We start from the raw sequence: 70,543 nt of genomic DNA, 5'->3' as shown, positions 1-70,543 counted from the left end.
TTCCTGGGAGCCCTGTTGAAAGGATGCCCACCCACCTGCAACTTTATGACTTAGGACCCACTTTAATTTCATCTTCAACATTCCATGACCTCATGCGGGCATTGTGATCCACGTGGGTGGACCTGGCAACAGCAAGCCTCCCACCCTCCTGGTGGCTCTGTTAGTCATCTTTTCTCTTATATCCTCTGGGGCCAAGCCCAGGCTTGGCTGTGAGTGTGCAGGTGCTGTGCGGGGGCCTCTAGGTGGAGTTGTATTTTCCTCTGAGTCAGGACCAAACCCAAGCCCCTTAATCAGGTGAATGCTTTAAGCCGCCACCATGTTCTTCTCTCAAGGTGCTTCAGGTACGAAATATTTCAATGATGGGTGAGGTCAGTTTTCTTCTTCGCAGTTCTTCTTGTTTTTTTCTTTCCCCCTTGGGAGAGTATCCTCAACCTTGGAGCAGAAGATCAAGAGCAAAGCACGACAAACATATGTTCTATCACTACAATTTGTTGCAGCCAAAACATTGTTCAAACTACCAGGCTGCCTAACTTGAAACCACTCAACCATCATTCCCACCCTTGGCTGTTTTCACATGTCTTGGAGTTGAAGTTCACTTGCAGTTTACTGTCAAGAGAACCTGGAGGCGTGTTTGTTCCTTCTTGATAAACTATCAGCACATCAACTGGCAGGTCAGTGACTGGAGGGCTTGGGGACATGAAAATCCCTCTTTGCCACTCAGAAGAATGATGAAGATCTGGGAATTTGTGTAGGAAAAACATAGTTAGAACCTTGGATCAAAAGAAATATGTAAATCTGAGATATTACTCATTCCTCCAGGCATTCATTCTGAAAAATATTTATGGAGCATCTATTACATACAAGGCACTAAGATAGGCACCATCGTGGGGGGGGGGGAGAATGCAGATATGATTAAAACTTGGGCCTTTCAACACATGTATAAAACAAGATAGAAATTGACAGGGCCACTCCTAGGTTGTGAGGGTCCTGGGCAAATAAATACTTTTGGCAGAGCTCCTGTTCAAATAAACAATTTGAGTCATCCTAAATCAGCATGACAACATCATTCTAGTGGACCAATCTCATGTGGTTCTGTGAAAGAAATACTGAACAAGCCAGAGGGAGTGATCAACTCCTAGGATGACTCGGTACGCACAAGTCCTGGAGACCCTTGGGATATCTGGTCAACCCCATGCTGGTGCTGAGGATAAGAAAGTGTACTTAAAGGAGAAAAATGGTGACCGGAGAGTATGTAGATCCTGGTCTAAGTTTTGGGTGCTCTGCCTGGACAAAGTACCATGTGGTCTCAGGTACCAAGGGCAAATTAGAAAATTTGGAGGAAGGCACTCCAAATAGCCACTGGGCAGCGACACCGCTTGCCTGGGTCTAAGGGCAGTACTGGAAATTGATAAGGGTCATGCTGGGGAGCATTCATGGGCTCACAAAGAGTGATGCTGGATTGGAGTCAGAGGTTTCCGGGTAGATTCATGGGTTTGGGTTTTGCTTAATATACATACACAGATAGATGGGTATAGAAATAAATATAGATATGGGTTATGCATGGGTTGTTATACATACATATATTTCCTAGCTTTATCCACTGAAAGGGACCAGAAGCAGTGACAACCCAGTGGTGATGAGCATGCCAGTGCCCAGGTCTAGGTTTCCATTTTCCTTGGAAAGGTGGTTAATTCCTGTGGTGCCAGAAAAGAAGGAAGGGATCAAAAACAAAAATAAAAAAGAGGGGGCATTTTGAAAAGGCCCAGGAGCCAACCTGAATGAGCTCCCATAGCCAGGGTTGGAACTTGAACAGCAAAATAAACAATGGTATCGTACTGTAACCCAAAGAATAAAATAGACATCTAGGAGTCCCTATTATTCCTGGGCTCTGGACAAGTAAGGTGTGGGGAAAAGGCATTTCTGGGAATGTGCCAAGTTGTTATTCAAAGCAGCTGTACCATTCTGAATTCCCACTGGGAATATCTGAGAGCATCAGTGCTCCACATTCTCACCGGTCCTTGATATTGCCGGTTTTGTTTTGGTTTTGCCAGTCTAATAAGTGTGTAGTGGTATTTCATGGTGGTTTTAATTTGAATTTCCCTAATGACTAATGACGTTGAGCATCCTTTCATACGTTTATTGGCCATTCCTATATCTTCTTTGTTGTTTGTTCAGATCTTCTGCCCACTTTAAAATTGGATTGTTTATTTTCCTGCTGAGTTTTGAGAGTTCTTAATGTGTTCTGGATATAAGTCCTTTGTTAGAATTGTGATTTGCAAATATTTTCTCTCAGTCTATGGTTTAGCTTCTTACTCTTAACAGTGTCTTTCACAGAGTACAAATTTTAATTTTGATGAAGTCAAATTTTATCAAAATTATCCATTTTTTTCTTTTATGGATCATGTTTTTGTGTCATATCTAAACTCTCTGCCTAACCCAAGGTCATGTAGATTTTCTCCCGTTTTATGCTAGAAGTTTTACCGTTTTAGCTTTTACATTTAGGTCTATGATCCACTATCTTTTTTGTCATAATAAAATATGCTAACATAAAATTTACCAATTTAACCCTTTTAAGTGTGCAATCCAATAGCATTAATTATATTCACAATGTTGCACAACCATCACCACTATCCATTTCCAGAATTTTTTCTACGATCCATTTGAGGTTAATTTTTGGATAAGGTGTGAAGTATACAATATACCTATATATGCACGTGGATGTTCACATGATCCAGCACCATTTGTTGAAAAGACTGACCTTTCTCCATGTATTATCTTTTCACCACTGTCAAAAATATGTATCTTTTTGCAGGGCTAGTATTTCCAAAACCACATAACCAGCATGCGATGGACCATCTAATCAAAATGTACTTTAAACCACTAGTTTGTGAGATAGGCCCCCGTGGTGCTGGGAGGTGGGCCTAAGGCATTTAGAGGTGGGAGGTGGACTGACTACAGGCTATCCACAGAGCAGGGCAAAAGAGACAGTCTCAGGGGAGGAGGGAGCTGTGATTTTGACTGGAAATGAGTCCAAGAGAATGTTACCCAGAGCAAGGTATGGCCAAATACTAAGAGAATGACCATGTTCTTCTTTATTGCCAATATTCTTGTTACAATCTATCTTTTAGTGGGGATCATGGCAGAGGGACCCTTTACTATCCTTTACTAAGTGCTATTTATATAGCACTTATAAGTGCAGGCATTGTTCGATGGTCATTACGTGTATTAACACATTTAAATTGTCTAACAACTATTATAAGATGCTATTTTTATTCCCATTTTATAGAGGAGAAAACTGAGCACAGAGAGGTTAAGTTACTGGTCCAAGGTCAAACAGCGGGAAAGTGGTAGATCTGCGATATAAGTGAAGTCGGTCTGGCTGCTTCTTCTCTACATTGACCCCCTTGCTATTCCTTGAACATGACAAGGTTGTTCCCCACTCAGGGCAACTGTTGTTCATGGTTCAAAAGGACCAAGTCGGGTCCATTGCTTGTTTCTGTAATAAAGTTTTGTTGAAACACAGCCAGGATCACTCACTTAGGTATTTCTGTGGCTGCTTTCATGCTACAACGGCAAAGTCAAGCAGTTGCTCCAGAGACCCATGGCCTGCAAAGCCAAAAACATTTTCTATCTGGTCCTTTGGGAGAAAGATTGCTGTTGTATTTGATGGCCATTAGCATGGGATAATTACGGAAGGCCCTAGTACTCCAAGGGAAGGAATGGAGAGAAAAGAATCAAAGAAAGAAGGCTGGCAGGAGCCATGTGAGGAGGCTGGGTGAGGGAGCACAGCCACAGAAGGAAACAGATGTCTCATTATTAGGTGTAATAATATCCAATTTTATGCAAGAGCTGTTTTTCTTTAAATGATAACTGTAAATCAGGTCAGATTTCAAATATGCGGGGGACTTTGAAAGAAAAGCACTTTCAGAATTTTTTTTTTTTTTTTTAATTTATGGTTGTGTTGGGTCTTCGTTTCTGTGCGAGGGCTTTCTCTAGTTGTGGCAAGCGGGGGCCACTCCTCATCGCAGTGCGCGGGCCTCTCACTATCGTGGCCTCTCTTGTTGCGGAGCACAGGCTCCAGACGCGCAGGCTCAGTAATTGTGGCTCATGGGCCCAGCCGCTCTGCGGCATGTGGGATCTTCCCAGACCAGGGCTCGAACCCGTGTCCCCTGCATTAGCAGGCAGATTCTCAACCACTGCGCCACCAGGGAATCCCCAGAATTATTTTGTAAAGCAAAAAAATCTTTGGAAAATACAGAGAAGTTCCCATTGTGTGTCCGTCCACCTTTGCAAGTCTGGATTTTACTATGCTTGGTTTCCTTATGAAACCAAAGCTCTTCAGAAAGAAGGATTTTTCATTAATTAATTACTAATGAATGAATGAATGAATGAATGTGTTGAATGCCCTGACACTGGGCTGGGTGATGGGGTTAGAGTGGTGAACCTCATGAAGTATACAACTTACTGAGATATTGATGAGTAAACAGACAGTGACAGTGTTGAGCCCAAAGTAAGCGAGGATGTTTCAGAAGCAAATAGGAGGAGGCTTCTGGCCCAGACCGGGGCTGTGGGCAGCGGTGTGTCTGTGGGTGGGTGGGTGTAGGAGATCTGGGAAAGCTTCCTTGAGGAAGGAATGTCTAGGCTGAGACTTGAAAGTCTGTTAGGCAGTAATTGGGTGAAGGCAGAGGGATGGTGTAGACCTGGTGGGGAAGGAGAGGTATTTGAGGCTGAGAAAAAAGCGTATAAAAGTCCCAACAGCATGTTAGAGTCTCAGGCAGTTTAGCAGTGTGATTCTCGCCTCCAGGGAGAGTTGTGATAGGAAGGAAGAGCTAAGAGATGAGATGGGAGGTGAGCAGAGGGCAATAATGAAGGGCCTTCAATGATACGCTATGGAGTTTGACTGAATTTTGAAGATAGTGAGGGTTTGCAAAGAGGTTTTTAACCAGCAGTATGACCCGACGTGATTTGCATGGTAGAAAGATTGTTCCCGCCGCAGTGTGGAAAGTGGATGGAGGGTAGGAGGAGGATCAACACCAGTTAGGAGTGGCTGCGGGGAGGAAGTGGACTGACTAAATAAATATAAAGAAGGCCAAACCACCTGGGCTTGGGGATAGATCAGATATGAAAGTAAAAGATGGGGAAAAAGCAGGAAGCCAGGATAACTTGATAGATGATTGTGCCACTCACAAAGAAGAGGACTGAGAAGCTGGGGTAGTGGATTTTTAGCGGATGGTGGGGAAGGAAATGAGTGCAACTTTGTGTGTTGGGTCTTTGAGGTGCTTCTGAGACATCTGCTGGAGAAATCTATAGGCAGAAGGATTTATGAGTCTATGGCCCAAGAAAAGGGTTAAAAATATAGATGTGTGAGTTATCTGTATATGGATGCTATTTGAAGCCATTGGAGTGGTGCAAGTTTCACAAAGAGGCACTTTAAAGAAGAGGAGAGAGGCCAAGGATGAAATCCTAGAAATACCATCATTGAAAGGATGGAACACAGAAATAAAAGGTACTAGGACAAAATGTCCACAGAGTTGGAAGGAAAACGAGAATGTCACAGAACTTGAGGGAAGAGAATCTTCTAGGAAGGGGGAGTTATGCAAATTTACAGAATATTCAAGAAATAATAAAGCTTGGAGAGTGTCTATTGAATTTATCCACAAGGAAGGCATTGGGAACTTTGGTGGGGAGTCAGTGGAGTGATGAGGGTGGAAGCTAGACCTCAGTGGAATGAAGATGAATGAGGGGTGAGGAAGGAGACAGAGGAGCAGACAAGTCTTTCAAGAAGCTTGGCTTTGAAGGAGATGTGGGGAGATGGAGGAATGGCTGGAGGGGGCCATCGCCTGACTCTCATAATATAGGAGTGATTTGAGCATGATTAAATGTTGATGGGAAGGAATCAGGGAAGAAAAGGAGGGGGATAAGCAGAAGGAGCACAGTCTCTGAGGAGGCAAGAGTGGGGGATCCCAAGCATGGTGGAGCGGTCAGCCACTGTGTTGGGAGGGAAAGAGGAAAAGGTGGTTACTGATGCTGGCCAGTGTGTTGGTGTGGCAACGGGGAGCAGAGAGTTTCCACTGGGTGGTTCTATTTTTTCTCTAAAGTTGATCTTCAGAGCAGGAAGGGAGGCAACAGAACAGCAAGTTTGAAAAGAATGGTCATTGTGGAAATAGGAGAGAGAGCTAATGAAGAACACAGGATGGCTGGGGAAGGTTGAGGGCTAAAGTGAGGTTGCAGACCAGCACACTAATAGCTCCAATATATGCGGCTGGTAATTGTTTCACTGGTGCTCAGCAGCCCAGAGGTAAGAGCCAAGAAGGAGAATGGCTTTTACTAACCTAGGCAGGTGTCATCAAAGAACAGTGGGCAAGAGAGTCGATATTAGGAAGAGAGTGATTTAAAAAATGGCTCATGGGTTCAATGGAGTTAAAGAACAGATGATGCAGGAGTGAAAGTGAGAGAGGCAGAAAGCCATGAGGTGATCCATTAGAGTGGGGGTGTGCGTTTATGATTCTAGAGGTGGAGCAGTACCCTGTAATGACACATCAAGGGTGTCTGAAGTACAGTGGGAATTAGGTCATGAGGAGGTGGTGACAATGAGCTTCTAGGATTTGGGATGGCTTATCCACAATAATGATGCGAGGACTTGAGGTAGGGAAGACTGGGAGTCCAGGGCTAGAGTCTTCAATGAAAGGGGAGGAGTGGATCTGAGGTCAAGATAAGACCAGGGTGAAGCTGGGGTAAATACTGATGAGTGCTTGATAAATCTCTAATGAATATATGAATGCATGAATCGGAAAGAGTGAAAGAATGAATGCATCAACTCAGACCAATCCGTCACATTCTTCCGAGAAGAATGTTACTAGGAGTGTATGGTTACCAGGAGTTCCTAGTAACCAATTACTAGGAGTGTATGGGTCTCAGATTATCATAAAAGTTGAGCATAGGCAATTCTTTTCAGCCTATCCTCTCTGACAGGCTGTGTGAGGCCTTTACACCTGCATGGATTCAGTACAGTAGCCACTACCATCTTATAGCTACTGAGCCCTTGAAATGTGGCTAGTATGAATTGAGATGGGCTGTCCACATGAAACACACACTGGATTTCAAAGACTTAGTAGAAAAAAAAGGAAAAAACCCACAAAATATCTCATTTTAAAATATTGATGACATGAAAATGCTAAATTTTTAAGTGTGATTAAATAAAACATTATTAAAATTAATTTCACCTGCTTTTTTTCCAACCTTTTATATGAGGCTATTAGAAAATGTTAAAGCACATATGTGGTTGACATGATAATTGTCTTGGGCAGCACTGCTCTAGGCTTTGGTCAGTAGCCTCTGCAATCCTGAAGGAAGCGTTATGCCACCCTGTATATTGCACAGTTCAACCAATAAATTAATAAAAGCCACCATGTTGAACTTCCATACATGTCTGTTAGCATAAGTAAAATATGAATCGTCGAGGGCTTATCCTATATAAAGGAAATTTCCCTCTAAAAGAACATTTTAAATCCCTGAAAGTATTGAAAAACCTCCCACCTGCCCCATTAGGTAGGTTCTGGCTCCTTGAAAACACTCAGTGGTGGAGGCAGATGTTTATCATTGCCTGTGCTGTGGTCACTGTTGGGATGAATTGAGGGGCTCATGTGGTCCCTCTTCTTGGAATATTTCTGACATGATGAGGCTGCAGATGGTACAGATTATACTTGTAATTTTCCTTTGACCGGGGATTCATGAGGCTGCACTTCTCCTGACCAAGTCTCCTTGGATCTGCTGTTATGGCTTTCTTAGCAGTGCCACATTACAGTTTGGAAGGCCCTTATTTCTGCCCAGAATTGTGGAAGATGGCCCTACATTAGCAGTAGCCAGAGTTGTTTTGGGCCTAAATTAAAAAAATGTCATAGTAAACACTGAGAGCTTACCCTGTGTTGGGCAAGGTGAGGAAACTGAAGCTCCAAGAGGTTAGGTAATTCCTCAGCTAGAAAGTGGCCCAGTCAGGATCTGAACCCAGGTGGTCTAACCCCAAAGCTTGTGATCCTTTCCAGCATAGCTGATAATGGATCAGGAAACAAAAAGAAGCCAGCCTCGCTTAATTGGCCTCAGGAAAAGGCTCTGAAAGAACATGGCATCAGTTGGCCTGACATATTTTGCCCACATGTTCATTGAACAGCCCAGCTGAGGGTAGGTCCTTTAGCAGAGGACTGTACATCAGGATAACTTGGTGAGTGTTTAAGGGCCCCATCCCTGACCTGTTAAATCAGAACCCTGGGACTAGGGCCTAGGAAGTTGTATTTTAAAAACATTTGCAGCAGAGGGCAGACAGCAGAAGCAAGAAGAACTACTATCCTGCAGCCTGTGGAACAAAAACCACATTCACAGAAAGATAGACAAGATGAAAAGGCAGAGGGCTATGTACCAGATGAAGGAACAAGATAAAACCCCAGAAAAATGGGCTTCCCTGGTGGCACAGTGGATAAGAATCCACCTGCCAATGCAGGGGACACAGGTTCGAGCCCTGGTCCGGGAAGATCCCACATGCCGCGGAGCAACTAAGCCCGTGTGCCCCAACTACTGAGCCTGCACTCTAGAGCCCACGAGCCACAACTCCTGAGCCTGTGTGCTACAACTACTGAAGCCCACGCACCTAGAGCCCGTGCTCCACAACAAGAGAAGCCCCCGCAATGAGAAGCCCGCGCACTGCAATGAAGAGTAGCCCCTGCTCGCCGCAACTAGAGAAAGCCCACGCGCAGCAACGAAGACCCAATGCAGCCAAAAAAACAAACAAACAAAAAAAAAAACAAAACAGAAAAACAACTAAATGAAGTGGAGATAGGCAACCTTCCAGAAAAAGAATTCAGAATAATGATAGTGAAGATGATCCAGGACCTCAGAAAAAGAATGGAGGCAAAGATTGAGAAGATGCAAGAAATGTTTAACAAAGACCTAGAAGAATTAAAGAACAAACAAACAGAGATGAACAATACAATAACTGAAATGAAAAATATACTAGAAGGAATCAATAGCAGAATAACTGAGGCAGAAGAACGAATAAATGACCTGGAAAACAGAATGGTGGATTTCACTGCTGTGGAACAGAATAAGGAAAAAAGAATGAAAAGAAATGATGACAGCCTAAGAGACCTCTGGGACAACATTAAATGCAACAACATTCGCATTATAGGGGTCCCAGAAGGAGAAGAGAGAGAGAAAGGACCCGAGAAAATATTTGAAGAGATTATAGTCGAAAATTTCCCTAACATGGGAAAGGAAAGAGCCACCCAAGTCCAGGAAGCACAGAGAGTCCCGTACAGGATAAACCCAAGGAGAAACACGCCGAGACACATAGTAATCAAATTGGCAAAAATTAAAGACAAAGAAAAATTATTGAAAGCAGCAAGGGAAAAATGACAAATAACATACAAGGAAACTCCCATAAGGTTAACAGCTGATTTCTCAGCAGAAACTCTACAAGCCAGAAGGGAGTGGCATGATATACTTAAAGTGATGAAAGGGAAGAACGTACAACAAAGATTACTCTACCCGGCAAGGATCTCATTGGAGAAATCAAAAGCTTTATGGACAAGCAAAAGCTAAGAGAATTCAGCACCACCAAACCAGCTCTACAACAAATGCTAAAGGAACTTCTCTAAGTGGGAAACACAAGAGAAGAAAAGGACCTACAAAAACAAACCCAGAACAATTAACAAAATGGTAATAGGAACATACATGTTGATAATTACCTTAAATGTAAATGGATTAAATGCTCCAACCAAAAGACATAGATTGGCTGAATGGATACAAAAACAAGACCCGTATATATGCTGTCTACGAGAGACCCACTTCAGAGCTAGGGACACATACAGACTGAAAATGAGGGGATGGAAAAAGATATTCTATGCAAATGGAAATCAAAAGAAAGCTGGAGTAGCAATTCTCATATCAGACAAAATAGACTTTAAAACAAAGACTATTACAAGACACAAAGAAGGACACTACATAATGATCAAGGGATCAATCCAAGAAGAAGATATAACAATTATAAATATATATGCACCCAACATAGGAGCACCTCAATACATAAGGCAACTGCTAACAGCTATAAAAGAGGAAATCGACAGTAACACAATAATAGTGGGGGACTTTAACACCTCACTTACACCAATGGACATATCATCCAAACAGAAAATTAATAAGGAAACACAAGCTTTAAATGACACAATAGACCAGATAGATTTAATTGATATTTATAGGACATTCCATCCAAAAACAGCAGATTACACTTTCTTCTCAAGTGCACATGGAACATTCTCCAGGATAGATCACATCTTGGGTCACAAATCAAGCCTCAGTAAATTTAAGAAAATTGAAATCATATCAAGCATCTTTTCCGACCACAACACTATGAGATTAGAAATCAATTACAGGGAAAAAAAAGGGAAAAACACAAACACATGGTGGCTAAACAATATGATACTAAATAACCAAGAGATCACTGAAGAAATCAAAGAGGAAATCAAAAATTACCTAGAGACAAATGGCAATGAAAACACGACGATCCAAAACCTATGGGATGCAGCAAAAGCAGTTCTAAGAGGGAAGTTTATAGCCATACAAGCCTACCTGAAGAAACAAGAAAAATCTCAAATAAACAATCTAAACTTACACCTAAATAAACTAGAGAAAGAAGAACAAACAAAACCCAAAGTTAGCAGAAGGAAAGAAATCATAAAGATCAGAGCAGAAATAAATGAAATAGAAACAAAGAAAACAATAGCAAAGATCAATAAAACTAAAAGCTGGTTCTTTGAGAAGATAAACAAAATTGATAAACCATTAGCCAGACTCATCAAGAAAAAGAGGGAGAGGACTCAAATCAATAAAATTAGAAATGAAAAAGGAGAAGTTACAACAGACACTGCAGAAATACACAGCATCCTAAGAGACTACTACAAGCAACTCTATGCCAATAAAATGGACAACGTGGAAGAAATGGACAAATTCTTAGAAAGGTATAACCTTCCAAGACTGAACCAGGAAGAAATAGAAAATATGAACAGACCAGTCACAAATAATGAAATTGAAACTGTGATTAAAAATCTTCCAACAAACAAAAGCCCAGGACCAGACGGCTTCACAGGCGAATTCTATCAAACATTTAGAGAAGAGCTAACACCCATCCTCCTCAAACTCTTCCAAAAAATTGCAGATGAAGGAACGCTCCCAAACTCATTCTATGAGGCCACCATCACCCTGATACCAAAACCAGACAAAGATACTACAAAAAAAGAAAGTTACAGACCAATATCACTGATGAATATAGATGCAAAAATCCTCAACAAAATACTAGCAAACAGAATCCAACAACACATTAAAAGGATCACACACCATGATCAAGTGGGATTTATCCCAGGGATGCAAGGATTCTTCAATATATGCAAATCAATCAATGGTGATACACCATATTAACAAATTGAAGAATAAAAACCATATGATCATCTCAATAGATGCAGAAAAAGCTTTTGACAAAATTCAACACCCATTTATGATAAAAACTCTCCAGAAAGTGGGCATAGAAGGAACCTACCTCAACATAATAAAGGCCATATACGACAAACCCACAGCAAACATCATTCTCAATGGTGAAAAACTGAAAGCATTTCCTCTAAGATCAGGAACAAGACAAGGATGTCCACTCTCACCACTATTATTCAACACAGTTTTGGAAGTCCTAGCCATGGCAATCAGAGAAGAAAAAGAAATAAAAGGAATACAAATTGGAAAAGAAGAAGTAAAACTGTCACTGTTTGCAGATGACATGATACTATACATAGAGAATCCTAAAGATGCCACCAGAAAACTACTAGAGGTAATCAATGAATTTGGTAAAGTTGCAGGATACAAAATTAATGCCCAGAAATCTCTTGCATTCCTATACACTAATGATGAAAAATCTGAAAGAGAAATTAAAGAAACACTCCCATTTACCATTGCAACAAAAAGAATAAAATACCTAGGAATAAACCTACCTAGGGAGACAAAAGAACTGTATGCAGAAAGCTATAAGACACTGATGAAAGAAATTAAAGATGATACCAACAGATGGAGAGATATACCATGTTCTTGGATTGGAAGGATCAATATTGTGAAAATGACTATACTACCCAAAGCAATCTACAGATTCAATGCAATCCCTATCAAATTACCAATGGCATTTTTTTACAGAACTAGAACAAAAAATCTTAAAATTTGTGTGGAGACACAAAACACCCCGAATAGCCAAAGCAGTCTTGAGGGAAAAAAACGGAGCTGGAGGAATCAGACTCCCTGACTTCAGGCTATACTACAAAGCTACAGTAATCAAGCCAATATGGTACTGGCACAAAAACAGAAACATAGATCAATGGAACAGGATAGAAAGCCCAGAGATAAACCCACGCACCTATGGTCAACTAACCTATGACAAAGGAGGCAAGGATATACAATGGAGAAAAGACAGTCTCTTCATTAGGTGGTGCTGGGAAAACTGGACAGCTACATGTAAAAGAATGAAATTAGAACACTCCTTAACACCATACACAAAAATAAACTCAAAATGGATTCGAGACCTAAATGTAAGACCGGACACTATAAAACTGTTAGAGGAAAACATAGGAAGAACACTCTTTGACATAAATCACAGCAAGATCTTTTTGATCCATTTCCTAGAGTAATGGAAATAAAAACAAAAATAAAGAAATGGGACCTAATGAAACGTCAAAGCTTTTGCACAGCAAAGGAAACCATAAACAAGACAAAAAGACAACCCTCAGAATGGGAGAAAATATTTGCATACGAATCAACGGACAAAGGATTAATCTCCAAAATATATAAACAGCTCATGCAGCTCAATATTAAAAAAACAAACAACCCAATCCAAAAATGGGCAGAAGACCTAAATAGACATTTCTCCAAAGAAGACATACAGATGGCCAAGAAGCACATGAAAAGCTGCTCAACATCACTAATTATTAGAGAAATGCAAATCAAAACTACAATGAGGTGTCACCTCACACCAGTTAGAATGGGCATCATCAGAAAATCTACAAACAACAAATGCTGGAGAGGGTGTGGAGAAAAGGGAACCCTCTTGCACTGTTGGTGGGAATGTAAATTGATACAGCAACTATGGAGAACAGTATGGAGGTTCCTTAAAAAACTAAAAATAGAATTACCATATGACCCAGCAATCCCACTACTGAGAATATACCCAGAGAAAACCATAATTCAAAAAGACACATGCACCCCAATGTTCATTGCAGCACTATTTACAATAGCCAGGTCACGGAAGCAACCTAAATGCCCATCGACAGACGAATGGATAAAGAAGATGTGGTACATATATACAATGGAATATTACTCAGCCATAAAAAGGAACAAAATTGGGTCATTTGTAGAGACGTGGATGGATCTAGAGACTGTCATACAGGGTGAAGTAAGTCAGAAAGAGAAAAATATCATATATTAACACATATATGTGGAACCTAGAAAAATGGTACAGATGAACTGGTTTGCAGGGCAGAAAGTGAGACACAGATGTAGAGAACAAATGTATGGACACCAAGGGGGGAAAGCGGCAGGGGGTGGGGGTGGTGGTGTGATGAATTGGGAGATTGGGATTGACATGTATACACTGATGTGTATAAAATGGATGACTAATAAGAACCTGCTCTATAAAAATATAAATTAAATTAAATTAAAAAAAAATAAAAACGTTTGCAAGTGTTAAGGGAACCATCATTTTACAAAACGTAGTCTCTAGATAAGTGCCTTGATTTAGGATCTGATTTGGAACTTGGACTTCTGGGTACTTATTGGGACAACATGGAAGGACATACAAGGAAGGTTTATTTAAGCCATATCAAGGAAGTGATCTGACTTTGGAGCCTCCTTAGGTAAAGTTAACCTTTGTGTGCTAGTTTCTAAGAGGCTTCCCAACCTTCAGATTGCCCCTGGAGCCTCTGCCTCACCTCTGGCCAGGGCAAGAGCGCTGTTGCCTGAAGGCATACACTGCCTCTACAGCTAAGGGGACAGAGTGGGAAGGCCACAATACTGACTCTCTCCTTCTTCCTCCTTTCAGCCTTTCAGTGTTATGATGTACCCAGCTGGTCCCGGATCTGGTGACTCCGCAGAGGGCTTCCCCGAACAACCGAGGCTCCAGCCACAAATTGGAAATCACACAGCTCATACACTGGGTACTGAAACTGGGAGTATTAAGTGGTCCCTCTTTCTTTACAGCGGCAGAAGATTGAGAGTGGGAAATGGGAGGAGAGAATTAAAGAGGTCTGGGTACCACAGAGTTGATGGAAGAACTGGCCTTCTTTTAGTGACATATATTTTGTTCAGTCAACAAAGGTTTATTTGGTCCCTACTATGTGCCTGACACTGTCATAGACACTGGAGAGAAGAGATACCTCAAGGAAAACCAACCAACCAACCAAACTTGGTCCCGTTGCCCTTGTGGAGGGTTCACCTCCTCCGCTTTTTGGCTCCCTTATCAATGGGACACCCCTTTTTTCCAGATTAGGGGGAAAAGGGCCCATTTGGAACAGGATGAGGAAGGAGATAAAATCCACTTATTGAGTGTGGACTCAATGTTTGACCTAAATCTGAGCTGGGGAAGAGAGTTAGGAAAAGGAGAAAAATGGGATAGAGCTTGCTCTCTCCAGTCTGGGCTAAGCCGGTCAAGATCATAGAAGTCAGAGCTGGGTGAGGCCTTAGACAAGGTCCAGCACCTCATTTTACAGATGAGGGAACTGAGGGGCGGAAAGGTTACGTGGTGGACCCAAGGTGGAGCCGTACTGAAGCGGCAGAAGCGGGAATAAAACTGTGGACTTTAAATAATACTATGGCGCCGCCAGGAGGGGTTTAATTTCAAATCCCGGCGCTTCTGCCGCAGCTGAGAGCCAGGCCCGGCCCGCTCCGTTGCATTGGGAACTGGCTGCCCTGCCCAGCGGGTGCCCGCTTGGCCCTGCGCTCCCAATAAAGTTGTTGTTGAAGCGCAGTGGTACCATGTGAGCCGTCCCGGGGGCGGAGCCGGGGGTGGGGCGAGCCGGGGGTGGGGCGAGCCGGGGGTGGGGCGAGCCGGGGGTGGGGCGAGCCGGGGGTGGGGCGAGCCCGGGGGTGGGGCGAGCCCGGGGGTGGGGCGAGCCCGGGGGTGGGGCGAGCCCGGGGCGGGGCCGAACGGAGGGAGACCCGGCGGGCGGCCGCGAGGAAGGGAGGCGGGCACGGCAGCGGGCGCGGGAGCTGGTGCAGGCGGCCGGCCATGATCGCGTCGTGCCTGTGTTATGTGCTGCTGCCGGCCGTGCGCCTTTTCCGCGCCCTCTCAGGTACCGGCCTCGCGTCCTGACGGGCGGGTGCCAGGCCCGGGCCTGCTTCGGTGGGGCCCCGCGGGGCCTGGGGCGGCGTGCGTCGCGGCCGGCCTCACGACCACCTTCCCCCGGCAGTGCCAATGTGTGGGGAGGCGGCCCTCGGCCCCGCCGTGCCCGTCCTGGACTAAACGAGGCCCGGGCCTGGCCGGCGAGCCTCGTGGGCGGCCCCCTCCTCACGCCTGTGACCTGGAGGCGTCGGGCCACAGTTAACGTGGAGGGGGCTGGGGGAGGGGCCAGAGCTGCCCTTCTCTGGCCCCGGGGTTGCGGAGAGGTTCCGGGTCCCGCTGAGTCACTTCCCTGGGGGTCGGGGAGGGTTGGCTGCTCGGGGCCGAGGCGAATGTCCGAATTCTCTGTGGACAGGGGCCAGTCGGCCCTGAGGGCGGATCTGTGGACTGAAGACCTAGACGTACCTGTTTCCCCCTGGGTCAACTCCACACTCACCTTTCCCAGCCGCCTCTCAGCGGAGTCTGGTTGAAAAAACGGATGCTCAGAATCCAGAGACACATTGACGCAGCAATGTCCCCTGCGTTTAGAGATGTAGTGGGGTGGAGGCAATGCCCAGCGGGTACTTAGAGAAGAGTTATTGTTTAACTTTGCCATGATCTGCCTGCGCTCCCCATTCTTGGTCTTTGACGTTCCCGAGGCTCTTATGAGACCATCAGTTCCTCTGGGAGATCCCACAGAACCCCCAGACTTTTCTCTGGCATTTTAGGGGGCAGGACAGACCAAGAAGGACTTTTGGAAATAAGAGGTCCAACTGTGTGCATTCTGTGCTTTTCCTTTCTGGAACTTTACACAATATGTGTGTGTGTGTGTGTGTTTGTGTGTGTAATTTCTGTTCCTATATATTTCATATAAATCATTTAATGTATGTATGTGTATGTTTGTATCTGCCACTAGAATGCAGGCTCCAGGAGGGCAGGGCCATGTCTGTTTTGCTCACTGTATCTAGTGCTAGCATACTGCCCAGAATGCAGTAGGCACTCAATTCGGGAATGTCTTGTGTGTACATACTTCTCAGAAATGAGGAACTCCACAGAAGTCATTGTTTTCAGAGAACTAATGCATATTCTTCTAGCCATGTTGCTGTCATTTCTGGAGCTCTGCCAGTGTCCATAATGGCAGCCATAGTGACATATACTAGTCCAGAGGTTTCTAGACCAGTAGTCAGAGTTTTAGGTATCTCAGAGGAAGGGCCGCCTCGCCCCACCCACTTGCACACACCTATTAAAGTAGTCCCATTTGTATTTGTACATTTGGTTTCTGCAGATTTTCTTTTAATAAAAGAATTCTGCTGCTGAAAAACAAACCACCACCACCAACCAAAACCTGCTGAGTTTGAAAACTAATAACCTCACACATATAAATCAAAGAACTTCTGCCATCCGATATACATAGAGGATGTTTCAAAGGGCAGGGAATTAATAAGTTCCTGAGACTAAGGCCAGCAACCCAGCCCATGGGTTTAGAGCAGGGTTTCCCAGTCTCAGTACTGTTGACGTCGGGGCCTGGGTAGTTCGTGTGGAGGTGTCTCTTGCACTGTAGGATATTCAGCAGTATCTTCATCCTATAACCACTAGATGCCAGTAGCATCCCCACAGTTGTGACAACCACTGTGTCTCCAGACAATGCAGAAATGTTCCCTGAAGGCAAAATCACCCCTGGTTGAAAAACCACTGGTTTGAGGGACGTAAATCCACATAGACCATAAATAAGATAGTGTCTTTCAGCGTTTGAACCATTTTGAGGTTTTTCTTGCCTTTTAAAAAAAATGGAGCTGATAAAATAAATCTCTGGTGATTGAGGGTCATCATCATACATGTCACTTGTCCTATGCTATAAATAAGTGACTTAGTGTGCGTTGGTGGGGGGAGGTTTTGTTTGCACCAAAATACTGTGCTTGGATTTTGGGGGCTCTAATTTTATAGTTTTTCCCACCTGCTTTTTGCCTGTTGGCTGTCGCTGTGGCTGCCGTAGCAGAGAGGTGGCAGCTGTCTCTTGCTGTCAGTGGTTGGCACCTTCTGATTTACAGCCGCTAGAGTACTATGGAATGGGAAAGCTGATAATGAAGTCTGTGAAGATTTATAAGTAGAATAAATAGATTTGAGAAGAGGACCCAGGGCCTTTGCTAAGAGAGAGATTGTACAGATTTTGAGACACCCTTTTTGTCTACTTAAGGCCTTTTTCTTTTAGAATGCATTCATAGATTAGTGGATCTATAGAACTAGAAAAGCTCTTGGGGATTATCTAGTTCAAACTTCCCTTGTCCTCATTTTACAGTCAAGAGTGAGTCCATCTCACTAGGGGCATTGTCCAAGGTCACATAGCTTTGTTAATTTCAGTGCTAGGCCATAACCCACAGTTCTGACTCATGGTCAAGTGCTGGTTCCAGTGTAATGTGGCTCTTAGAACCAGAGAGTTGATGTTAATAGGAGTCTTAACCTCCAGATAAAAGGAGTGTGGTTGTATGTGACCATCTCTGTCCTAGATTATGTGGGATAGCCATTCTTTCATTCACACACTGAGTATTTATTAGATCCCTACCATATGAATTAGTTAATACTTGTAAAGCATTTAGAACAGTGCCTGGCACATAGTAAGCACTTCGCTCTGATGATGATGATGTTGCAGGCACTAAAATGGACAGGCTCAGTGATGGTACAGTGATGAGCAAGGTGGATATGATTCTTGCTTGTATGGGACTTATTAGAAGTTGGGAGAAGACCGTGGGTTGGGTGATGCTGTCATCTTATAACATGGTATTTTGGCTTTCTTCTTAGATGCTTTCTTCACATGTCGAAAAAATGCCCTCCTGGCGAAGAGCTCGTCCCCGCAGGTAGACGGCGACTTTGCCATGGCCCCTCGGGGCCCCGACCAGGAGGAGTGTGAGGGCCTGCTGCAGCAGTGGCAAGAAGAAGGGTCAAGCCAGGCACTCTCGACAGTGAGCGAGGGTCTGCTTGTAGATAAGGGAGTAGCCCAGAGCAGCCTGGCGCTCCTAATGGATCATCCTGGAGAACACGATGCTGCTCCAGAAGACAAGTGGTCCAGCAGGCAGCTGAGTGACCTGCGGGCAGCAGAGAACCTGGAGGAGCCTTTCCCCGAGGTGCTAGGAGAGGAGCCACTGCCAGAGGCCGAGGGCCCAATGTGGGCAGCAGTCCCGGTGCAGACCGGCCCCCAGTATGCAGACTGTGCTGTCCTCTCAGTGCGTGCCCTGGCTGCAGAGCAGTGGGAAGAGGACCCCGCAGTGGTGGCCTGGAGCATAGCACCGGAGTCTGTGCCCCAGGAAGAGGCTCCCATCTGGCCCTTTGAGGGCCTGGGGCAGTTGCAGTCTCCCCCAGTGGAAATCCCATATCATGGTGAGTCTGACAACCGGCTGAGTGAGCCAGGGCAGCAGGTTGTCTCGGATGTGCGCACAGTCACTGCTAAAGCTCTCTTGTGTGGAGCTCTGCTGCTGCATTCTGTTTTTCTGAGACTCCTGCAGTGGCAGATCCAGAGGGGCATTAGAGAGCATTTCATCCAGCCCCGTGGCCTTTCAGATGAAGTGATCACGGCACAGAGAGGTAGCAGGACATGCCTAAAGTCACATAGCTAGGTAGTGGCAGAACTGAAAGCAGACCATTGTTCTGATTCTCTACATTATTGGTTCCCTGGAGGTGACCTGGGGTAGGGGTGGAGAGCTCTCAGGGCTCCACTCTCTGCCTCAACCAGGATAACTCCATTTTTATCTGTGTTATATATCGGGCTTCCATTAAACTTTGGAGAATGAGTGCTGTGGCTCACATGGGTTTGAAATCCACTCTGCAGCTCCCTGCTCGAGGGCACATGGGAGACACATTATGGTTTCTGGCTCCGTAGGCATTTTCAGGTTTAGAGGTCAGAAAACACCCAAGGCTGAGATTACTCTAGAAATGTCTTTAATCTCAGATGACTAGTAAGCACATTCATCTGAGTGATTCCCCAGAGACCCATGGATTTATCAGAAGTGAGAAATTGTTGGCCATATTTAGTGAACTTGTACTAGGTGCCAGGTACTATGCTAGGTACTAGGGATACAGTGATGAACAGGCCAAGATTATCTCTGGCTTTGTGGAGCTTATTGTCTCGTCTGAGAATGTCCTTAGAATGTTGTTCAGATCACCACAGAAAGGGATGAATGACAGGGAAAATGAAAAAAGGAACTCGTCACAGTATCATGGAGTCAGGAGTGGAGATGGTGGGCCCTGTGAATAACATGGATTTACCATGGACCTCTTCTTCCCAACACCTTTGCAGAAATCTTGTGGCGAGACTGGGAGGATTTCTCCACTCAGCCAGATGCTCAGGGCCTGGAGGCAGGGGATGGCCCTCAATTCCAGTTCACTCTGATGTCCTATAACATCCTGGCTCAGGACCTGATGCAGCAGAGCTCAGAGCTCTATGTGCATTGCCATCCAGACATCCTCAGTTGGAACTACCGCTTTGCGAATCTCATGCAGGAATTCCAGCACTGGGATCCTGATGTGAGTGAAGATGGGGAGATGTGCCATCCTGCATTTGCTCTGGACCCTGGCTGTTTCCCAGTGCTCTTAGAAAATGAATTGAACCCCATAGTTGTTCATATGATTGGCGTCCTGCCTAGGACTGGTGCTTGCCTGCCTGGTGTAATGAGTTTGGGGCAGATGCTAGGAAGACTCTCTGTGGGTACACGCTTTCTAGCACCTTTGTGCAGGGAGGGAGACTTGAGGGATTGAAGGAGCAGGAAAATCCAGCACATGTATCTGATCTCAGCTTAACTCTGGGCCTGTTCTTGCTGGTAGTGGCTATCAGGGAAGAGTCAGCACCCAGGGGAAGTTTCAGTGTGACCCAGCCTGAGACCCACAGCAGCTTCCCATGTGGCTTCAGTGCCTGCTCCTGGGGTGGGAGTCGTACTCCAGCGCCCTCCATTACTCTGGAGTGATTGGATTCCTTGTCATTTTCCCAGATCTTGTGTCTCCAGGAAGTCCAGGAAGATCATTACTGGGAGCAGCTGGAGCCCTCTCTGAGAATGATGGGTAATGCCACTCCCTGGCATGTTTGTCAGTCTTTCTTCCTACAGCCCTGTCTGCTCTCTCCTGAATGCACCGTATCTTTCTTTCATCTCAGTAAACCCTCAGTCTCATCTGTGAGCTAGCTCCTTTGTGTGGGTGAGAAGGAGAGTCCTGAAGTTTTAAAGCAATCCTGACATATATTGCCATTTAATCCTTGAAGTAACCAACCCTGTGAGGCTGAATATTATTATCCCCATTTTACAATGTGGAAACTGAGGTTCAGAAAATTTGTGTGACTAGCTCAAGGTCACAAAGCTATAAGTATAAAACTCATAGGTTGTGGAGCCTGGACTCCAGCTTGTCTGACCCTAGAGTCCATGCTTTTCCTGTCAGGTTATTGCTTCATACCCTTCTGTCCCTCCTTCCCCTTCTAGCCACTCAGTCGTCTGGTTACCACTGTAAGGGAGCCTCTGCAGAACCAAGGAATTGGCAAGGGCAAGGACTCCCCCTATTGAACAGCAGGAGCAGTGCACTAGGCACACATGCCTGGGCTACTGCCACTGGGTAGCGGGCCCCTAACCCATCTTCCAGGACTCTGACCCATCTCCTTGGTGGGGTGTTCCTTGCAGGCTTTACCTGTTTCTACAAGAGGAGGACCGGGTGTAAGACAGATGGCTGTGCCGTCTGCTACAAGCCCACGCGATTCCGTCTGCTCTGCGCCAGCCCTGTGGAGTACTTTCGGCCTGGCTTGGAGCTCCTCAATCGGGACAATGTGGGCTTAGTGTTGCTGCTGCAGCCACTAGTCCCAGAAGGCCTGGGGCCAGTCTCAGTGGCCCCCTTATGTGTGGCAAATACTCACGTCCTGTACAACCCACGTCGGGGCGATGTCAAGCTAGCCCAGATGGCCATTTTCTTGGCTGAAGTGGACAAGGTGGCCAGGTTGTCAGATGGCAGCCACTGCCCCATCATCTTGTGTGGGGACCTGAATTCTGTCCCTGATTCACCTCTTTACAACTTCATCAGGGATGGAGAACTCCAGTACCATGGGATGCCGGCCTGGAAGGTGAAATGGGAGAGGCCACTGCGGGGTTGGCTTAGGGAGAGATTTTGGTGTTGGCATCTGGTGTTGCTTCTGTGGCAGGGACCTCAGTTACACCTGTTCTGGCTTCCTCTGGCTTTTTCTTGTTCTACTGATATCTGGTACCCAAGCCTGGAAGTTAGGAGCTCGTGAGTGCCTTTGGTATATTGGAATCCTTTCAGTTTTTATCATTAATTTATGTTTAGTTTACAAGTACATAAGTATATACGTAAGTGCATGTCAGTACACAAGTACATCCCTTTAAGGATTCAGACATTTTAAAATAAGACCAAAGCCCCCTTTATTACCTACATTTCCCACGTCTCCACTTAGAGTCAAGTAATAACTGTTCAAAGTTTGGTGGTGTTCTTCCAGGTCATTTTCTATGCATTTGCAGTAGTATCTAAGCTGTTGTGATGATGTAATCATAATCTACATTTATTAAGCACTTACTGTGTGCCAGGTGCTGTTTTAAGCACTTTACATGTATTAACTCATTAATTTTCACAATTTCTACCATTGCTTCCATTTTATAAATGAAAAAGCTAAGGTGTAGAGAAGCTAGGTAATTTGCTTACTCTAGTTTTTGCAGGTAGTGAGTGGTGGAGCCAGGATTTGTAACCAGGTAGTCTGGCCCCAGAGCTCTTGCCCTCCAATACTATGCTGTGATTGCTTCTAACGGCTGGTATATAATGTACTGTGTGTGTTTATAAATGTGATATATTGTGTATATTTCATTTTGTAGCTTATTTTTTTTCACTCAACAATGTACATATGTATCTATCTCATTCCTTTTAACTGCTGAATGTTTATAACCTAGGTATCTTATAGTTTTATTGTAGTTTATTTAGCCCTACTGAGGAGCATTCAGCTTGTGCTGATTTCTTTACATGTCACTTAATCTCCTTGTTCCTCTCTTTTGCCCCTGCTGATCCAATTTGTTGCTTAACTTTTGGCAAGGCACAGGGGAGAAAAGACATAAAATGACTGAATTATTGTTGAGCACTTTGGGCTTTTATTTTAATGAGGTTACTCAAGTGCCAGCGATGTCCTGGTTGCCACATGCGCAGAGAAAGGCATTATCCTGCCAGGAAGCTGCTATAATCAAGGGGCTCAGGGAATGGGGATAAGAATTTACTAAGTGCCTACCGTGTGACAGCTGCCGTTAAGCATAGTGATTAAGAGCACTCATTTTGAAGCCAGATAGTCCTGTGTTCAGATCCCTGCTCTGCCACCTTGGGCAAGTTACTTCACTTCCGTAAGCCCCATTTGCCTCGTCATACACTGGGGATATAATGGGACCTACTTCAGAGGGGTTTTTTTGGTGGATTACATAAAATAATGCACACAGTGTTTTCCAGTTCCTGCTTCAAAGGAAGCAGTCAGTAATTGGTAGTAGTTATTGTTACCAAGATTCTTAATTGTATGTGGTATTATTATCCCATTCAATAGTAGAGCATATTGAACCCAAGAGAGTTAACTAACTTGCCCAAAGTCACACAGTTAGTAAATGGCCATTAAATTGAAGGTGTGTTTTACTTCTGATGGCATACTGAAAATGTATGTCCTTTAGGGGCAGAGAGATTGTGTCTATCACTGCTCTCTCCCCAGCACTTAGCTAGTGTTTTACACATAGTTGGCATTCAAATATTTGTTGTTGTTAAATGAAATAAAGGGGATTTTGCTACACACGTTGGAGATATGCAGATGACTGATGTTGCCGAATGTTTCCCCTACTACGTTCTGTCCGTTCCCAGGCTGCTCATTGGCTTTGACCGAGGATGGTGACGTAGATACGGTAAAGTGCTTTGGTGAATTTCCCATTTGGTTTGACCCCGTGGTTTCCCAGTAATAGGCTTAAGATGCTAGACTTTGATCCAGAAGATCCAAAGATCAGGATAAACCTTTTCCCACTGCAAATTAAAGCCCCTGAAAGTTGACATTCCCTGGGCAGAGTAGTGTAGATTTTTCTGAGCTGAAATTTAGGGGACCATATGTTCATATAGTTCTGTTCTCTTTGACTGGCATACCTCACTCTCTTAACCCCTTATTCCTGTCTCATGGACATTTCAGTGTTTCTAGTAAAAAAAATAAAATAATGGTTTTAAATAGCTCCTTATTTTTAACTTTCCCCTGAGACTTATGTGTTTTGCTTGTGTTACGTACATAGTATGTGACTGTGTGTGTGTGTGTGTGTGTGTGTGTGTGTATGTTTGTCTGCATGTCCCAAAACATGGGCTATTTCCTTTTTCCATCTCAGATTTGTTATTCCCATCTGCTCTTTCCTTGTAGGTATCTGGACAGGAAGACTTCTCCCATCAGCTTTATCAGAGGAAGCTGCAGGCCCCACTATGGCCCAGCTCTCTGGGCATCACTGATTGCTGTCAGTATGTCACCTCCTGTCACCCCAAGAGATCAGGTGAGCACATGCCACATTCTTGGTTGGTTGTCCCTCCATGCCCATTTTAGGAGAAAGCTGACACCTCAGTGACAAGAGAAAGTGTAATTCCCTCAATTCTCTTAGCACGTTCCTTTGTTTTTTTCATTGTCCTCCTCATGGTCACCCAATGAAATGGACAACTTTAAATCATAGCCATTGGAAAATCTCCTTGTCTTCAGAGCCAGACTTCCTCTGTGTCCCTACTTGTAAGCTTCTTGGTATTAAGGAAGTCTCAGCATGTGGCTCCTCTTCCTGTCTTTCACTGTATGGCTTTTCCTGGTTTACAGAGAGACGTAAGTATAGCCGAGACTTCCTGCTACGTTTCCGCTTCTGCAGCATCGCCTGTCAGCGACCTGTAGGACTGGTTCTTATGGAAGGAGTGACAGATACTAAGCCAGGTAATGGGAACTAAGCTTGTTCCCTAACTTGTTCCAACTAAGCTTGGTCTTCTTTCCTCTTCACCTCTGATATTTGTCAGTTATGTGGTTTCTTAGTCTTTTCTAGGTATAATTCTTAGAGATCAGCTTCTGGTAATAAGTATGCTTAGGAGGAAGATCAGTGGATTTCACTGGCCATGTGCAATGTGTTGAGAACATGGACCAGGAATCAAGAGACCTGGGTTCTAACTAGCTCTGAGACCTTGAGTAAGCCACAAACTTTTTAGTATTAAGTTGCTAATAACTAGCATGTATACAGCATGTTTAAGAGAGAAAATACACTTGATGGGGCTTTGAAAATCATAAGGTGGCAGTACTCCTGGTTGTAATAACAAGTTACTCCTACTGAGAACTTCCAGATTGTAAGTAGCAGAGTATGCTTGATGTTCTCCCCTTCTTGTCTCTGAAAACACTCCAAAGCAACAAGGAGAATGAAAAAGAGAAATGCAAACTCCATCTTTGAGAAAGCTAGGAGACCTGAAGATATTTGAAATCATGAACCACAGCACAGGTGGAATGGTTGCAAGAAGCACTGGAGATCATGCAGGGGTGCTGGAGCAGGTATGGAGAGACGGGTCTGTGGGGCCATGTGGATCTCCGAAAGAACCAGCAGGGTGCCTCTCTCCAGGGTGAGGAGCGTACCCTGAGGCACGAAATCAGAATCCCTTGTTTCATCAACAAGAATAGGATGCACAGGTTGTGAAAGGATATTGTCTGAACCTCTTTTGGTCCAAAGAGGCAGTAGAGGAAAGACTGATCAAGGAATCAAGCCAAATTTGCACGAAGCGGTCTGTTTAAGTGGTGGGGGGAGGTGTAATACTTAAACTGCATATTTCTTTTGGCTAGGGGGAAGTAAAGATGAACAGGACTCACACACTACCCTGCGTCATAAGGAAAATGCCTGTTACTTGGAATGCATACCCAGGTCTTCGCTTATATAAGCTTTGTACCAATAGCTTGTACGTAAAAACCTCAACTAATTCCAAGCTGGGCTGCCCAAAAGGAGCCAGCGTGAGATCTGTACTAAAATACTATAAGAAAGAAAGGTGGAAGAACAGGAAAAATAAAAGGCAGATAAAGAACACTTCGAAGATAAAAATTGTTGCCATGGAGCATATGAAAATTATGATTATTTTCCCATGAATAAAAAAAATTAAGCAATTGTCTTTATAACATGAGAATGCAAAAATAAAATAATTGCTTTTATAAAATAAGTTCAAGCACATGGCAAGACATCAGTAGATGAAATGTAAACTGCAGCGCTCAGGAAAGAAGTGGAATAAAAAATTTAAGAATCACGTAATGAATACAAAATTAGAAGCAGTCCAAGAGAGAATGGGCACTGCTGAAAACAAGGCAAGAGGCAGAGGCCAGGAAGGATAAAAAGCACTAGAAAGAAAATGACAGTAGTGGAAGTTAAAGCAATTCAACATACAAATAGTTGGAGTTCACAAAGAAGAAACCCAGTATAATAGCACAAAGGGAATATTTAAAGGTATGATTCAAGGAAGATTTTCCCAAAATCAAGAGATCTGACTCTCCACATTGAGAAGGATATACCATGTCTCAGTAAAAAATGACATAGGAGAGTCAACAGTAAGACATCCTAGTGAAGTTAACAGAAGTCAAAGATAAAAGAATCCTTTGGGCAGAACCAAAAAAATTGGGCTATTTTTAAATGTAAAAATAATCAGGTAGGCTTCAGATTTCTTAACATTAACATTCGACTCTGGAACACAGGAGAGCAAGGTTTCAAAGAAAGACGGTATGGTCAGAAATTTTATACTCAACCCAAAGCCTTTCATGAAGAAACTGCTAGAAGAATAACTTAAGACAACCAAGCAATGACTGAAAAAATATAGTAAAAGGACTGGTGGTAAGCAATGAATTCATTTTTTTCTTGAAGGAATTTAACTTGAATTGGCATTTTGCACAGAGCAGTGAACATTTCAATGGCTTGGTTCTGTTTTTTTTTTAATTGCAAAGCTAATGTATTATTACAACTGTGGTGATAGCAATAATAATAGTGGTGGCCACCATGCATAGAGCGACTGGCGTGTGCTAGGAACTGAGATAAGTGCTTGGATCAGTTGGGCTCAGGCAGGGAAGCAGTGGCTCAATGTTTTAAGAATACAAAATCCTAAAGTTAAACAGTAGTAGGATCCCACATAGGTAATTCCATGTTAAGAATAGGTTATTTAAAAAAAATCAGTACTGTACTTGAAACATAAAATAAGCATTTCAATTTAATAACAAAATAAGAACCTTTAAAATACACTGACAATCACTTTGTAAGTAGACTCATTATATGGGGGAAAATATCCAGTTCACTAACAGTGCCCAATAATAGCAGTATTTTCAAAATTGAGATTAAATTTGGGTAAACACACCCATCCTCCACATACTGTGAACGTACCCTTCCGTTTGTTTAGTATCCCCACCCAGGGCCAAATAGGGTCCTGATGAATCTCTTTTAAGGACTCCAAATCTAAAAACCTACCACCAGTTTTAGACCATGAGTAGAAAGACTTAAGTGCAGTACAAGGAGATCATAGTGTGTGATCTTTTTTTCTAGAGGATTTGTTTAGATGTGCTAGCAAATAATATTTCCAGTACAATACCAGAGTCATCCAACTCAACTGTAGACATTCAAACTTGCCGAGCTGACTGTGACACTGACTTTAATGGGAAGCATCTGAGTTGCCAAAGGAGCTACAGTGCTAGGGAGTGATGGTCTAACTTTCCAACAAGTTGACGTTGCATTGTGCTGGAGTGTTCTACATCACACAAGTTGTATAATAAAAAAAAATTGTGATTCTCACTCTCCCCAACTCCCTTTGTGAAGGAATAATTCATAAGATGGGAATCTAAATTTTAAGTCCCCCTCTTGTAAATATTTTTAATTATTAGTGGTTTATTCTTTCCAGTATGGTTCTTAAAGACACTGAAAGGGGTTACTCTGTTTTCTTTTTCATGAGCACTTGCACATTTCCATTTATCTCCGGAGCTTCAGGTCTTTTAACAAGTAAAAATAAACCATGTGCCCAATTAAGTGCATTCTAGGAAAAAACAGTTGCTAATAAATGACTTCCGTAAACTATTATTAACAAACTGACCAGATGGCCACAGAGGAAAGGCTATCGGATCAGTTTTTGAACCAGGAAAGTTCTGAATCCAGCTCCTCCACTGGCCCATCCCTGCACAACTTATTATCCTCTTCCCAAGTACTTGCAGAAGAACTTACTTGCTTGGCTGCTGCCAGCGCTGAATGGTCCAGGAAGATGTTGCAGCTCAGGTAGAGGCAGTTGTGGCCCATGTGCTCATGTGGCCTGGTGGGACAGGCAGAGGCCTTGAGTCCCATGTAACTGCTGGAGCAGTGCCGTTTGTACATAGTGCTGCATGGGTAGAACCTGGTGTTGAGAGAAGCAGTTTTCTTTCTTTTCTGTTTTTCTTTTCATGTACTTAAAAAAGACTTGATTTTTTTTATCCTCACACTAATATGAAAATTTGCGAAGTGTAAATGTCTAGTTTGGAAATCAGTCCATTGTCTTGCAGGTTCCAGCATTGCTAATGAGAAGTCTGCTGCCATTTTGATTCTTGATCCTTTCTTTGTATATCACCTATTTTGCCTCTCTGAGACTTTCTGGTTCTTATCTCTAATCCCTTGATTTCTGAAATCTCATGATGGTTTACCCTGCTCAGGGTGTTGGTTTCATTCATTGTTTTGGATACTCCAGGGCCCTTTCAAATGGAAACTAATTTATTTCGAGTCACGTAATTTTGCTGGTAATATTTCTTCAATAATTTCCTACCTTCTGCTTTCTCTTTTTGGAATTACTGTTAATTGGATATTAGAATCTACCATCTGTGAGATGCTCTCAGCTTGTTCATTCCTTCTAGTGATTTTAAATTTCTGCCATTATATTTTTAATTTCCAAATCTCTTTTTAAAAGTTCCTTTTTTATACCATTGTTTTTTTTTTTAATGAATGCAATATTGCCTTTCTACGACTGAGGATGATAATTTTTAAAATTCCATCTGTTCCTTCCAAGGTTCTTTTAATTAAGAGTTAGTTTCTTCCTACCCCACTATTTGTTTGTTCCCAAAGATTCCATCAGGTGTCCATTCACATTTAGGAATGAGACATGAAAACCTAATGGCTCTGTGTAAGGGATGGCTCTAGTTGACTGGTGAGTTCATTGTGCCAGTTTTGATTTTCACCTCCCACCTCTTTTCTGGAGTAATGGTACCTCTGATTCCTGACCTCTTATATGATTCTGAAGCCTAAATTAGCTTGCCTCTTGCTGGAGAGAAAACCATTTTCAATATCCTGCTGGTCACTGTGATTTTTCTGATTCAAAATGAAGGTATTAGTGCTAGGAACATTTATGTTCCAAATAACATCACATCAGTCATCACAAAGTGAAACTGCAGTATTTAACAAGGAATAATAGTCAGAAAATAACTCATGGTTGAAGGTTTTAATTCATCTTTCTCAGTTCACAATAGTTCAAGTAGATAAAAAATAACTAAGAATACAGAAGACTTAAATAACATGTTGTATGGTAAATCTGATGGATACATATCAAACTCTGAACACTGAAAGCAGAGCAAAGACATCTTTTAAAATATCCACAGGAAATTCCTGAGAATTGGCCATATATTAGACTACCACAAAAAAAAATCAGTAAATTTCAAACAGTAGAAATAGTATAGCCAACTTTCCGTGATCACACATGCATTAAAAATAGAAGTTAAAAGAATGCTATCATCTGGACATTTAAAAAATTTCAAACAACTTTTGGGTCAAAGATGAAATTTAAACTGAAACTGCAGAGTGTGTAGAAAATAACAATAATGAAAATACCATGTATTTGTGGTATATAGCTAAAATAGCATTCAGTGAGAAATTCATAGAATTATATAGAATATCTTGAATCAGAGAATTATATTGATAAGCAAAGATTAAATTAAGTAAATTAAGTACCCCCCAAGTTAGAAAAGAGAACAAGCTGAAAGAAAGCAGAAGATGAAAATGAAAATAATTTAGAGAACAGAAAAACAGTAGGACTAATAAGCTGTAAAAATCAGTTGGTTTTTTGGGTGAACAACAGCTGTCAGATTAGCTAATCTATTATCTAACCTATTTAAGGGGGCAGGGGAGGAGCAAGTAAAAGTATTCAGATGCAGAAGAATTAAGAGGATTATAAGGGGGTTCTTTTCTCAACTGAGTGCAAAAGAAATTGAAAACTTAGATGGCCTATGTTAATTTTAGAAAATGTAATTTACTAAAACTGATTGTGAAAGAGAGACATAACATAAATAGATTACCACAGGGTGAAAAAATAGCGAAAGTTCTCAGAGATACAGTCCCACAAAAACACCATGTTCATGTTGATAGGAGAACATCATCAAACCTTTAAAGAACTTGTAATTCCATTACTGTTTAAATTGTTAAAGAGCACAGCAGAAGGGGGCCAAGTTATTTTTACAAAAGAAGTATTTGACACCAACACCTGACAACAGTTACACAGGAAAAGAAAACTACAGACCTTAATATTCTCCACTTAACGAATATTGATGCAAAAAATGTACATAGAAGATCAGGAAACAGAATCTAACATCACATTGAAAGAGCAATATACTATGGCCAAATGGAGTTTATCAAAAATATGAAGGTAGTTCAGTATTGGGAAATCTATTAATGTATTTATCATGCTAATAAATATATGAAATCTATTAAAATATAGAAATGCATGTCATCCTGTAGATGTCAGAGACATTTGTTAAAATTCAACATCTATTCCAGATTCTTTTAAAAAGAACCTTCTTAAGGAAAAAATAGATAATTCCTTATACCCTTAAAATACATTTATCTTGGTCAGTCAGCGCTTTGGTGCACCATGGAGGAAGGGGCGTGGAGCCGCCAGGTGCCTGAAAAAGAAAAAACAAAAGCATTTATCTCAATCCAAAAATGAGCATCTTGCTTAAAGAAGACAATCTAGTAGCATTCCTATCAAAGTTGGGAACAAGATAGGGATGACCACTGTCATTCAACTGTGAGAGACACCAGCCACAGAATTAGAAATAGAACATAGAAATATAGGCAAGAAAGTAGAAGTAAACAATGGAAAGGAGGGGGTAAACTATTACTTGCTGTTAAAATGGTTATATAACTGGTTATCCAAGAGACTCAACTAACAACTATTATTAGCATTAATTCTGGAAAGTATCTGGGTAGAATATTAATATACAGAAATCAATAGTCTTCATATAATAAAATAATGATATATTTGTTAAAAGATGTAATTTTAAGAAGACCCTATTTATAATAGCAACAAAAAGAGAAAACAATTTAACAGGGAAAATGTAGGAATATTTCATTTCATATAAAGTAACAAATTTATTGGCATGAAGTTGTCCATAACATTCTCTTACCTTTTTTTAAAAATAACTTTATTGAGGTGGAATTCACATACCATAAAATTCACCAATTTTTTTTTTTTTAAAGTTTAATTTTTTTTTTTTAAATTTATTTATGGCTGTGTTGGGTCTTCGTTTCTGTGCGAGGGCTTTCTCTAGCAGTGGCAATTGGGGTCCAGTCTTCATCGCGGTGCGCGGGCCTCTCACCATCGCGGCCTCTCACCATCGCGGCCTCTCTTGTTGCGGAGCACAGGCTCCAGACGCGCAGGCTCAGTAATTGTGGCTCACGGGCCTAGTTGCTCCGCGGCATGTGGGAAATCTTCCCAGACCAGGGCTCGAACCTGTGTCCCCTACACTGGCAGGCAGACTCTCAACCACTGCGCCACCAGGGAAGCCCCAAAATTCACCCATTTAAAGTGTACAAATCAGTGGCTTTTAGTATATTCAGAGTTGTGGAACCATCATCACAATCTAATTTTACAACATTTTCATCACCCCCAAAAGGAATCCCATATTCATTAGCAGTTATTTTCCCTTTACCCCTCCCCTTGTAAAAAATCAACAGTGGACGTATGGGCTTCTGGACTCTCGGTTCTATTCCATTCATCTATATGCCTATCCTTATGCCGGTACCACTCTGCCTTGATTATTTTAGCTTTGTATAAGTTTGAAATAGAGAAGTGTAAATCTTGTAACTTCATTGTTGTTTTTCAAGATTATTTTGGCTATTCTGGGTCTCTTATACATTTCTGTGTGGATTTTAGGATCACCATGTCAATTTGTGCAAAAAAGTTAGTTGGGATTTTGATAGGAATTTACAGATATGTAGATCAGTTTGGGAAGTGTTGCCGTTTTAACAGTATTATCTTACGATCAGTGAACATGGAAGTTTTCCCATTTATTTAGATCTTTAATTTCTTTCCATGTTTTATAGCTTTCAGTGTATCTTGTACTTCTTTTGTTAAATTTATTTGTAACTATTTAAAATTCCTTTTGTTACTTTTATAAATGGAAATATTTTCTGAATTTCATTTTTGGATTGTTCATTGCTAGTGTATAGAGATGCAATTTTTGTATATCAGTCTTGTATCTTGCAATCTTTCAAACTCAGTTTTTTTTAAAATAAATTTATTTATTTATTTTTGGCTGCGTTGGGTCTCCATTGCTGCGCGTGGGCTTTCTCTAGTTGCGATGAGTGGGGATTACTCTTCGTTGCGGTGCACGGGCTTCTCATTGCGGTGGCTTCTCTTGTTGTGGAGCAGGGGCTCTAGGCGCACGGGCTTCAGTAGTTGTGGCTCGCGGGCTCTAGAGCGCAGGCTCAGTAGTTGTGGCACGTGGGCTCAGTAGTTGCGGCACATGGGCTCAGTAGTTGCAGCTCTCAGGCTGTAGAGTGCAGGCTCAGTAGTTGTGGCGCACGGGCTTAGTTGCTCCGCAGCATGTGGGATCTTCCCCGACCAGGGCTCGAACCCGTGTCCCCTGCATTGGCAGGCAGATTCTTAACCACTGCACCACCAGGGAAGTCCCTCAAACTCATTTATTAGTTCTAATAGTTTTTTAGTGCATTTCTTAGGATTTTCTATATATAAGATCATGTCATCTTGCAAATAGAAATAGTATTACTTTTTTCCATTCCAATTTGGATGCGTTTTATTTCTTCCATAATTGTCCTGGCTAGAACTCTCATTACAGTGTTGAGTGGTGACAGCGAATATTCTTGTCTTATTCCTGATCTTAGGGGTAAAGTTTTCAGTCTTTTAGTATTGAGTATGATGTTAGCCATGAGGTTTTTTTGTTTGTTTTTTGTTTGTTTGTGTTTTGTGGATTCCCTTCACCAGATTGAGGAAGTTCTCTTTTATTCCTAGTTTTTTAAGTGTTGTGGGGTTTTTTTTTGGTCATAAAGGAGTGCTGGATTTTGTCAGATATTTTTTCTGTGACTATTCAGATAATCATGTGGTTTTTGTTCTTCCGTATTCTATTAATATGATGTATTATATTAATTGATTTTCAGATGTTAAACCAACCTTACATTTTTAGGATAAATCGTATTTGGTCATAGTATATAGTCATTTTTCTATTTTGCTGGATTTAGTTTGCCAGTATATTGTTCTGAGACTCGTTTTCCAACATGGGGGAGGAGGAGTTTCCCCCAACGCCAACAAACAATTCAACTCGATTCTGACGCTGTCTCCCCAGCAATAGCATCAGATTCCACAGGTTAAGGGCTCAGTTCTACAAGACCCACCCCTCCAACACTTCAGGTGCCTGTCAAAAGACCAGGTTGTTCCCTGTGCTTTTTCTGACCAACTGGCTATAAATCAGAGGTTCCCACTATCCCCTCCTTCCTTGGGTTAGATTAATTTGCTAGAGTGGTTCACAGAACTTAGAGAAACATTTCACTTGATAGATCATTGGTTTATTATAAAAGGATATAACTCAGGAACAGCTGTACAGAAGAGATGCATAGGGCAAGGTATGTAGGAAGGGATGTGGAGCTTCCATGCCCTCCCTGGGTGCACCATTCTCCCTAGAATCTCCATAAGTTCACCAACCTGGAAGCTTTCCAAACCCTGTCCTTTTTGGGTTTATGAAGGCTTCATACATGGGCATGATTTATTAAATCCTTAGTCATTGGTGATTGATTCCACCTCGAACCTCTCTCCGCCCCTAGAGGTCATAGGGTGGGACTGAAAGTTCCTCTAATCACATGGTTGGTTCCATTGGCAACCAGCCCCCAACCTTAGGTATTTTCCAAAATTGCCTCATGAACATAACAAAAGGCACCTTGCTCACTCTCAACACTCAGGAAATTCTAAGGGTTTGGGGAGCTTTGAACCAGCAACTGTGGACTAAGACTGTATATGAAGACTGACTATATATGAGAAATACATATTTGGTCATCTGAATGACCAAATATACATTTCTTATAAATCACAGAACTGTAATTGTTGAGGCATTTTGCATCTACATTCATAGGCGATATTAGTCTGTAGTTTTCATTCTTTGTGATGTTTTTGTCTAGTTTTGATATCAGAGTAATACCTCGTAGTATGAGTTGGGAAGTGTCCCCTCTTTTATATTTTGGAAGTATTTGTGAAGGATTCATATTACTTTTTTTTTTTTTAATGTTTAGCAGAATTCACTAGTAAAGCTATCTGAGCCTGGGCTTTTCTTTGTGAGAATTTAAAATTGCTAATTCAGTCTCTTTAATTGTTACAGAACTATTCAGATTTTCTTCTTTTTCTTGAGTCAGTTTGTGTAGTTTTTGTCTTTTTAGGAATTTGTCCATTTTACCTAAGTCATCTAATTTGTTGGTATACAGTTGTTTATTGTATCCCTATAATTTTTTTATTTCTTAAGGTTGGTGGTGATGGCCCCCTCTTTCATTCCTGGTTTTAGTAATTTGAGTTTTCTCTTTTTTTCTTGGTCAGTCTAGCTAAGGGTTTGTCAATTTTGTTGATCCTTGTTATCCTTTTTCTTACTTTGGGTTGTTACAACAAAACACCACAGCCTGAGTAGTTTATAAACAACAGAAATTTATTTCTCACAGTTCTGGAGGCTGGAAGTTCGAGGTCAGGGTGCAGCATGGTCCAGTTTCGGTGAGGACCCTCCTCTGGGTTGCTGATTGCCAACTTACTGTTGCATCCATACGTGGCAGAAAGGACAGCTCTCTGGGATCCCTTTTATAAGGGCATTAATCCTGTTCATGAGGGCTTCACCCTCAAGGCCAAATTACCTCCTAAAGGCCCCACTTCCTAATGCCATCACACTGGGGGTTAAGATTTCAACATATTTTGGGGAGAGACAAACATTCAGTTCATAATACCTATTAATGTCAGTAAGATCTGTAATAATATTCCCTCTTTCTCTCCTGATATTGGTAATGTGTGTCTTTTTTCTTTGTGTATGTGTGTGTACATGTATAGGTGTGTATAAGTATGGATACGTGTATGTGTGCATACATATGTATACGCATACATACACAGATACATATATGCACACAATGGATGGTGGGTGATAGAAAATCTCTGGAGGAATACACCAGGAATTTGTTAACATTGGTTGCCTCTGGAGAGAGGAGTTGAGTGGCAAGGTCCCAGAGTGGGAGGGAGCCTTTTCACTGATATTTTTCTCTACATTTTGATTTTTGTACCATGTGACTGTATTACCTATTCTAAAGAATGAATTTAAATTTTTAAAAAGTTGCTGAGCCAGGGAAGAGATGTCTGTGTTAGAGACCTCTGTCTGTCTGCTTCCTGAGGTTCTTGACTTTGGTCCATTGTTTTCTTCCTCTCCTCACCTTTTCTCTTTCCCTTTTCCCTTCTGGAACAATCCAGTCAAGGATCTGAGTGGGACTTCAGGGTGCAAGGTTCTAACCCTGCTTCACTGTCTGTGAGTGATAAAACCCTTTCTCTCTGGTCTTCTACAGAGCGACCTGCTGGCTGGGTTGAGTCTGTCGTTAAGGAAGACATATCTGAGCCTGAGCCTGACTTCCCCAGGTAATCTTCTTCCAGTTCCCTTCTGCTTGCATTCCAGCCCCATCGAGGTGTATTAGAGAGATTCCTGTTGGCTTTCCTGGGGCTGATTTGGGGGAACACATTTTGCTGAGCTCTCTCTTCCCCTTGTGCTAAGTTTATGGAGGCACATACTGGTGTGCAGAGGCCAGAGGTGACCCACCTAGGTTCTTGCAGATGAAAAGCCCCTGCCCTTTTCCTTTGGGAGTAAGGCCTCACAGAAGAGCTTGCTGACCCATGGACAAGGGTACATTAGGTATACTTCACCAGGTAGCAAGAGGGGAGTGGGGGGTGAGGAATGTCAGCAGGACTGTATATAAATGTGTCTGTTTCTAGGCTAATTTTAGCTAAGACTCTCAGCCTCTTAATTAGCATGGGAAGGCATTTGCTGAGGTTGAGTTATTTGGGATCATCCCTTAAAAAACTTGATAAAACCCACAGAGAAGTGACCTTGGGGAAAGTTCAGTAATGTTTGTTGACTGACATCTTCCCCTCCATCCCCAAAGGACTGTAGGCACCATCCAGCACTGCCTCCACCTGACCTCGGTATATACTCATTTCCTGCCCCAGCATGGCCGCCCAGAGGTCACCACAATGCCCTTGGGTCTTGGAATGACAGTAGATTACATCTTCTTCTCAGCTGCTGAGTCCTGCGAGAATGGGAACAGAACTGGTAAGCTTGGTGGATCCTGGATTCCTAGAAGCCACCCCCAAGAGTCCCTGGGAACTGATGGTAGGTCAGGCATTTGATCACATGGCTTGGGCTGCTGGGACCTGACCAGCAAAGGAGCAGATCTCATACCTACCTGACACTGGTCATCCTCATCATACTTCCCTTAGGCCATTTGCCCGCCTTCTCTTTTTATCCTTGTAGCATTAGAAAGATGTGGGCAGAACAAGCCGTCCCTCCGTTTTAAAGATGAAAATAGAGCACCAGGAGGTGCTCTATTGGATTTGTTCAGTGGCAGCTGGTTAGTAAGGGACTTGGTTAGGTTAGAAACCCTATCTCCTGTCTTCTCACCCCTCACAATAGTCACAGTATAGCAGTCTATCAGCCCCATGCCTGTTTTGTTTAAAGCATGTCTTTTAAAATGTTTGGATTTTCTGTTGAGAAATCAAATTTTATATAGCAAATCTGGACTTCGGCTTCTCTTGGAAAATCAGAAGATCTTGTAATGCTGGGCTTGGACGTGCACTCTAGTTTGCTATAGTCCCACTGAAGCCACCCGACTTTGTTCATTGACATATCATGGCATATCTGAGAAAATGAGGCCTCCGCCAGAGGCGGCAGGAGGTGAGGGAGGATAGGGCCGCCGAGGAGACGCAGCCGCCTAAGGTGTAGCTCCCATGGGGCCCCCCCACCCCGTGCAGTTTGGCTGTGGCTGCCTTACCCACCGGCCTCCGCTTTGTGCTCCAGATCGCAGGCTTTGTCTGGATGGAACTCTGAAGCTCCTGGGCCGGCTCTCCCTCCTCTCTGAAGAGATTCTCTGGGCTGCCAATGGCTTACCCAACCCCTTCTGCTCTTCAGACCACCTCTGCCTACTGGCCAGCTTCGGGATGGAAGTCACTGCCCCATGACGGTCTCCCAGGGGAAGAGAGCTTCTCTTCCAGAAGAGCCACCTGGATCAGAGACTGTGGAAATATCCCATGCTTCTGGAAACTTAGATCCAAGAAACTTACGTCCCCTCCCCTCCCCTCCTTGTTCCCTTTTTCCCATGGCTAGATTTCCTCCAGGCCTGTCCACATTCTCTGCCTGTGGTCCCTGCCCCGCCCCAGCCTCTTCCTAAACCTGTGCCACATACTGGGTGGCCCTGGGAGAGGCAGAAGGGGGGGGTTCCCCCTTCCTTCCATGTATCCAGCGCTTCCCCTTGATTTTTAATTACCAGGGTTGCGGGAGCTATTGATCTCATTGGTTATTTGTTTTCAGGCCGTTTCTTGGTGGGGTGCCTTCTGACCTGACCTTCTCCCTGCCTGAGACCCCTGGGCCCAGCCCTCTTAGCAGACACACCCATGTGAGGTGTGTGTCGTGTGTGCATCCTCTCGGGGTGGGACTGCTTTGCGCAGCCATGCCTGTCTCGACTAGCCCACTTTCCACACTGGGGCTGTCAGCCTAGGGGCAGGTGGAGGGCGTGACCGGGTAGCTGTGTGCTGCAGGCACATGGGCACCTGGCTGCCAGCGGCAGGAGCGTGGGCCTGTCTCTCCTTTTATCGTGTTTCGTTAGGTGTCCATCCTGCCAACCAGGGCATCCTCATCGTCCGGGCTCTGGTAACAAGTGGGCCCCATGAGCTGGAGCAGCGGATCCAGGGATGCCCTCGACCCAGAGCTCCCCACAGGCCTGGCGTGCTTCCTCTAGGGCTCATCCCTTTCCCCAGGCTGCCCTGTGGGAGGCCAAAGTTTGAAGCCCTGTGCGGGGTCAGTGGGCAGGGGTAGTGGATTGAGGTGCCAAACTCTTTAAGCATGAGGAGGAAGAACTGTCAGGGAACTCATCTCACTGGAGGACTGCGGCGAGGGTGGGAGTCCCGGGGGGGGAGTGCTGGCAGGTTCTGCAGCTGCCTCAGCCGGGACGCAAGACCTCAGGGACTTGTTCCCTTCCCTCTGCACAGCTAAGCTGCAGTTCTCTGTTCCTCTCCTCCCACTGCTTTCTACTCTTTGCTGCCTCCCCCATCGCCTTCCTTTTTTCCCCTAGAAAAGCCTGGTATTTAGCTCAGGCCAGACCTTCTCAGCAGAAAGGTGGCCCTGGGCAAAACTGGCCCAAGAACTGGAAGTGGCGGTGCTCCAGCTCCGGCAAGGCCTTGGCTGCTCATGGCCTCTGCTTTCCCTCTCCTGGTGCAGGGGCACCCTGGCCCCTTCAGGGGGCGCTCCCTTGCCCACATGAGTCACCTGCATGCCTGAATCCTGCATTGCTGGGTGTAGCTGCTGGCCCTGCAGACTTGACTTGCTGTTGGCCCACTTGGCCTCCAGAATGGGACTGAAGGATATAGCTGAGAGGCTGGAGTTAGGGACAGTTAGCTAGAGGTTAATGTTTTCTCTTTTTTTTTTTTTTTTTTTTAAAGCCAAAGACCCAGCTTGAATAATTCTGCTGCTGCGTTCATGGTTATAAGCTTTCCATGCCTAGGTTCTGGGGAATTTATCTATTCATGTATATTTTTAAACATTGTTTCCTGGGTACTGGGCATGTGCCTGTCTGAGCCCCAGGCCTATCTGTCCACACTCCACCATCCACTCCGTTTGTCTCTCCCTGGACATCTCCTGAAATGGTCTCAAGACAGTGCCCTATTGGTTTGTAGGACTAGGGCCCATCACTGTTTTTTTCTGCCAGGAAATGTAGTTTAAAAATGGCTAAAGATGGCAGAGGGCAGGAGCTTGATAGATGATCTTTTCCTTGTTTTCCTATTTGTTTCTGTTTTGGAAATGAAAGGGGGTTTTAAATGGTCATTTGAACTTTCTTTTCCAAATAAAGGTTTACCTTTCCCCCCTACTGTTGGTTATTTTATTAGGATCCTGAAAGGCATGGGGGAGGGAAGGCCTGGGGAATGAGGTGGGCAGAGAGGAAGAGACTGATCCTGGGGTGGGGCCTCAAACCTCAGATCTAGACCAGAGAAAAGGGTTATCATCTCCCTCTGGTAACTGAGCAGATGCCCACTACTCTGAGGCCTGGGAGGAACGGCTTGAGCGCAGCCTCCTGCCCTGACTTTCGTGGGGTGCAGCTCTCTTCTCCATCCTCGCCAAGCTAGGGGAGAAGACTGCTTTCAGCTGCTCTCATTCTTATTCCATCTGCTGCCCCTGTACCTCCCGTACCTCCGCCTAGTCCAAGCAGAGGAGGGTCTGTGGCGAAAGCAGGATGAGAAGTGTTTTCCTGGTCAAAGCTATGGCAGCTGCATGAGGCATGATGCATGTGGCAGATGCCTCTTGCTGCGCTTCTATTTTTGATCATCTCTTCTGTATTCAGGAGCCAGGGCTGAGCTGTGAGCCACCTGTTGCTGGCAAGGTTTCTCATCTTTCCCGGGCCTCACTGTGCTGGGACTTCGTCTTCCTCCGGCCTCCCTGTGCAGCAGGTCCACCAGCCCCTGTGCCCGTGGGAAGAAGCCCTGAGACAGGTGTGGTTTTCTGCCTTACCTGAACAGAATCCCAGACCCCACACCTCTGAATCAGTACCTGAGAATCTGGGTTATTTAAAGCTACCTGGGTACCAGTTGAACCACCTGGGTTGGGATTTAGCCAGGGATTAGGAACACCACTTGTCATCTTGGCCTGGTCACTTGGTGATTGTGGGTAAGTTAACCCCTCCCTATGTTGCACATATCTTGGTGAAATAGAAATTAAAGTAATACTCTTTTCCATGTGTGAGGAATTTTCAGATCTGAAATTACGTTATTTAAAGGGATGCTAAGAATCCCAGAGTATTCTTGGTAATTACAATAATTGGTAATTACTGGTAACAGTTGGAATTGAGGGTGGGTAGTTCTCTCTAGTCAGCCTGGACAGTTGGCCCTGGGGGCTTGGAATTATTTTATAGCTCCTAAGCTTTGAGGTACATCCCCAGAGACCCCTTTCCTGGCCTGGAGGGCTTCCCCCTGGTAAGGTGAGTCATGTAGCATCTGCACGGCACTTTGATTCAGTTTCCAGAGTGCTTCCACTTCCATGATCAGTAGACAGTTGCACTACAAGGTGGCAGTTCAGGTGTGCATATCTTACCTTTATATCCAAGGAAATAGAGATCCCAAAGAGGTAAACTGAGAATCTCCTTTATTTCTTGCCACCCAACTCCTCAGAACACAGCCTTTCCTGGGAGTAGAAGAGACAGGTTGTCTTGTAAGGCAGATACATGGGGCTGGGCCTGGGAGAAGGGAAATGACCAACCAGCCCTCTGCTGGCTTGTTTTTAAACCCTGTTTTTTCTCCCCAGTTCTTGCCCTGGTGTAGCTACTGGACTAGAGGATTGTTTTCTGATTGGTTACATAAGGCAAAGCATGGCTTCCCATCTTCTGGGAGCAGGAGGGGCCCACCTCCTCTAGTTTCCACCTGGGGAGAGAGGGCAAAACAAAACTGTCCTGGGCAAGGGCCAGCCAGATGAGAACCTGGTAGGGTGATCTCTCCCAGGTTAGGAGAATGTGACCTTAATTGGGAACTCTGCCTTCTGCCCCATCCCTAGTCAGTTCCTGTGCCCATAAGGCCAGAGGCCTCACACAGCTGCGGAGAGAAGAGTGGAGTCTCCACACTTAACATTCTTGGAGGTTTTGTCTTTCCCATGACCAAGTCCTTTCTGGCTGGGGGTTGGAGGGAGTGCACATTCCCATGTGGGCTGCTCAGAGTGCTGTCCCTCAGCCCACCTGAGGTGGCCCATCTCCAACCACCCGCCAGGCCTCAGCGGGCCCCTCACCCCCTTGGCAAACACTATAAGGGTTACCAGGCAGCCTGCACGTGGCCCAGTCGGCTTGGTCTTTGGTATGACCAGCACTTCCTGTCACCACTGCCCTCCACAGTCGTCAAGATGTCAGATCCTGACAGATGTGGGTGCAGAGCTTCAATCTCTTCATGTCCAGGGCTCTGAGAAGTGCCACCTGCATTTAAAAGTCCGACCCACTTTAGTCATGTGCCTAAACTAGGCAGGCACATGCTGTGAGCTTGAAAGAAAGGGAGCAGAATCCCCCCAGCAAGTTAGGTTCTGGTTCTCTTGGGAGTCCACAATTGGCACTTACCTCTGCGTCAATTCTAAGAAAGTGGCCAAGCAGTGTCCACGGTGAGCCTGGTTGACTCATACAGACTCACCGCAGCACTTAACCCCGCCCTCCTTTCACGAGAGCACTCCAGGGGCCTACTGTGTATGAGCCCATCTCATTGAAGTCCACCCACAAGGCCCTTTACTTGGTACTTTAGCTGGACTAGAATGTGTAAATTTCAACACTGCCTTTGTGTAAAGGTGTATAATCCAAGTTATTCACAAACTCTGGTTTACTGAAAGGCTCTTTTTTGTTATCGTTTAAGCTGGATTTAAATGAACCTGTAATTAACATAACTGCCTCTTTTTAATGGCGTACAGTCTAAGACGTTCATGGATTCCAACAGACCACCCCTCCTCTTCCCAGTGGCCATGCCTCACCACCACGCTACTGAAAGTGAGGGACTCTTGCTGTGCTAAACGACACTTCTAGTTAGGACCTTATGGGGATTGGCTGGGATAAGAAGTAGGAAATATACTCTCTCCTCTTATAAGTCTAGGTTTTACTCTCAAACTGAATGAAAGGAGACCAGAGAAACAGGGAGGAAGGGTTAAAGGTGAAAAATGCTGTGGGGTCTAAGAGAGATTTCTGTGCAGGTCTGGTTGTAATTGTTTGGACTTGCCTTAAAGCATTGGGAAGAGGTCCAGAGCTGGAGGGACAATGTAGAGGAAGAAGGGTGGAACCAGCGGTGTTTTCCAAAGCTGTGGTTTTAACCACCATAGATTCTGCACTGGCAACTGTGATGAGAAGGGACTGCAGATCCCTGTTGCTATGGTTTCCTGAAATAGCCTCATCTCCCAGGAGAACACCCAGCCTTCCTCTTCTGTTCCCGATGGACTGCTGGGGAATAGGATAGGAAGAGCAGGGCTCTGGAACGCATCCTGCGCCTCTGGGGGCTGAACTGGCTGTGTGAGGGAGAAGGGGTTCATTTACAGCCAGCAGGAAAGACCTCCCAGATTAGGATTAACAAGAGCTGAGTGGCTTCAGCAGGCTGAGGGTGACAGTCTGGGACCCCAGAAGTTTTATCATGACTGCAGGGGCTGCGAGGTGTCCTGTTGCCTTGTCTGGGGCTCTCCTCACCTCCGGGCAGGTTCTCTCCGGAGCTGCCGAGGCTGACACTGGTGGGTGGGGCAGCTCCAGCCTCAGCTCCCAGAGGGAAGAAGACAAGGTTTACAAACTGGGGCTTCCTCCCAGCCCACACAGCTGAGCTGGGGAGACTTTATTCATTTCAAAGAAAAAGTGAGAACAGGAATGAGACGAAGTGTAAAAGTCAAAGGGGGAGGGGCAACACTGATATGAGAAGAAGAGGGGGAACAAAGTCCAGTACAACATGGCAGCCAACACAGAGCTCGAGGAAGGGGCCTTCCACCATCACTAGGCCCCAGGCCAAGCGCACCCGATTTCTTCTCTCAGACTTGAAGAAAAAGGGAAACTTGGGAGTCTGGAGCACCAAGATGGGGCGAGCGGGGTCAATACTGATGGACTTGGAGCTAGCACTGTGGCAGCCCTGCCTGGCCGGGGGCAGACCTCCCCTCCCACCCCACGCTCCCCCAGAGGACCTCCCTGCCCTTCACACTGGTTTCTCAGTGGAACAAGAGAAGTGGGGATTTCAACACAGCCCGCTTCTGGCACACAGAACGCAGTCGATATGCCGGGCCCAGCTCACACCTCCCTGTACTCGGAGGCCGGGGGGCAGTGCCTGGGGAAGCCGCTGTAGCTAAGCCGAAAACCACCCAGGCAGGAGACCCAGGCGCGCGTGGGCACACAGGCCTCTGGGCGCCACCAGCCAGAATTAGACCCCGTCCCTGGGCTGGTAAGTCCAGTCCAAGCTGGAAGCGGTGGGGGGCATAAGATGACAGAGTGGGCCGGAAACCAGATACGGCCAACCTCCAGGCTCTTTCTGCTGCTCAGAACCCTGGCCCTAGGCTTCATCACCACACCTGGGGGCCGGGGGCGCCGCTCTCCCCACTTGGCCACGCCCAGGATGGGGTGGCTGGCGACATGGGCGAGGGGACCATGACTGTACTGAGGCCACGGGAGGGAGAGGACTGGCAGGTCGGTGGGTGGGGAGGCTTGAAACCCAATTTCCCAGTGTTCTGACCCAGCAGCCAGCACAGAGCACAGGCAGCCAGGCCTTGGGGAGCAATCACTGCCCCCCCTTGCCGACCCCCCCCTTCATCAGGCAGCTTTCTCTGCTCTCCCCTTGACCCCTCCCCAGCCAGCAGCCCCTACCCCTGAGGAACCCACGCTGAGAGCTGGAAGGCAGTCCTGAGTTGGGAGGAGCGAGGCCCGGTCCCTCACAGGAATTGAGATGAGGTGATACTGAGGATGGTGACTAAGGCCCTAAAGTCCCTGCCTCTGACTCCCCAGAAACTCTGCAGCCAGGCCAGCCCTGGGGAGCAGAGCCTGTGTAAACACGCCCAGGAGGGGAGGAGGGGTTGCTACATATGTGAAACAGTTAAATTAAAAAGCACCGCTGTATCCTGTGGGTGTCCACAGGCCCGAGGTCTGAGCGAGGAAGGGGGAGTGCTAGGGGGTTATCAGCTGTGGGTGGTCGGCTCCCTCCCTGGAAGACAGCAGTAGGGGTTGGGGCTTCGTCCTGCTTCCTTCTCCCCAAAGGGCTCGGGAAGGAGCCAGAGGGTCAGAGCACCCTGCTGGGCTTCCATACCAGGAGCGGCTCCCTCACGTCTCACCCTCAAGCCCTATGGTCCACAGGGGCATCTGGGGTGTCTGCCGATGATCGGCCTGCACAAGGAACCCACATCCAGACCCACAAAACGCCTCACTTTCAGCCTCATGCCTCCCAAACGGATCCATCTCCGCCTCAGGTGAATGTGTGAATGTGGGGACCCAGCACCCCTCTCCCTGAAAACTGGGATGGGATGGGATGGTGAGTTAGAGCTCATAGTGCCCCTCGGATTGGTCTGGCTGGGGTGTAGCCCGGGGGACAGGTTAGGCACCTCCCCAGGGCCCAGTGACCCATGAGAAACCCAGGGGACTGAGCAGCCGGCTTCCCTGTTGGGCCTGGCTCTGGGCCAAGAGCTGCTGGTGTGAAGAGCTGCCAGCCTGGTGCCTTCCCTGGCGGGCACTTGCGTCAGCAAACGCATCCTGTCTCCCTCTCTCCCTTTCTTTGCTTCTCAGGCACAATCCATCTCCCTGGCAGGCTGAGAATTGCACTATTTCTATTCCACTCCACCCCCTCCGGTGTCTCAGCAACCGCAGGGAGTTACGGGTGTGTCTCTGGTCTGCAGGGAGAACGAACATGAATGTCGGGTAGCTGCCCACTCTGAGCAGCCTTTGCAGCGAGGACGCTGCCCTGGCCCAGCCCGCTCTGGGAGGCCTACAACTTTTCATGCTTTCCACCTCAAAGTACCTCGGTGGACCTCTCCCCAGCCCAAGTCCTCTCTACTTCAGAGATTACAAACCAGCATTCTTTTTCACGTTGGGCTTTACAATTTTCTGAACTGACTGCCAACATTTAAAAATCAGCATATTTCACATAAAAATTCAGAGTTCTGGCCTCTCAACAAAAAAAATCAGGCAATCTGATACTGCAGGGCCTGCGCTCAGAATGGCTGAGCAACAGCGGCTGCTTTAATGGGGTATGTCTTCTTTAATTTGCCACAATCCCCACCCAGCCCTGCAGCCCTCCTCTTAGTCATCTGCCCGGCCCTGTAGGCATTTGAGTTTACAACTCTGGCTCTGGTCCTCCCTCTTCCAGGCCCCCAGCCCTGCTGCAGCCTTACTGCCAGCTGCCCCTGGCTGAATCATAGCCTCTCAGTATTAACAAACCTTAATGGTCATCTCATCCAGTTATCCTTCCGTAACCTAAATCCTTTCTATAGCTTTCAAGATGACAAGCAGCCATCTAGTCTTTGCTTGAATACCTCCAGCAATAGGGAACTCACTACTCCCCAAGGCCCCCTGATTCTAAACTCTCCCCCACGTTCTTTTCTCACTTACATTCCCCAGTTCTCGGGCCCTGCCTCTCCTTAGTGGCCGCACTGCCCCCTTGACCTACACCTCTTTGTTACTTGGGCCTCCAGAACCTTCCCGCAGGCCCTCCAACCTCTCTCCACAACCTCTCACTTGCCCGCCAGGTATCTCACACCTGCCAGGCAGGCTGTGCAGACTCCAGCAGCTCAGGTTCTTCCCTGATGAGCGGCCTCACGCAACAGGCCTGATCATCACTGGGCCCTCCACACCTATCCAGGCTGCTGAATGAGGGGAGGTAGGCCTGGGACACAGGCAGCCTGATCTGGTCTTCATTTCCCCAGCAAGGGCTAAGGTAATAGGAAGGGGGAGCAGTCCCTGGGGACTACCTACCAGGGGGACAGACCTGGGCCTGGGTGTCCCACCCCATCCCCAGCCATGGTTCCTGGACCCACCAGGTCTATTCAGTCCCCACAGTCATGCTGAGCCCAGTGCATCTCTGGGCCCTTGGCAGAGCCCAGCCCCTCTGCAGGGAGGCCCCGGCTTCAGCAACAGGCAGAGCTGGGCTGAGCAAGGAGGCCAGGTAGGGGTCCGGGAACCCTTCCCCCAGTGGTCCTCTCCTGGGCTCTCGTCCAGCCTATCCCAGCACGGGCCCTGCCGTGAGGCAATGATGTCAGCCCACACAGCACTGTCCATGGGGCTGCAAGGGCCTGAGGACCCTCCTGAGCCACAGGCTCTGGCTCTTGGGGCAGATGTGTCCTGTGCTAAGCTCCTGATATGGGCCATACAGCCCTTTCTCAGGGTGGTTCCTACCCTGCTTTCCTTTCCCTGGGTGAAGATTCTGCCAGGGCAGACAGGACTGGAGAAACATCCCTCCCCCAGTCCTGCCACAGGCCTAGCAGAGCTGGGAGGTTTCCCATAGACGGAATGGACCCAAATCCCAGAGAGACCTTGGGGCAGGGGTACCAGCAGAGCCAGCAACCCCTCCTCACGCAGCCCTGTGGTGCTTAGATCCTCTAAGCACTGGCCTTCCAGCCACTGGCAGATCCATTAGTTTTAAGTTTTTCCCCAAATACCTTAAATTTCAGTTGTCGAGTTAAAAATTCAAAATTAAACTCTTCACTGCCTCGCGGTCCAAAGTTAGGGGGCTTGGCCCAGCGGGAGGGGCAGCATCTTGGGTGGCTGAGCTGGGACACGCTCTTCCTGCTGCCCCTCACCCCGCCCCCATCATCAGCCCCAACTTCCCCAGGAGCGAGGCCGGTTCTGGCAGGCAGATCCTGGCCCCCAGAAGTGGGTGCGGCTGGGGCACTGCCGCCTGCCTCACACCCGGATCTGGTACCCATTGAGGTCTGGCATGGCTTTGGGCTCTGAAGGCTTCTTCTCACCAGAAGGCCTGCAGGGAGGAGAGAGCAGAGGAGGGGGAAGAGGTGAGTGGCCCGTCAGGAAGGTGCGGGAGCAGGGAGCAAGGGGTGGCTGCCCCTGCTGGCTCCCCACGTCCCCAGTCCCCAAGGTGTCCCAAAGGAATCAGTAGAGCCCCTGCAGAAGTGTGTTTCTGGAGCGCCCACACGCCTTGCTGTCCTGAGTGTGGTCCCTGCACTCTCTTGCAGGGTACTGCTTTTCACGGAGGTCAGCAATTCTGGCTGCAGTTAAGTAAGAAAGTAATAGTGTAATGCGTCAGTCTCTGTGAGGGGGATCTGTTCTCTCTGAAAGCCTCCTAGGTCAAAGTGAAGGATGCTGGATATTGGAGGCCAGCTTGGCGCCCCTTACACCAGAGAGGTGCTTCCAGAATGACAACGACATTTAAAGCAAGAGCCAGGCTGACGTGTAGGAGACAAATCTGATGAGGCAGTCTGGTGTCTTAACGGGATGTTTCTGCGGTCTAGTTACAGGCAGAAACCACAGACTCACAGGGGCAAAAGTTACGTTCAAAGCCAGCCACCAGCCGCCATCTGATGTCAAACCTTTTCCAGTGATATTCCTGGAAGGACTCACCGTAGGCAGGGCCCCGCCCCTTCTACCCTCCCTCCCACAGAGCCCATTCTGCCGCTGGCCTCCAGCCTTCCCTGTGGGTCTCCGGCTCGGCATCCGGGCCCTGCATAGGATGACCAGTGGGCCAGCGATGTCATCTTCTCTCGAGAAATGGGATTGCATTGCTGCCATATCAACACACAAACAAACACACCATCCCGAGTTCCCTCCAGCAGAGGCAAAAAAGAGAAAGGTGAGAAAGAGAAGAGGTGGGGGAAGAACAGAGGAGTCTGGAAGATGAGAGGGAAGGAAAACGCCTTTTGCTGCCTCCCCAGCCCCCCACCCAAGGCGAAACCCTTTTCTCACCGCCTTTCACTGCGGCTGTTCCTGCGGTGGGGGCTAGACTGGCCCCGCTGTGGGGAGGACACATCCTTCTTGCGGTCCTTGGTGGGGGAGGGAGGGCCGGTCCCTTTGCCAATCTTGGTGGGGAGGAAGAAACAAAGACTCATTCCAGGACTGCCCCAGAGCCCGTCCTGCCCTGCAGGAGCCACAAGCCCCAAAGCTGCCCCGGGCAGGGCCCAGGAAGCCTCGTGCCAAGCTCTGCCTTGTCTCAGGGTCTTCCCGAACCTGTTTCCCAGGCACTAAAACTGCCAGGGTAGTGGTTCCACAGCAGGGCTGCCCTAATCTCCGTTGGCCCCTGAAATAGCAAGGATATGGGTGGAAGTTACTGAGGGTTCATGGTGGCCCTTGAGAAAAGGGCCGTTTACCCATGCCAGGTAGATGTGCCGGCTGGGGAAACAGCCCATGTCTGAGCTTTGGGCTGGGATCCTACCAGACCCAAGGGTGACACTGGTTATCTCGAGTCAATCAGAAGTTCAGACTAGCAGCTATATCTGATTAAGAAAAAAATAAGAAAAGCAAGCGAATTTACGCAGCACTGTCCGTTTGACCTGAATCTTCAAAACTTGGGGTATACTGGAGGGGTACTGGAAGGGGGCAAATAGAATGGGAAGTGCATAGCACCAAACAGATTGGGAAACAGCACTAAAAACTAGGTAATAGTGCCTCCAACTCTAAATCCACCCTGCTCCCCTGAAGATGCAGTAACCCTCCAGCACCTGGGTACCCAGAGCTCTGCAGGGGAAGAACAGGGGAGGACCAGCTCAGGAGGGGAAGAGGGCAGCCCCTGAAAGCGGCAGGGTCAACTATAGCCCACTTCCGCCCTGGGGAAGGCACTGTTGCCCCACGGTCTTGGCCTAGGGGCTGGCTGGCGGGGCAGGGCAGCCTTAGCTCTGCCGCATCCCCGCCGGGACACCTGAAAGCACCTGTGATATGCCTGGGTTCCCCATCCGGAGACTGAGCCCCAGTCCCATCTGCCTCCCACGGCCCGCGAGCAAGTCTCTGGGCTGCCCGCACCTCAGTTCCTTACCCTGAAAAGGGAGCACCCACCGCTGCCCGCTGCCCTCCCGGCGTTCTGGGGAGCAGCAGTGGATGTGAAAGTGCCACAGTCATGGCTGCGGCCCCAGGCTACCCGGAGGGGCAGAGCACAGGGCTGCATGACTGGGCAATGGGGAGGGGCTGGCAGGCCCCAGAGGAGGCACCCCCATACAGGGGAAACCAGGGAGAGGCCAAGATTTTTCTCATCTGTAAGGCTCTGGGGCCAACCCCTCAGCAGCTCAGCCCGACTACATCTGGGCCCAGCAGCCCCTCCCCCTCCTCCAAGACCCCTGCTCAGTGGGTGTGGGGAAGCGGGAGAAGGAACCACCGCCTCGTCTCCCCACAGTCCGCACCTCCTTTTTCTGACTTCTTCCTAGTCCTTCACTGGGGCTAGGGGTCAAGAGTCAGGATGCACAGGGGTGATGGGAGCTGCTGCCCAGCCCACACTACCATTCCCTCCAGACAGACCCTGATTTCCCTCCAGTCCTTACTCACAGCCCCCTCTACCTGGCCTGTGGCACCCCTGCCCTCCTCCACGTGCCCAAACCCGGCTCGTCTGCTGCCCCCTCCAGAGCCTCCCCTGGCCTGCTCACCTGAGGGGGCTGCCTCATCGATAACGACCTTTGCGCAAAGCCCGGAAACTTCTCCCCCTCATCTCCCTTAATCCTGGCACCACCTCTGCTGGGGCGGGGGCGGGGGCGGGGGGACAGGGGAGGAGGGAGGGGGCTTCCCTGGAAGAGCGACCCCCTAGGAAGCGGCAGCCCTTCCGTCTCCACCCCTTCCGTCTCCACCCCTGCCCACCCCTGGACGCTCACGCCCCTGGACGCTCGCGGGTGGGGCGGCCGCACACACGCACCTTGAGGCGCATGTCGCGGGCATGCCGCTCCAGCTCCTTGCGGAAGTCCTCGCGGCCCAGCCTCTCCACGTCCAGGACCGAGTGCTTCCACTCGATCTGCTCCACGCTGTGCGGGTCGTGGGACACGCACTGGCCCAGCTTCACCTTCTTCAACACGTGCCAGCAGCGGCTGTAGGCGGCCTCGTAGTCCAGCACGAGCTCGCTGAGCGTGCGGAAGGCCGGCGGCTTGTACATCAGGTCCTCGCGCCGGCTCATGCCCAGCGCCCCGTAGCGGCCGCCGAAGTTCACCCCCAGCACGATGTGGCGGAAGTAGTTCCCTGAGAAGTAGGTCTTGAAGCTGATGGGGAAGCGTTCCAGGGTAGGCATGCTGTTGGTGAGGTAACTGGCCGCACCGCCCCAGCTAAGGAAACAGCCAGGGAGAGGCCGAGGGCCAGCGCGCAGGGGCGGGACGGGGACGGCCTCCACCCCAACCTGGGAGAGGCTAAGTGAGCGGCCCTGCACCCCAGCTCCTGAGTGCAGGCAACAGGTCTTGCTCATCTCCACTTCCTGTCATCAGGGTTGGGCCTGACATAAGTAGGTGCTCAATAAACTCAATCTCTATGGGTCAGGGCACTCAGTGATTACCGGCTGCTGCTATGACGTCAAGCAGGGCTCACCAAGTAACACCTTAAGAGTGAGGCTGGCACTCCAAACTGCAGGGCCCTCCAGAGTCCTGGGCTGAAGGAAGGGTAAGAGGGCCCTCTGCCCACCACCCCGTCTCCCTCTCTCCTCCTGTCAGGCACACAGCCCTCCTCACCTCTGCCTTGCCTCTCACATGGTCTTTCTCTCACACACACTTCCTCACAGATGCACTGACAATCCTGTTCTCTCTTTCTCCACCCCCCACGCACAGACATACTGCCTGTTGCTCTTCAAATAAAACCAAGCTTGCCCCCGTGCCCTGGGAGGCTGAGAGCCTGGTCCAGCGGCCCACTGCAACCTCCACGGGGGACCTTCTGCGCCAGCTCCTTCCTCTAGCTGTTCCCCTCCACCCCCCGCTGCAGCTGCCAGCTCCTCCGACCTCCCTTTCTAAAGCAAGTCTGCTCTACGTATTTTCCCCACAGCACATCACCACAATCTGTAATTATTTTTCTTATTTCTTGGTTTACTTGCTTATTTTTTGTCTCCCCGACTAGAATGTAATCTTCTGAGAATGGGGACCTTGTCTGTCATGTTCTTTGCTGTATCTCTGGGGCCCAGCACAGAGGTGGGCACCTAACAGTCACTCAAAACTCTTCTTGAACAAACGGGTAGAATGAGATAAACAGGATAAAAGCTTGGCGAGACCACGGAGACACTGCATCCAGTGTCCTACGTGCACCTGCTCATTCAACTGTCCTAACAAACCTGTGGGATGGGATTGCCATCGTCCCCTTCTGCAGAGAAGGACTCCGAGGCTCAGAGATGTTAAGGAACTTGTTCGGCATCACACAGTGAGGATGTGGCAGAGCTAGGATTCAGGTCCGGGTTGGCCTGACCCCGAAGTCTGTTCTCTGAGTCACCACGATGCTTACGGAGCCTGACTCCTTGCAAGCAAGTGACTGGGGACACAGATGAACAAGGCGCAGGCTCAGTGTGCAGCGAGGATGAGGCCCAGGGACAAACCCAATACAGCGCTCACCACGTGTGTAAGAGGGACCCGTGGTGGTCCTGTGGGGACAGCGGGGAGGGGTCCCCCCAGATGGGGGCTGCTCCTGTTTTTTTCCCGCCTACGTACGAGCCAGCAGGTAACCCCTGAAAAGCCTGCAGGACCACGTGATCCCATCTGGACCAGCTTCTCTGTGTGCTCAGGGGGAGGGGAGCCGAGTCTCCCTCTTACGAGGGGGTGGGAACCTCCACTTTGGTGTGTGGCTCTGAAGGGGTTGCTGGCAGCAGCCTGGAGTTCTTGGGCTGGCCTCACACTCGTCCCAGCAAAGAACCCTTTGGACAGGGCCATGCTCGTGGGGCTCTTTGGTCCACAGAGGACTGCCACAGTAGGGTTAGCTCTGAGGACCCCTCAGGGAGGGGGACAGGGGGGCACCCCTTCAGTCTCTTCACATAGTTTAAGGCAGGTGTGCCTACGGGGGTGGGGAGTGTCCCCCTCAGATCACAGTAGTCCTCCTCAAAGAAGCTGTGCTCCTGACCTTTGACTGTCGTCTTCGCGTCCGTGACCTGCCCTAGCGAGTGGACTCCTCCGTCCCATTAGGCACCTGCCACCTTGCCCTGCTCGGCACAGAGCCAGGTGCCTGCACCAGGGGTGGCAAACAGAATATTTAAAAGCCTTGGTAGGTACAGGAAAGAGGGTAATGTGAGGGGTGGGCAGAGATGGATTGAGATTGGCCTTCAATTGGTAAAACTGAGTGATGGGCACATGGGTTCCATTAATATTAATCTATGTTTATACAAGGTTAAGATGTTCTGCAACAAAACAAAACAGGGTAGGGCTCAGGCAGGGTCCACTTATGACAGAAAACTGGCCATAAACACCTGTCTCCTTACTTTGCTCTAACTGGGGATATTGGGAGGCTTATACATCCCACTTAGCTACTCTGGTAACCCAGCTATAGGTCCCAGTTCTACCCTTTGGGTGGGGGAGACTGAGAAACCCTGTTTGCTTTTTTTTTTTTAATAGGCAGTTTTATATCAAAGATCCCATCCATCATCTCCACAAATTAACATGTCCTGGAAATGCCAACATTTGGGCATCCAACCTGCTTCTTCCAGACTCTGGTTCTGGGAAATAGCACAACAGCCTTATGAAACAATGTGCCCTGATTTGTGGTTCAGAGAACAGGGTCACTGCGTCCACGACTCAAAAAAGCTGCCCAGTAAGCCTCGGAAGTTAGCAACTGAGGTGCAAGGGACTGAGTCCCCCTCAAGCTCGTTCACTCTGGGCCAAGTTCATGACTGCTGGGAGAGGGAGCTGGGAGGGCCCTGGAGCTCACTCAGCCCTCCCTTTCTAGAGGATGAAGCTGTCCCAGAGGTGCTGAGCACGTGCCTACCCCCACCTAGGCCTCTCAGAGGAAGGATACATTCCCAGGATCACGGCTTCCAGGCATTTGATTGGCAGAGCCTCTTTGGTCATTTCCTTGGCCAGGTCCATCAGCCTGGGGGGAAGGGAGGCAGAATCATAAGGACAGAGGCTCCTTCCAGTGAAGGAGTATCATGAGGTAGACTAGAGATGCTAGATGGACAAAGACTCCCCTCCCTTCCAAGCTGCCTCAGCTCAGACCCAGCACCTCCCTCTCCTTCCCCTCACATCCTTCCTGAGCCTAAGAGGGTGGGAGAAGAGGCAACCACTGAAGATAAGGAAAGAGGCCTCTTCCCCCTCCCCTCAGGCTCTGCTCCAAGACCTCTGGAGGGGAGCATGAATGGGGGGCATGCAGTGGTAGGCAGATCTTTGACAGCCACTGGGCTAGGGGCCCTCTGTGAAGATGGTGCTTGGGGGGCCCATGGGAAAGCATGCCAAGGATGCTGGAGACCTTGGCCTTGATCTTGATCTTTTCTCTTCCACAGCACAGTGGACACCCCTGACCCAACTATGACTTCTCTGAAGAGTCTGTAATTGATTGTAACTGCTACTCTGCAGCTGGCCAGCTGCCTGGGGCCTGGACATGGGATCTCAGGAAGTTAGCTGCCCAGTGACTCCCCTGCCTGCTCTTGAACTTGGAATTCAGGCCACTTTAACGTAGACTATCCCTGAAGCCTGGTTCCTCCCTCCTCACCGAATGCTGCCCCCTGGGCCTGGGAATGCAGCCTGGCCACTGGCTTTGCTGGGGAGGGTGCTGGACTCCTCCATCCCATGAGGCTGGAGCTGGGCCACACAGCGGCCACAGGACAACAAGAGCAAAGCTTTGGGGTTAGGAAGGCTGCATTCCCCCGGGGGGCTTGGAAAGGGGGTAATTAATGAGCTAATAAACCATTTAAAGCATTTTTTACAAGGCAGTGAACATGGGTAGATTATATGTGGGGCAAGACGTAAAATTCACATTAATTTTAAAAGCACAGGGTTTTAGATGCCTGGACAGCTTTGGGCTGGGCCCCCAGACCCAGCTGTGGCATTCAGTCTCCACTCTGCTCTGCCCTAAGGGTTTCTTCGGGGTGGATCCAGTCAGGGGTCAACACTTGGGGTGTAGAATGGGAAGTGAGAGATGCAGCGTTCTCCCCAGTGGGGTCCCTGTTGCTCAGACACTGGGCATTGTACTAAATGACCAGAAGAGAGTCCAGTAAGGCCACTGGGGTGACACGCAGGTCCCTGCCCGGGGGGGGGGGGGAGTGCACAGGCAGCTCCAGGGAATGGAGAGAAGGTGGAGGGCTCTCTCCTGCGAGGCCCACCTCTCTTAAAAAGAAGACGAGGCTCACACCCAGACATCTACCTGGGACTGCCCTCTGTCATCACCAAGCTGGGGGGCTGCCATCACCCTCCTGGCTCAGCATGGATGTCAGGGTTCCTCATCCTCAAGGGAGCCCCGGCTGCCTGTCTTGGCCAGAGTCCCCTCTTTAGGATGTCCTAAGGAGGGCCCCACGGTGGTACTTGCCCGCTGGCGGGCTCCCCTGGGAAGAGTCCCTGCCTGCCTCATAAGCTTCCACCCACAGGTGCCCGAGGGGCTCCAACTGGACCAGGCGCTGTTACCTTGGTGCAGAGGGACGAGGCACTCCCCCACACTTACCCTGTCAGAGGTCTGCTCTTCTTAATTTCAAAGAACTGCGTCCCTGTGTGATTGTACCTGTGGGTGCTGGTTAAGGGCTTCCTGGCTTGAGCTGGAAGAGGCGTGTCCCTCTGCCCTCATCCAGACCCTGGGGGTCCAGCACTCCCAGGGGTGCAGGCTGGGTAAGGACCCCACAAAATGCTTCTGTAAGGCACCTGGGAGGATGCCCAAGACCTGACTGTCTGAAGGGAGAAGGGGACGCAGCACGCTGCTTCTCCTTGCCCCACAGGGCCCCTCTCCGTCCTTCTCTCTCATCCTCTGCTCCCACCCTTGCTCTCCTAGGGAGGGAGCCGTGGGGCAGGCAGCCAGGCAGGCCAGCGCTGGGAAAGAGGCTGAGCCCTGGACAGCTCTCTGCAGTACCTCATATTCCAACCAGTGAGAAGCAGCAGGCACTGAGAGGAGAAGGCTGGGGTGGGGTTCCTACACGACTACGTTGCTGAGTACTGCTCCCAAGCCAGCCGCCTCCCTCTCCGGGCCCCAACTCCCCCACCCCCGCCCCCCCACGGCAAAGGAAGGGCTGGACCCAGTTTTCAGTCACCAGCCTGGCTTTTCTTCTGCTCAGGACCGGCGCCTGGTGCCTGGTCCTGCCATCTCTGACCGAATCTGCAGCTAGGAGGGCGGGGGAGAGCCTAGGTCGCATAGCTCCAGGCAGGGCACAGGGGTGGAGGGGCCCAACTCAGGGACACTGGGGAATCCTGGGCTCAGGGGAGGCTCTTCCCATGCTGGGCAACTGGCCGCTTGCCAGGGAAGAAAAAGGTGAAGAAATGGGAGACACTTCCAAGATGTGGAAGTGACTTCCCGAAGCATAAAATCCTTTTTCTCCTCCATCTACCGGCCGCCCTCCCACCACACACCCATTTTAGACCAGTTTTTAAACAGCCCCAAGGGAAATTCCCCTCTCTCCCTCTGCTGGCACTGGATGGTCAGCAGAGGAGGTCTGGCCTGGTGGACCTGGACTAGGCTTCCACCAGCAGGTCGCTCAGGAGACATTTAGCCCCTCACACAGAGGAGGAAGCAGGCGGCAGAGAGGCTGGAGTGGGTCTGGCATTCATCAAACTACCTCCAACACCCGGGCGGACACAGGCTGTGCTTACACGACTCCGGGGCACAGAGATGCCGTGGGAACGGCGCCCCTGGAGTCGTGGAGTGAGGCTGCTCTGCCGAGCCCTCTCTGGCCCCGTCCGAAAACAAGCCCCACTTGGCCTTTGGACCAGCCAGACGGTGGCCATGACCCTGACCAGGGAGGATACTGCAGCTCCCTGATGTAGCGCTGCACAGCTTCCAGGCGCTCAGGGACAGGAGTAGAGGGCTGGAACGTAGGCACACTCGGTATGGGAATCTGGGGACGGAGAAAGAGCTCTGGTCACAGAGGGACGCTCACTGTGGAGCTTCCAGCCCACCCAACACTCAGATTAGCCCCCAGAGAAGCCACATCCCATGGAGGGCCACCCCGGCTCTCTCCGCGGCCGAGCCTCTCTCCTCGGCAGCCCCTTCCAGAGGCTTCCGTCAGGCCCCCACCACAGCCCTTCCTCTCCCTCCTGGCACTGGACAGCATTTCTAATTTGGAGCTTACGTCGATGTGCCAATTTTATGCTTCTTTAATGATTTCAGAAAAACACAGGTTGACTCACCTGACTCACAGGTTTTTGAATTTTAAATTTCATTAACTTCAAGGCTTAACAGGAATGTCAATATTGGGGTGGCGTTCACTCTGATCAAAATCGGTTTATCAGGTGTCCCTGCCCTGAGCTGGGGGAGCGCTCCGTGAGAGCTGAACACACCCTCAGCAGGTGGTGTCACCCACCCCACCCCCATATCACAGCACATCGACCAGGCCTTCCAGCTCCAAGCTGAGCTGTCCAGGAGTAAGTGCAGGGGGACGTGGTTTGGGACAGGTCTTGCCATGGACTAGCCACTTTGAAGGGGTTTCACGGTGGCACAGGGACTCCGGTTCCCCTTCAACAGCCCCCTGTCCTACCAGCTCCACACCTGTAATCAGCACAGGTAACCAGGGAACTGGACAGTCCTCCTCATCAGAAGAGACGTTTCAGAGCCAGACCCAGGAAGGGGAGAGGTGGGGTGTCGGGGAGGGGCCTCCTGAGGGCTGGGAACCGCCAGCCTGGGCTGCCCGGATGCTGGGAGTCAGGTTAGGAGCTGTGGACCCCCAGGGCTGTCCCTCAGCAACCAAGCCGTTGCCAGGAAAGAGGCCACCACCAGGTGTGCACCCCCAGGCCACCCTCTCCGGCCACGGGAGCCCAAAGGCTGGCAGTTTGGCTGCAACAAGTCAGTGAGGCCTCAGAAGCCAAGGGAAGCATCAACTGGGTCCTTGGGGTTACAGAACGGCCTTCACTGGATAGAAGAACCACATTTCCAGGGCCAAGGCCCACCCCTCTGGGGTCCCCCTTGGCTAGCAGCACTGCCAGCTGTGAGGTGGCCTCGGGCTCCTCACACGAAAAGGTCCCACGCTCTTCCCCCCAGGCCTCTGCCCAGCCCCCGAGCAGGCAGGGGCTGCTGAGAGTGTCAATCTGAGCAGGTAGGGAAGGGAAGGGGTAAAGCAGGAGCCCACAGGTAGGGCTGGGCTGGGGGAGGTGCTCCCTGTGGTGTGGTGAAGGCACAGCCTTTCAAATAACGTGGCTACAGCGGCTGGGGCTCTGACATGAAGGGAGGTGACACACCAGTGATCACAGACGGCAGGGGGATACAGCACAGCCTCTAACAGACACTGACTTGCCCCAAAGGGTCGAGGCACAGAGGGAAGGCCCGGTCCAGTAGACAGCTCTGCGTGAACTTCCTCCCCCTCCCTGCCCGTCCCCTCCTTCCGGTCTGGGCAGTCTCAAGCCGCTGACACCTCATCTGGAGGAAGCTACTTTCCCTTTCACACCACCCCCTGCTGCCCAAACTGTCACCACCACTTACAATCAGCAGGGGGATAAAAGCCCTGGACGGACGGTGGGCTCTCCCCCTGCCTGCCTGACCACCCCGTGCTAGACGGGCTCCAGAACTCTCTGAGGGCCTGGCTGGCCTCCTCGTATCAAGGATATGGGGTGGGAGAGGAATGAGAGGAATTACTGCACAATTTACTATAAACAGCATGGCACGTGGCTTCTTCAGGTAGAAGATCGATCCCAGGCACGCCATTCCCACTTCCCGTGAGGGCATCCCGTGACTTCTAGGAGCTTGGGGAGGGACTGTAAGTACATCCTCCCGTGAGACACTCCAAACAAGGAGGGTACTGCGGTCCAAGAGTCCTTTGACTAAGCTCACAGGAGCCAGCCCTGGGCCAGGGCCGGGCGGTACCCACGAGGGCACCCCCTGCCATCCAGACAGAGGACCCAGGAACTGGCGGCTCTGCAAAAACTAAACGGCTCCAAAAAAGTTAAAAAAGACCCGGGATCCATGAGCAGGGGCTTAAAGGCCACCATCACTGAGGCTTAGCTGGAGGGAGCTGTCCAGCGGCTCAGTGACACATTAACTCACGTTAACCATTGCCAACAGGCCAGCACCTTTCTTCTGAATGTTCACACGAGCATACACTCATTCACTCAAAACAAACAGGCAAGATTCTGTACATCCAAATGATCAGGCCTAGTGGAGGGCTGGCAGCCTGGGTTTGCCACAGCCCCCAACCCCAAACCAGAAGGCAGGAAATGCGCCCTCACTGTTGAGCAGTGGGGTTAAGTGGGGTCACAGTGGAGGTAAGTGATATTGGCCCAGATCAATTCAGGGATGACTCCTCCTCCACTACCAAGGCCAAGGGTTACCTTTGCTCCAGGAACCCCCTAAAGTCCTGAGTTCTATAAAGACATTCTCCCCGGCGGAGTCCATCTCAGTCTAGAACAGAAAGGAGGCTTGGGGGAGGTGGGGCAGCCCGCAGCTGAGTGTGTGGACAAGAAGTAAGATAGCCTAGAGGCTGACAGAGCTGGATCTAGAACCGGTCCATCTCTGTCTAAACCCCAGCCCTGCCGTTCACTGCCTGGCAGCAAGATCCTAGTGGGTGCCATAACAGAACCAACCTCAGAGCCTAGATGAGACACTGCATGTCCAGGCCTTAGGACAGGGCCTAAGGCCCTGCACACAGTCCTCTGTACACAGCAGGGGCTCGGTTCCTGCCCACTGTCACTGTTATTCCTGTGCGTGCCAAAGACACTGGTCAGCCCATGAGGACCCCGGCAATGCTGGCTTTTTGGGGGAGATGTCCAAATTCGCATTTTGCAGGAGCTCAGTGTCCAGAGCCCCACCAGTGGCCGCTGAGCTTTCACAAAGGTGGTGGCAGGGGCTTCCCTGGTGGCGCAGTGGTTAAGAATCCGCCTGCCAAGGCAGGGGACATGGGTTCGAGCCCTGGTCTGGGAAGATCCCACATGCCACGGAGCAACTAAGCCCATGCGCCACAACTACTAAGCCTGCGCTCTAGAGCCCGCGAGCCACGACTCCTGAAGCCCGTGTGCCTAGAGTCCGTGATCGGCAACAAGAGAAGCCACGGCAATGAGAAGCCCGCGCACCACAACAAAGAGTAGCCCCTGCTCACCGCAACCACAGAAAGCCCACGCGCAGCAATGAAGACCCAACGCAGCCAAAGATAAATAAATGAAATAAATAAATTTATTAAAAAAAAAAAAAAGGCGGTGGCAGCTTGAAACATCAAGGAGACATTCATACAAAGGGGCACAAACTGCTCCTGGATCTGTGATCCTTTTAGAAACTGCTGCCCTTTAACATACCGGCATCATCCTTTTAAAGGACGTTTCCCCAAAGCGCCTGTGGCGTGGTCTGCTGCACCCTCACCTCCTTGCTCCATTTGCTGGGTACGTATTACATGCTCACCCATTTCACATGCTTTACTTCATCAGTTCCTCCCAATAACCCCTCGAAAGTGGGTATTGCTATTATGCCCATTTTATATTTCACAGCTGAGGAAACTGAGGCACAAGGAGTTTGCATACCTTCCACCTACAAGTAGTTACGGGAGAACCAGGATTTGAACATGGTGGATGTGATGTTTTATCACACTACACTGCAGGGGCTCCAGACTCAACCACCTGCAGGGGCCGTACAGGTAACCACAGGGAAAGCAGGCTTAGAGTGAGTGGTGGGGGCTGTGGCCACCCGGGGGAGTGGAACCAGCCCTCACCTCCAGCTGCCTGCTGCCATGTGGGATCACAGATTCTCTGTTCCCAGATCTTCTCATTTTCTGAAAAGATGCCAAAAATCTGGACCTTGATGTGAAATCTCCCTATTTTAAATTTTGGCTCAAGTGGTCTTTTAAAACATTATGCCAGGGCTTCCCTGGTGGCACAATGGTTGAGAATCCGCCTGCCAATGCAGGGCACACGGGTTTGATCCCTGGTCCGGGAAGATCCCACATGCCACGGAGCAACTAAGCCCATGCGCCACAACTACTAAGCCTGCAACCTAGAGCCTGCGAGCCACAACTACTGAGCCTGCGTGCCTCAACTACTGAAGCCCACGCAGAGCCTATGCTCTGCAACAAGAGAAGCCACTGCGATGAGAAGCCCGCGCACCACAACAAAGAGTAGCTCCTGCTCACCGCAACTAGAGAAAGCCGGCGCACAGCAATGAAGACCCAACGCAGCCAAAAAAAAAAAAACACACACACACAAAAACCCATTATGCCGTCCCCAAACTCTTAGTCTCACCACAGTGTAACCTCTTCTGTGAATGCCTCTGTGTCAACTCCAAGGGCATGACCACTCAGGGAGGGGCCAGCCCAGCACTGGGTGCATACTGCTGGCACTCTGGGATCTGACCCTGATGCCTCCCGGCCTCCTCCACCCTGCCCAGACTCTGGGGCTCCTTCCTACTCTGGGCCGAGGTGGAGGAGGAACCCCACACACACTTTACCTGTGGTTTGAGGAGGGGAAGTTTCAATTTTCCCAATCCTCTCACAAAATTCCTTCAGGACCTGCACACTCCTGTCAGTCATGACACCCCCCCACAGACAATAGCTTCATTCCTTCATCAGTATCTTTCCTATGCACGAAGCTTGAAGATGACAAGATGACATTACCAAACCAGTTGCTAATGAGGTTGTCAATTTTTTTTTTCAGCCCCCAGGAGTAGTGACAGTTCTGCAGGGGACCATTCACACTCTCTCGTAGCCTGATTTAGACATCAGCAGGATGGCTGGATAGCCATCTGCTAATCCCCAACTTGCTCACGTGGGAGAAGCATGTGGCTCTAGCTTCCCTGGAACAAATGCTGAGTGAGATCTAGCCTCCTCTCCTGATGAAGGATGTGAACAGAGGTAATGAACATCCAGTAACCAGTACTGGTTTGAGGCTTTACAGTTTCTTAAATGCTTTAAAACATATTCTCTCATTTCAGCTTCACTACAGTCAACCCCATTCTACAGATGAGAAAACTGTGGCTCAAACAGGTTGAAGGGGGCTGCTTGAGTTCATAGGTAGGTGGGTGATCAGAACAGATGTCCATATCCTTTGACGCCACACTTCCTTTTCCAGGCATTTATCCCAAGGAAATAATCAGAGATGGACCCCCAAATTCATGTTTTAGAATGTGCAACACAGTGTTCACTTTAAGAATAAATTATTGGAAACAATGTCCAGACACAGGGAACTAGCTAAATTCTACACTAGTACAGAAGGTGATGAGGTAGCCATTCAAAATCAAACCACATTTGATTTCCCCTGGAAATATAAGGCAGTTGCTCAACCTTCAACCTTTGAATTCAGCCTGTCCCAGAAGATAGTCTCTGATGGTTCTACCAATAACTTGGTAAAAAGAAAACAAAATAGGCCACCTGTCTCCATGTCTAATCCACATTAACTGCTGCTCTCCCTGGCCCCCTCCTTCTCACCTGAGCAGGCAGGACCTGAGCCTGGGGCTCTGACCTCTGTCCAATTGGCTTTTCTTGGGGGATTTCAGGACTCTGCATTTGGGAGAGTGCTTCCTTAGTCTTAACCATAACGTTGGGGGAAAAAAAAAAAAAATCAGGCACGTTTTTCCACCTAGCACTATAGGGCACAGAAAGTCTCAAGAACCCTTTCATTCAGCAAACACTTACAAGTGCCTGTTCTGTACCAAGCACACAGGAGGCCTTGGAAAGACAAAGATGAATGAGACAGCCTCAGCCTCCACGGTGACAGAACTGAAGGAGCGCCGTCATGGAGAAGTTCCAGCCGTACACAGATAAATGACTGAGCTTTGCCCCTCTCCACAGGCCCTCTTCTAACTGCCCTTGAACCTCGTGTCCCCCCAAGCAGAGGCCCTGGAACCGGAAGACCTGGGGGTGAGACCCAAGCTCTGCCACTTACTGGCTGTGGGACCCCTAGTTCCTACTTGAGTTTTCAGCATTCTTGTCTGTAAAATGGGTCCCCAAACTGCACTTAATGCACAAGGCTGTTGGAGAATTCAGCGAAACAACACGTGAAAATATTTTCTCAACATCTTAAGCCCTGGAGCCTCCTTAGTCATTCATTCTCTCTCTGCCCACAGTTCTCTGGCTTAGCAAATAAGATGTCAGGCCACTTTAGTGTACTTGTTAGTTAATCTGCTGCTCTGCCCACAAAACATGGGCTTTTTAGGAGAGATAGAGGAGGGCTTCCTGGAAACAGGGCATGTGGACCTCACAGAACAACCTCAACGGCAATTGAGAGAAAGTTCTTCTGGACAGGTTCAACCTACCTATATTTTTAACATATTACCATGCCAGTAGTTCCTTACCCCAACACAGAAAGTGTCCCTTTGTTCTGGAAGCCCCAAGGTCACTAAGATCTTAGCTCTCCGCTCCCCTCCCACACACAAATCCCTCACCTTGGGCAGGTCCATGGCCCCACGGATCCGCTGAGCCACCTTCTCTCCATCGGGGTGGATCTTAGCCACGTGCTTCCACATCCTCTCCCAGGTGGCCTCGTCCACAGGCAGCCCACCCCGGTTGATAAAGAAGGGGATGCCTCCATCTCGCAGGTCCTCTTCCCCTTCTTCTTCTGGCTCATCATCTCTCTGGGCTGAGGCTCCTTCGCTGGTCTCCAAACGCCTGGCCCCAGAGGGGACAGCAGCGGCAGTGGGGGCAGCACCGCTGCTGCCGCCCCCAACCACCTTCTTCCCCCCTGGCATCCCCAAATCCTTGACGGGGGTGGGAGGATGTCTCAGCGGGCAGGGGTAAGAAAGGTGGCTCACAGGAGGCCTCCCACACACCAGCTGCAGAGATAACACATGGCCAAACAGAGTGCAACGCGCCTTTAAGAAACCAGGGCGTGGCTCCCGTACAATAAAATACTACTTGATTGGGGGGGGGGGGCGGAAATCAGTGCCTCAACGTGAGGTGCGGGGCAGAGGGGGTTGGTTGTCCCGGATGAGCCTTAGAGGCCTTGTTCTTTTTGAAAAACGGGATCTAGAGAATGCATCCCAACTTGGCAGCTTTCACGAAGCACCCCCATTTGACGGCGAGAACAATAACGGACAGCAGTCTGGGCTGGCAGAGAAAAGTCGGACGGAAACTGAGGCCAGGCAGCTCAGATCTGCGGCCACGAAAGGGTCAAGGCACGAGTGCCCACGCCGACTGGGCGCCCCAGCTCCCAGTTTTGAAGGCAAGCAAATTCCTCTACAAAATATCGCACTCTCACACCTGCGCGCGCTCCGGGGTGGGGGACCGACCCGACTCCAGGCCGCGTCAGCTCCGAGCCGGGACCCCCGGACCGGAGGGCGGTGAGGGGGCGCGATTTCTCCGACGCGACGAGTCTGGGAGCCAAGACTCGCAGCTGGCGGGGCGCGGGGAGGGGGCGCGCGCCGACGCGCACATTCCACGCCCGCAGCCAACTCCCCGCACAAAGTGGGCTTTGTCTCGGCCCCCTGTGCCCTCGCCCCCGGGAAGGAGCGGCGGAGCCCCCAGAAGGGGGAAGGGCGCGGCGGGGAGGAGAAGCGGGGAGCGCCAAGGCCCCTCCGGTACCCAGCCGGGCGCGTCTCAGCGGGCGGATGGCGGGCACCCGGCGCCAACCTGCGCCAGCCGAGCCATCGCGGGGCGCGGGTTCCGCTCCCGGGCCTGGGGCTCAGCGGGGAAGGCTCGGGCGGGGCGCAGGGTCACCGAGCGGCGGGCTGCGGCCACAGGGTCGCCGCCCTGGACTGGCTGCAGCATGGGCGGTGGCGCGGCCGGGACGGGCGAAGGATGCTCCGCGGCTGTTCGCTCGGGCTCCAGCTGCGTACCCCACGCCCCCAGCTAAGGGCTGGAGGCAGGACAGCTGGGCGGGGAGAGCAAGCCCGGAGGCTCGCGCAGCCACGGCCGCGGATGAAGCTGGAGGCGAGTGACAAAGCCTCGGTGAACGCGGGCTGCGCTAGTCCCCGGAGAGCAGCCCGCCGAGGGCGGGGTCCACGCGCAGGTCGCTGCTCCGAGGCTCGGCGAAGATCAGGCCACCGCCACCCCCGCCGCCTCGGGACCCAGCAGCTGCCGGCGGGGTCCACTGCCGGCCCGCCGCCCACCCGGCTCGACTCCGGCCCGCGCCGCGCATGCGCTCCGTCCCCCCCTTAAAGGGCCAGTGTGTTCCCGCCGGGGCCTCCGTCTCCCGCAGCCATTCCTCTGACCCCAGTTACCTCTTGGATGCCGGTGGGCTTGCGCTGCCCTCTCACCCCTCTCTCAGGACGCCGCGAAGCCGGTGCAGAGCTGCGGGCGAAGTTCGCAACGTGCCAAACCAAGCGCAAACTCCACGGAGATTCCGGGCTCGGAAGGCCCGCGGTCGGGAATTTCCTGAGGGACAGCCTGCCTGAATTTCCCTCAGGGTGTAGAAACCAGACTATGGTTTGAAAATACAGGGTTCTAGATCGTGTGGGACATGCAACAGATCACTGCCTTCTATGGGCCTCGGTTTCCCCATCTGTCAGCCGAGGTCTTCACACTGGGTGAGCACAGAGATCTCCCGGCGCGCGTGTTCCTTACAGGAGGCTATCAAGGGGTCAGGGTTACTACCACTTGAAAATGAAAGGGTTAAAAGTCACCCTCTTCCACCCCATGACCTGCACCAGTGATAGCGGGGTGTGCTGGCTTCGCCCCTGTGGGCCTCCCTGGACCCGGCTCTAGGCGCCGGGCGCACACGGCAGAGGGATGCTCCGCCCGAGTCTTAGGACCATGACCCACGCGAGGCGATGGCTGGGGAGGGTCAGTCGGCCCAGAAAAAGGCGAAAGTACGGCTCACTATTGTTTGCGGGGCCCAGGACTGCGGAGACCCAAGGCACCCTCCCCCTCCCCCTTCCACAGAGTGGTGGCGTAGAAAAGCCTCGAACTGGGAGCAAAAGCAAGGAACTTGACTAAAATGAGACAGCCGGGGTACGTGCTTTAAGACTCCTCCCCTCCCCCCAGCAGCAGTTAGTGTGAAAAAGTAAATGCAGATCCCTGGGCCCCGGCAGGCAGATTCAGATTCCTCAGGTCTGTGACTGCTGCGTTTCTCACCTCTCCTGGGCTGGGACTGAGAAGACCTTGGAGAATCCCGAGGTCCTCAGTGGTTCAACATCTGTTCCTTAAAGTTGCCCCTGGTGTCTGAATCCTAGGTCCCCTAGCTCCAGTAGCAAACTCTTGCTGCCTCCACTGTCAGAAACCACGGGTGATCAATGATGGGAAGGGTCAGTGGATGTCAAGAAAGTTAAGAGGGAATCCTTTTAAGATGACTGAGGCAAGAAGACTCCAAGCATGTAAATACCACCAGGGACCAATAACTGCAACCTACTGATTGTTTAGATGGGGAAACCCAGTCTCAGAGAGTCATTTCCTCACGTTCACACAGCTAATAATTTGACCTGAATTCCTACTTCTTCAGACACTTAGCTTTCACCATGCATTTTGCCGCTTGTGTTAGCTAAATGGCTGTAATGGTTTTAAAATATGTTTGCAAGTTCTTTACCACTTCTCTCAAAAGATGGAGTCTAATCCCCTTCCTTTTTAATGTGGGCTGGACTTAGTGGCTGGCTTCTAATGAATAGAAGGTGGTGGAAGCAATGGGATGTACCTCTCAAGCCTAGGTCATAAAAAGGAGACATTCCTCCTGTCTCTTTCTTACTCTCTCAGGACACCCACCCTTGGAACGCAGCCACCACGTTGTGAGGAAGCCCAAGCCACATGGGAGAGGTGACATGAAGTGGTCTGGCCGATATCTCCAGCGAGGCTCTCAGGCAACAGCTGGCCTCAGTCACCAGCTAGGTGGTGAACTGAGACAATTCCGGCCCCCAGCCTTTGAGTCTTTCAGCCAACGTTCCAGATATGGAGCAGAGACAAGCCAACCCCACTGTGCCCTGTCTGAATCTCTCTCCCACAGAAATTGGGGGATAAGAAGTGATCGTTGTTGTTTTTAAGCCGGTAGGTTCTGAGATACTTTGTTACACAGCATTAGATAATGAATACTGTGGGTTTCCTGAAATGATAAATAATAAAATAGATTTGGGGTATTCATTCAAACAGTAAGTACTTATTGAGCACCTTTTATGTGCCTGACCCTGTACTAGGCACTGGGGATACAGTGGTGAATAAGAGGGACATGGTCTTTGCTCTAGTAGGGCTATGGTCTACTAGTAGAGGAGATGTTTAAACATGTTTTGAGTAAAGTGCTTTGCCAGACGCTTAGTACAGGAAGGTACGGGAGTGCTTACCCCGGGCAACTTTCTGGTCAGGTGGGTTGTCGGGGAAAGAAGAAATGAGTTGGCCACAAGGCCAGCATGGTCTTGGCTAGAGAGTTTTCTGGGAGGTGTTCTTAGAAGTGGGAAGGGATAGGTGTCAGTCCAGGTGGGAGGGGCATGCAAATAAGCTAGAAAATGGAGAAACTGGAAAGGGAGGTGTCTAACTCAATCTCATTTTAACTGAAAGCCCAGAAAGGACAAGTGTCTTGCCTGGTGTCACACAGCTTGTGAACTGGGCCTAGATACTGTGTCCTGCATCAAATCCTCTCATGATTCCCCCACACCAACACCCAGAGAGCAAAACCTTGGGTAACTCCTTATTTGGCTCAAAGCTCTTATGGACATGATCTGTCTTCACAAAAACGCTGGAAGAGGTTAGGAGGAGTTAATTCCCATTTTACAGATGAAGAGATGATGCACAGGGAAGCTAGGCAACTTAAGTACTTAGTTCAGAAGCTGGCACATCAGAGCTTCTAGGTACCAGGGACTTTGATGATGACAAGGATGATGATGATAATGATGCCTGGCCCATCTCATATATTACTGTTGTGATCATCACACTCTGGACTAATGTTCTGGAAACTAATACACGGATGCCTAGCTCACATCATATATCATTGTTGTGATCGTCAAACTCTGGACTGATGTTCTGGAAACCGATACACAGTGTCTTAATGCCACTACTAACATAGGTATTTATCTACTCCAACTCATTATCTATTCTTGTGACACTGAAGCTAGAGTAAAATTTCTGGAGAGGTTGATGTAGCTTGTGTCCTGGGCTCACCCCTTGGCTGGAGAAGGGCAGGGCAACTTCATTAGCTGTCCCCAAAAGACTGCAGGTGGTGGTGGCAGGGGGCTGCCCTAAATGAAAATGGGGTGCTGTTGGTAAAAGAGGGACGTGGAAGTACACAGCTATAGATGTGTTCATTAAAGGTACATACTCTTTGTTTGCACTGTCCAATATGGTAGCCAGAAGTCATGTGGCTATTTAAATTTAATCAGCATTAAATAAAATTTAAAATTCAGTTCCTCAGTCACACTAGCCACATTTCAAGTACTCAGTAGCCACATACCGTTTATGGCTACTGTACTGAGCAGCACAGATTATAGAACATTTCCATCATTGCTGATATTTCTATTAGACAGTACTGCTCTAGGATTCTTACTTGGAATTCAACTCTTTTTCTTTTCTTCTTTTTTTTGTGAATATGGAAATAGCAAAAAAGGTGAGTCAGAATCTTCATCCATTTATTCAATAAACATATACTAAATGTCTACTCTGAATCATACATTATTGTACGCACCAGGATGCCTGGGAGGGATCATGGAGATCTCTTGGTCCAGTGCATCTCACATGAGAATCATCCAGGGAGCTCTTTAAAGTACTGATACCTCACCCTACCTGGCAGAGATTCTGGTGAAATTGCTTTGGGATGGGGCTTGCACACCCATAGGTTGGAACAGCTCCTGGGCTGATGCTAACGTGTAGCTGGGCTTGAGAACCATTGCAATCTGGTCAGACCAGTGAAGTGAGCTGCTTGAGATAACCTGAAAACCTGAATCAGCATGGGTCTGACCTCCATTCTGGGCTTCTTACAACAGAATCAAAGTTCTCCATGCATTTGGCATCTGTCTGAATTGAATGAACAATTCTTAGAGAAGAACAAGTCTGCTCTTCCTTAGTCCAAAGGGAATCCGATTCACTTCCAATAAAGTGCCAATAGAACTCTGGTTTTAAAATGCTTCTTTTACAAATTGTTTGAGTGTTTTGTGCCTGGAACTGTATTACTCAGCCAAGTTGGTGAAACCCCTATAAAAATAGCATCCTTTCCCGAGCACCTAGTGTAGGTCAGTTCATTTAATCCCCAGGACACTCTTGTAAGGTAGGTTTTGCTAATATCAGTTTATAGATCTGCAAACTAAGATGCAAAAAGACTGAAGATTATAAATTGTCCTACTTGGCACAGCTGGGATTCCAACTCCGGAGTTGGTGTTCTTTCCCCTTCCCCACCCTGAGCCTACCCCGTAGCCAAGAGTGCAGGGCAGCTGGCAGACAGTTGTGTACTGCTCTGGATCTGCATAGGAAAGAAAGCTTTGTGCAGGTGAGATGCAGTCCTTTGTGTGTCAGGGGAAGCCCCTGAGCTAATGAGACCCAGACACTGTACTCAGAGAGGGTACTGGGGCCTGGAGGGAAGAAGATTCAGGAATAGGACATGAGAGGGGATTTGGAGTGGAGTTCTCATTTTTGTTGATGGTTGTGCCTAGATTCCTTTTATCAAGGGATTTGGAGAAAGCAGCTAAGAGCAATGTTGTACCTGGAGCAGTTAGCTCGTAGACACCTAGCAATTATGGTGCATGCTTGGTGTAAGCGTTATCTATTCTTGGCCTGGATTCTTGGAGACTGGCAGAGTGTCTGTGTCACCGTGTATCTTTGTAATCTGAGTCCCTGCCTGCTACTTCCTGGGCAGCCTGGCCTGGCCTCGGGGCTGGGGGTGGGGGTGCTGAGGAGGGGCAGGACTATTATGTTCATTCCAAAGAACTCTAACAGAGGGGGAGATAGGGCTCCCCTGCCATTCGCTGGGGGCCACCTGGTAAAGCAATAGGAGATCCAGGCCTTGGAGAGCAGCAAGGGCTAGACTCGGAATGGATCAGCATTTGTCTGTGTGGCATTCAGCAGGTCTATGTGGGAGCGAAGCCAAGACTGGCCATAGAAAGAGCATAGGATATCACAGCCGGAAGGGCCCTTCTTGTCCAGGTTTCATTTCATAGTTGGGAAACTGAGACTCAGAGAGGTGACAGGACTTGCTTAAAATGACACAGCATGTTATTGGCAGGGATCACACTTGCATTCAGGTCTCCCTCCTGGTCCAATATGCCTTCCCCGATGTCTTCTCTAGCAGGGGAGAAGCTGGAAGTAGATGAACCCTTGAAAGCTTTTCAGCGGAAAGGGATAGAGATGGTCTTCTCACATTTGCTTCACGCTGTGGCCGAGCTGTGTGTGTCAGTGGGTGGGTGTAGGCAGGGTGTGTATTTAGGAAGGCTCTGTTCAATCTGGAGGACTGGGTGATGGCCCCTCTCATTTTCCAAGCAAATCATACTCATCCAGACTTGCATCCCTCCTTTGTTAGGAAATTGGCATTTCCTTTGACTTTTTTCTCCAGGTACTGAGGCAGGTATTTGGCTACTGGCAGGTTATCGAGTTGGTCAGCTGGGAATGGCTGGACTGTGGTAGTTGCTCCCAAGCAGTGGCCAAGGCTCTGGCTGTCCCTGGAAGAATCAAAGGCCAAGCTCAGCCTCCCTGCTCACTGGAAGGACCCGGGACTTGGTGACAGGGAGAAACAGATCCTGTTCTGAGATACGGGTGCATCCTGAGGACTGAATTAAAACCATTTACAAGTGGCAGGACTATAGGTCCATGAGGTGGGCTAGGTTTATTTCTTGAGCCTTGGCTTCCAGGCAAGACTTCACTTTAGTTCAACAATTTCTGAGCACCTACTATGTGCATGGCATAGCCTAAGATGCTGTAGGCAATGTAAAGATATGCAAGACATCACTGTGGCCCTCTGGGTTGTATCTAGGAAGATGTGACCCTATAACTTACTGAGTACTTACCATGTGCCAGGTGCTCTACACAGAGTATTTTATATAATCTCTTGACCATAACCTTGCAAATTAGGATTCTAAGTTCCATTTTCAGATGAAGAAATGGCCTCAGAGAAGCTAAATGACTGTTTCTGGGTCCTAGCCAGTGGGTGGCTGAGCCAGGTTTCAGAGCCTCTGCCCTTTCTGCTGTTCCAGGAGGCCACCAGCTAACCACCACACCTGGCAGAGTCAGGCCAGTGCCCCAGCACAGACTCAAACGAGGTGTCTGAAGAGCATAGAGGAGGGAGAGATTCGCTCTAGTAAGGGCAACCATGTTTGGTTTTAGGCACTGTTGGGGCTGGGGGCCGCACCATTCTTTATTTTGAAGAGTGTCCTGTGCACTATAGGATGTTTAGCAACATCCAAGGCCTCTACCCGCTAGAAGCTAGTAGCAAGTTCCCACTGGTGAACTCCCAGTTGGGAACCACTGGTTTTAGGTAAGCAGTGGCCTTCCACCTGGGCCTAGGAGGATCTTGTTAAGACAAGTATTTTGGCAATGAAGAAAGGAGGAAAAAAATCACTTAATTAGTGTTTTCCTGATTGACAGAGAGCATCCACTCAGATTTCCCTCTTCCCACTGGCCCTGTGGCTCACTCTTGTCGCATACAAAGCAAAGGACAGTCACAAGAAGTTGCCACAGGACCTCAGTGCAGGCTGGGGGCTTCTCACTGATGGAGCGGGTCCTCTATAACCAGCTCCTTCCTGGCCTCAGTTAGTTCAGCCTGTACTTAATGCCTGTTTTTCTTCCTATGGCCCCTACTCCCCTTCCAAGGGGCTTTTAGGGAATCTATTTCATCATCAACCACCCCACCACCAAGTACAAACACCCACACTTATTTGGGGAGTGGCTCTGTGTTAAGAGCTTTATAATCATCAGTTCATTTAGTCCTCACAGCACCCCTAGAGGAAGGTGTTCTTATTATTCGCATTCTACCAGGGGAACAGAGGCTAGAAGAGGGGAAAAAACGTGTCCAAGTTCACACCTCTGCTAAGTGGCAGAATTGGGGCTGTGGTAGTGAGGAGTGGCTAGAATGCCCTTCCCACCCCATCAGTTGTGCAGAGGAAGGGGACCCTCTCCCCAGTGAAGGGCAATTATCGGGCTTGTATGGCATTCGGCTGTCAGGGAGGGCTGCCTGTGAACAGGGCACAGCACCCAGTCAGGCTGCAAGACAAATGGGTGGCATATGTGCTCCAGATCAGCACACAACGGGCTTGTTATTTTGCATCTGTCAGCAATGAAATAACACTCTATTATTATTGCAGGAGGCAGAGAATAAATAAACACAACATTTGGGGCTGGGTTCTGAGGTAGTTTTTTCCTTCA

The 70,543-nt window shown here is 48.5% G+C and overlaps 2 protein-coding genes across 3 annotated transcripts; one reads left to right on the top strand and one right to left on the bottom strand.

The window, feature by feature from the left end:
- Window positions 1-15,223: 15,223 nt before the first annotated feature.
- On the top strand, window positions 15,224-38,826 carry ANGEL1 (angel homolog 1). 2 transcript variants are annotated; one of them, XM_061181126.1, is made up of 10 exons: window positions 15,224-15,362; window positions 18,185-18,760; window positions 19,677-19,903; window positions 20,365-20,434; window positions 21,040-21,473; window positions 23,781-23,907; window positions 24,216-24,326; window positions 35,215-35,284; window positions 35,806-35,972; window positions 36,828-38,826. In XM_061181126.1, the coding sequence occupies exons 1-10, from the start codon at window positions 15,299-15,301 to the stop codon at window positions 36,875-36,877; spliced, it is 1,896 nt and encodes a 631-aa protein (XP_061037109.1). In that variant the 5' UTR covers window positions 15,224-15,298; the 3' UTR covers window positions 36,878-38,826. The 2 variants fall into 2 exon arrangements, with proteins under 2 accessions (XP_061037109.1, XP_061037108.1); XM_061181125.1 differs by having other exon boundaries at window positions 36,717-38,826.
- A 4,440-nt stretch (window positions 38,827-43,266) lies between these two features.
- Window positions 43,267-62,281, bottom strand: VASH1 (vasohibin 1). The gene is made up of 7 exons (XM_061181123.1): window positions 61,732-62,281; window positions 55,191-55,279; window positions 53,902-53,958; window positions 52,264-52,338; window positions 49,214-49,595; window positions 47,287-47,399; window positions 43,267-46,345 (listed from the first exon to the last, which is right to left on the bottom strand). The coding sequence occupies exons 1-7, from the start codon at window positions 62,032-62,034 to the stop codon at window positions 46,273-46,275; spliced, it is 1,092 nt and encodes a 363-aa protein (XP_061037106.1). The 5' UTR covers window positions 62,035-62,281; the 3' UTR covers window positions 43,267-46,272.
- Window positions 62,282-70,543: the final 8,262 nt, after the last annotated feature.

This window comes from Eubalaena glacialis, chromosome 2 (genome assembly GCF_028564815.1).
Source record: "Eubalaena glacialis isolate mEubGla1 chromosome 2, mEubGla1.1.hap2.+ XY, whole genome shotgun sequence".
Taxonomy (NCBI): Eukaryota; Metazoa; Chordata; class Mammalia; order Artiodactyla; family Balaenidae; genus Eubalaena; species Eubalaena glacialis.
The sequence above is the reverse complement of the archived record's forward strand: the minus strand, read 5'-3'. Positions and strand labels throughout refer to the sequence as shown.

What these genes read in the sequence shown, in the direction of transcription:
- ANGEL1 (XM_061181125.1), top strand. Translation starts at nt 15,299, where the DNA reads ATGATCGCGTCGTGCCTGTGTTATGTGCTGCTGCCGGCCGTGCGCCTT. An exon ending in AGTGACAGATACTAAGCCAG is followed by an intron (nt 24,327 to 35,214) that starts GTAATGGGAACT and finishes GGTCTTCTACAG; the next exon opens with AGCGACCTGCTGGCTGGGTT. An exon ending in CGAGAATGGGAACAGAACTG is followed by an intron (nt 35,973 to 36,716) that starts GTAAGCTTGGTG and finishes TTTGTGCTCCAG; the next exon opens with ATCGCAGGCTTTGTCTGGAT.
- VASH1 (XM_061181123.1), bottom strand. Translation starts at nt 62,034, where the DNA reads ATGCCAGGGGGGAAGAAGGTGGTTGGGGGCGGCAGCAGCGGTGCTGCC. An exon ending in GAAGCCGTGATCCTGGGAAT is followed by an intron (nt 49,596 to 52,263) that starts GTATCCTTCCTC and finishes CGGTGCGGCCAG; the next exon opens with TTACCTCACCAACAGCATGC. An exon ending in AACAGCCGCAGTGAAAGGCG is followed by an intron (nt 46,346 to 47,286) that starts GTGAGAAAAGGG and finishes TCCTCCCTGCAG; the next exon opens with GCCTTCTGGTGAGAAGAAGC.